Source organism: Rhynchophorus ferrugineus, unplaced genomic scaffold, assembly GCF_030347505.1.
Source record: "Rhynchophorus ferrugineus isolate W39M unplaced genomic scaffold, kcgeb_rfMv2 rfM1, whole genome shotgun sequence".
In the NCBI taxonomy this organism is placed as follows: Eukaryota; Metazoa; Arthropoda; class Insecta; order Coleoptera; family Curculionidae; genus Rhynchophorus; species Rhynchophorus ferrugineus.
Window position 1 is genome coordinate 35,350,190 of NW_027472580.1, and position 72,089 is coordinate 35,422,278.

The 72,089-nt window shown below is 32.9% G+C and overlaps 4 non-coding genes across 4 annotated transcripts; 1 reads left to right on the top strand and 3 right to left on the bottom strand.

The window, feature by feature from the left end:
- Positions 1–18,269: 18,269 nt before the first annotated feature.
- Positions 18,270–18,341, bottom strand: TRNAW-CCA (transfer RNA tryptophan (anticodon CCA)). Its single transcript has one exon. It is a non-coding gene; the product is annotated as a tRNA-Trp (tRNA).
- Positions 18,342–46,006: 27,665 nt separating this feature from the next.
- On the bottom strand, positions 46,007–46,079 carry TRNAV-AAC (transfer RNA valine (anticodon AAC)). Its single transcript has one exon. It is a non-coding gene; the product is annotated as a tRNA-Val (tRNA).
- Positions 46,080–51,615: 5,536 nt separating this feature from the next.
- TRNAV-AAC (transfer RNA valine (anticodon AAC)) lies at positions 51,616–51,688 on the bottom strand. Its single transcript has one exon. It is a non-coding gene; the product is annotated as a tRNA-Val (tRNA).
- A 2,736-nt stretch (positions 51,689–54,424) lies between these two features.
- On the top strand, positions 54,425–54,497 carry TRNAV-AAC (transfer RNA valine (anticodon AAC)). Its single transcript has one exon. It is a non-coding gene; the product is annotated as a tRNA-Val (tRNA).
- The last annotated feature ends 17,592 nt before the right edge of the window (positions 54,498–72,089 follow it).

Genomic DNA, 72,089 nt, shown 5'->3' on the forward strand with positions numbered 1-72,089 from the left:
AATTAAACACAATCTAAACTAAAACCAATTTAAATAACTAGAAAAAGCAAACAGTGTTAAAAAAATGTTAATTAGAGTCCTCACATTCTTTATTCAGGTATATTTTAATTTAATAGTATCTTGAATTAAATTTATTTGATTTTCCCAAACCAATAAATCGGAATTCTTTTTAGCACACAAATAGATTATTTTAGTTTCGCTACCCAGCATAAACCTGAGAAACAAAGATTGTGTCATCGTGGTAAAGTCAGTTAATTTAGCGAAGAAATTAAGATATTTTAATGACATAACGGACAGTGTATCAGTACAACATTCATCTTCTGGGTAGAATTGACGCAATTCTTCGTCTTTTAAAACACAGCATCTCTCCACCCATTCAGTTGGAGAATCTCCATCAGTTCTTCCGACGCTGAAATTTCCTCTCAGCTCCTCGGGCCACTTGATGCTAGTCTCCTTCGATGATATTTCTTCGTCGATATTTAATTCGAGCAACTTAGAATCAGAAACGTCAGAACAGGCCGTGTTTAAAGATGAGTCACTCGAACCTTTCTCAATGACATCAGCTACTTTAAACTTCTTTTTCACAGCATCTTCTTCGCACAGTGGTGTTTTAACTCCGAACGCCTCATTAAGGCACCTTTTTCTTGTCTTAAAACATCGACGTCGAACAAATCTTGATAATGCGCATCTAACGTTTGGTGTTGTTACGTTAAATTCTCCAAGAATTACGGTCGGGGAAGAGATCAACATGGGTCTTGGTAGCTTGCGATTGGATTTTTCTTCGTGTCCGTCAGATAATTCTTCCAAATTTTGCTTCTTAGAAGATTTCGTGGTTGATGTAAGGTTTGACGATCCGTTATGGTTTTCGCCATTCCCTAGATGTTTAGAGATATTTTGAGCTTCCTCTAATTGTACCTTCAATTCACTTAACATATTGATTTTAGTATGATCGTTCACAGACTAGCACTAAACAAACTATTCACGATAGTGATAAGTTTCGAAATGATGTCTTTAAGTTTTCATAGGTTCATTTATATTAAGCGTCCATCTGTCTTCAAACGATATTATTATATAGAGAGTAATAAAACTATACTTATATTATTATTACAATTTCTTTGTGTTATCCATTTATTTATTTGTATTATTTTGTATTGTCGCAAATACGGCTTATTATTTACTATCAATATTATTTTATTACTACTATTAATCTTAACTAATATATACTATAGGTGTCATAATTTGATTTACAAGTGAGTGTTATTTGGAATTATTTGGAATTGTATATAATTTGTTTGGAAATAACCTAGAAGTAATTCAAATGTAAATATCAATTATTTTGGCTGTAATTGTTCTGCAATGAAAGACAAGTTCACGTATAAACTAAGTTGTAATCAACGACTCAAAACAAATAACCTATAAAAACAGCTTGTTAAATACAAAAAACTTGTACAATATGTGAATAACATATGACAAGCTAAATTGGCCAATATCAAGTATATCATAGTATATATACAGGCCTCCCATGTAAGATTTGTTAGGTGGTTAAAATTATATATGGAAGGTTCATCTTTAAAAAATGGAAAATTCCCGGGTGTGTGGAAAAAGGTAAACCAGATTAAAATAAACAAAGTTATCTTAACAGGTGTTTAGTAACGTCTATATAATTTTATGACTAAATATAAATTAAAAATGTAGCAAATACAAGAACATGAGAAAAAAACCACTTCAAAGAAGTGTGAATAAATACATTTAAATATTTTGTTAACTTTAGCCTAGTAGCGAGGAAGCAAAAACTACCTAGACTAGACAAATGTGTAAAAATTAAGGTCAGTCTAATTTAATAGAACTGTTACAATAAACTAATTTTGTTTCATTGTTCTGATAGAAACTAAAACTCAGCCAAAATGCTGCTCACATTGTTGGAGTGAGGATAATTTAGCCTCTTGTTTCTGTTATTTTTTGGTTATAAAGAGAACATCCTGTTATAATTGAGTCAATCCAGGAATTTGTATTAAACTGCAGCCATCTACCTCTCATTCCATTAACAAATACATTTTATGTCGAAAAGCTACTCCTAACAATAAATCTGTTTGATCCAATACCCCCCTCAACCAAAAGGTGTAAATGTAAAACAATTGGCGACGTCAATGAGAATGCCAACGCCTTGACGTGAATTTATATAAATAATAACAGAACAAGTTAACAAGTTGATAGAACAATCTTAGCGTAAAGTGCAATTTATTTACTGTTAAATACTAACTTAATAGATTATGTAGATAATATATAAAATAAAAGTTTTAAATTAATTGATAAGTAACATAATATAAACTAAAACATATTCAAAATTCATTCGGAAATATTTTTAGCGCACAAAAATATAAAACTTTAGTTTGTTAGATAAAGTTGGTAGTTAAAATAGTAGTTTCATTCTTTTATTGTAGTATTATATTCTTTAAATTATATATATATACTAGCGACCCGCCCCGGCTTCGCACGGGTGCAATGCTGATACTAAATTAAATACACTACAGAAAAAATATGAACGTTGTATATAAAAACATAGCGGCCCGCTCCGACTTTGCACGGGCATAAAATATATATGCCTATGTCACTCAATGAAAACATGATTAAAATCGATCCAGTATTTTTGGTTCATTCATTACTGCCCTTGGCCTGCACGCATTAAATTTGGAGTAAAATAATTCCTCTTCCCCTATACTTACTATGAAGATTTCCTGCTATCTTTGGAATATCTAAATTCATACAATTTTTATTACATTACACATTTTTAAACGCAAATTTTAAATTTGTAATATCTCCGAAAATATTTGTTTAATTTACATGCTGTAAGAAACCATATTGATCTATATTAATTGCACACTGTATTTAAGGTACTTAATTCGATAAGGATTAATGCCGTATTGCTTAAAATAGCTTCGTAAATAAACCATTTTCTCACGTAAAAAGTAAACAATAAAAATGGTTAATGTGGGTTATCCCTAAAAGATAAACATATACCATCGCGGACTTTTTTGTAGACCTTTTTATGGTGTACAATACTGTAGTACATTAATTTGATCTAACTCGTAGGGTTAGGCAGCGTTTTTTCTAATTGCTAAATAAACAAGAAAAAAATAGGTTAATTTACGACATCACGTTAGAAACCTCTAAAATTAGCAATGTTGCCTTAGTATATTATGCATGTATTATACATATAAACCTTCCTCTTGAATCACTCTATCTATTGAAAAAAACCGTTGCGTAGTTTTAAAGATTTAAGCGCACATAGGGATATAGGGACAGAAAAGGCGACTTTATTTTATACTATGTAGTGATATATTTTTTGCTAAAGTGTTACCTGCGTGTTGATGCCATTGGCGAAATTTGAGGAAACCTTAATAGACAGTAAGTTATAAAAAATATAACTCCTTTCTTTGAACGATATGATTTATAGAAGAAACTGAAAATAGAAAACATTCAGTATTCAAGATAAAACAAAATAATTGAATTTGTATACAACTAAAAAGGTCTGTTAATTAATCATAGCAAATATATATATATATATATATATATATATATATATATATATATAACCCGTTCAGTAAAATAAACGACTCACGCTAAAAATAACGTTTAATATGTTTTAGGAGCGGATTTTTCCTTCTAATATAATCCTAATTAAAAAAAAAGATAGAATACCGTCTGAGCGTCGGAGTATGTAATCCAATCAGCCTCTCAAATTCTTCAATACATTTGTGATAATGATTAGAAGTTATAAAACGGCAGATATTTAGATCAAAGGTAAAATTTGATGCGGCAACATTGCCACCTGTTGACGTCATAAATTTTGATGACTAAAGACTGCTATTTTATTATACTACCTATATAATGCAAGTATATAGAAAAAAACCGAGAAGTCCATTATATTGTTATTTACTTTTCTTTTATTGGAATAATATCCATAAAATACTTGATGTTTATGAGGTGGATAAATCAATCTTTAAATGAAAATAACAAGTATAATCATATTTTTTATTAAAAAAAAACCCTTTTTGAATATGTTTTAAATATAAAAGGTTTTTTTTTATAAAAAATATGTTTATCGAAATGATGCATCTTCTTGATAAAAGGGGGTTTGTTAAAGATATAATAGTCCTTCTAGTTAATACTTATCGACTATAAAAATTTGTTGGAAAGCGTAATCATGATCTAAGTCATTGTTCATGCCGGGTGTGTTATATTTATTCCGGTAATGTGTTTAATATATATTTGATTGAGATTCTCCAAAGTGGTAATTAAAAAGCTGTAAAAAACAAATAGTTGTGTTAATATGTTGGCACATTGAAATAAACAGGATATTTTTTCGAAGATGCATAGGCATAAGATGATCTAATAAGTTTTTTAAATAGCAGATAATTGAGGAAATCTCAAAAAAGTCAAATTTGATGAGGCAACATTGCCACCTGTTGACATCATAAATTTTGATGACTAAAGACTACTATTTTATTATACTACCTATATAATGCAAGTATATAGAAAAAACCGAGAAGTCCATTATATTGTTATTTACTTTTCTTTTATTGGAATAATATCCATAAAATACTTGGTGTTTATGAGGTGGATAAATCAATTTTTAAATGGAAATAACTAGTATAATCATATTTTTTATATAAAAAAACCCTTTTTAAATAGGTTTTATATATTTAAAAAGGTTTTTTTTTAATAAAAAATATGATTATCGAAATGATGCATCTTCTTGATAAAAGGGGGTTTGTTAAAGATATAATAGTCCCTCTAGTTAATACCTATCGACTATAAAAATTCGTTGGAAAGCGTAATCATGATCTAAGTCATTGTTCATGCCGGGTGTGTTATATTTATTCCGGTAATGTGTTTAATAAATATTTGATTGAGATTCTCCAAAGTGGTAATTAAAAAGCTGTAAAAAACAAATAGTTGTGTTAATATGTTGGCACATTGAAATAAACAGGATATTTTTTCGAAGATGCATAGGCATAAGATGATCTAATAAGTTTTTTAAATAGCAGATAATTGAGGAAATCTCAAAAAAGTCAAATTTGATGCGGCAACATTGCCACCTGTTGACGTCATAAATTTTGATGACTAAAGACTGCTATTTTATTATACTAGCTATATAATGCAATTATATAGAAAAAAACCGAGAAGGCCATTATATTGTTATTTGCTTTTCTTTTATTGGAATAATATCCATAAAATACTTGATGTTTATGTGGTGGATAAATCAATTTTTAAATGAAAATAACTAGTATAATCATATTTTTTATAAAAAAAAACCCTTTTTTAAATATGTTTTATATATTTAAAAAGGTTTTTTTTATAAAAAAATATGATTATCGAAATGATGCATCTTCTTGATAAAAGGGTTTGTTAAAGATATAATAGTCCTTCTAGTTAATACTTATCGACTATAAAAATTCGTTGGAAAGCGTAATCATGATCTAAGTCATTGTTCATGCCGGCTGTGTTATACTTATTCCGGTAATGTGTTTAATAAATATTTGATTGAGATTCTCCAAAGTGGTAATTAAAAAGCTGTAAAAAACAAATAGTTGTGTTAATATGTTGGCACATTGAAATAAACAGGATATTTTTTCGAAGATGCATAGGCATAAGATGATCTAATAAGTTTTTTAAATAGCAGATAATTGAGGAAATCTCAAAAAAGTCAAATTTGATGAGGCAACATTGCCACCTGTTGACATCATAAATTTTGATGACTAAAGACTGCTATTTTATTACACTAGCTATATAATGCAATTATATAGAAAAAAACCGAGAAGGCAATTATATTGTTATTTACTTTTCTTTTATTGGAATAATATCCATAAAATACTTGATGTTTATGTGGTGGATAAATCAATTTTTAAATGAAAATAACTAGTAAAATCATATTTTTTATAAAAAAAAACCCTTTTTTAAATACGTTTTATATATTTAAAAAGGTTTTTTTTATAAAAAATATGATTATCGAAATGATGCATCTTCTTGATAAAAGGGGTTTGTTAAAGATATAATAGTCCTTCTAATTAATACTTATCAACTATAAAAATTCGTTGGAAAGCGAAATCATGATCTAAGTCATTGTTCATGCCGGATGTGTTATACTCATTCCGGTAATGTGTTTAATAAATATTTGATTGAGATTCTCCAAAGTGGTAATTAAGACGCTGTAAAAAACAAATTGTTGTGTTAATATGTTTGCGTATTAAAATAAACAAGATATTTTTTCGAAGATGCATAAGCACAAGATGATCTAATAAGTTTTTTAAATAACAGATCGAGGAAAAAGTAATTTTTTATATATTTTTCAAGACGAATTTTTTAATGTAAATTTTAAACACTAATCAATGATGCGTAAATTAATTAAAGTACATTTCTAAAAAATAAAAGTTATAGTAAATCGCAAGAAACAACATATATTCTAATGTAGTAAATATTTGCCGGTAATGACAAAACATAAATATTTAATTTTAGTAATAATTTTTATTTTTATTGAAACTTTTAATCAATTAAAATGCGGACACTCACCTGCATCATTGGAAAAATGTACGCACACTTTCGATAAAGCGTACGCAAGAACGATAAAATGTACGCATATCGGAAACTTAATCATCTACTATATATAAATTTCATGTAAATTTGCTACTGTCTTAGCTGGTTCTACCAAGACTAACAACATTTATGTTCAATCCACACTTCAGCCATATCTTCGTATTTTTCTCGACATAATGGACAGTAATTGCAACAATAAAACTAGTGTATTTCCTAGTATTTTTTTTTCTATCGCTTGAGTTCGATTCCCATATTCATCTCTATTTTATTTAATTTCTTTCGATTATTGGTTAATTTTTTTTGTTTCTCTTCTAACCTATTTTATAAAAGACTATTAGGGATATCATTGAGGGATTTCCGACTAGCTGGCATTTTTGCGTCGTGTTTAAATATGAGTTATTTTGGCAAAGGACTGTATTGATTGAAGGAATATGAGACTCGGAAAAAAATTCTGGAGCTAAATTGATCAAATTAAATTTCGACAATTTCAAGACTACACAATTTTCAATTCATTTTTGGAAGCAAAAATCAAAAACTAACAAATATGGCAGTCTCGAATATCATTTTCAATGGGCAATAAATTTTGAATAAGAATACGAATGATTCTACATATATAGAATATTCTCTTGTTTGTTAACTTTCAAATGGACGATAATATAATTTCACTGAATAAGTATTAGTAGATATAAAAAACTTTAAAATCACCTCTTGAGTGAAACCGAAATTAATTTCTCCCGAATCCTTACAATATACCATTTTAATTTTGATGTTTTCAAACTATTTAATTGTATATGTCACTGTAATTAATTTGTTCATCAATAAAGATGTCCTGACCAACTTGGAACCTTTGGTTGAACTTTTTTTGGCCATTTAATATACTATAACAAATCCAAATCTATGAAGTAACGCATAACAACTTATATACCAAACATATAACATCTATTGTTTATTGTTTATATTTTATTTCTCGTCTTACGGAAATTTAAGTTACTTTTCACGAGATTTTGGGTTGTTATAACCATTACAGATTTTTTGGTAGTAAGCTTATTTGTTATCCTGAACGATATTCATTAAAAATACTTAAGAAACCTTAAAAGTGTTTTTTAAAATATATTATGGTTGAACCGCGTTATTTGTGTCCTTTGCTATTGTATCACTGTTATATATTCAATTAGTTTTATTACTATATAATTATAAATGTCAGTCTTTTAAGGCTGCTATTCATAAATTCAATAACAAAACGATTGAACAGCTTGACAATAGTCGTTTGCATTTATGAAAAGGATTTGAAAATTACCAGTGCCAGATCTGACCTAGAATAGGTTGTTTCATGCTACCTAGTTTGACCATCAAGTTTGAAATGTCGAAATACTGGAGTTGACAACTTTAACAAGCCTGTTTTATATAATCTTAAATAAACTGCCTTCGGAGCAGGTGGTATGGGCGTATGTTTAGCTAACTGGATCGCGCCTTTACCTTTATGGAAAATTGAACATCCTACCATATTTTCTCTTTACTGCTTTCCATATTTAACCTAAGTTCAAAGAGGATTAAATCAACCACTAGCGAAACTATCAAATAAGATTTTTTAGTAGAAAATGCCAGATTTTCATTACAAAAGGATGAGACTTTTACAGCTCAAGATACAATTTATTAAAGCCATTTACAGACAAAATAATGGAATAAATAATGATAAGCTTTTTACCAAACTTAATATATGCATTTGTATATTGAGAAGCAAGTTTCACAATGTTGTGAAAGTATGTTTTTATGCTGATATATTGACATAATTGAGTGAACAACAAAGGATATAACTCTTCGGTTGTGTCTCTACGTGCTCTAATTGGCCTGTACGCCCGACGTGTTCGACGAAACGCAATTAAAAACCTCATTGTGTATACAGGGCCTGAAGCCGTCGCAGCCCAGCAATCTCTATCGCCGAAAGTATAAAACCCGAACATGTGCACGTACATGCACAATCACACGTAAATCGGACTGAGTATATAGACGAGTTGGTCAGTGGTGTATATACCTGCCGACATCACGTTTCTCTTGTGGCAATCCGCTGAGAAACATATTCCCTCAGCTCTAAACATATTTATCATTAAATATATAAGAACTCAACTTAATATTTTTATAAGATTTTTTTTTCTATTAATTACGCCTTACACTGCTATTCTATTGTACTTGCAAGTAACACAAGTAAGGCAAGTACGGGATTAATAAATAAGTATGTATATCCCAAATTAGTATAAAACTAAATTACTTAATCTAAGGTTAAGAATATACTTATACAATATAAGTTCTTGTGGTTGATTCTTTTCAAATTTCTGATTTCCTGTGTGTTATCCACTATCTGTATTGCTTCCACATTGCTGTGATTTAGCGCCCTTATTTCATGTTTTAAGGCGAAATCTTGGATGACTTTGTGTATCCATTTGATTTCGAGGTCATCGCGCAGCTCTTCGTTGCTTATGTAGCCTTGAATTACTAGTTAGTTCGATGCTTTAGTGCGACCCCATATTTGCACCCCATAGGTCCAAATTGGCTTTATGATTGACTGATAAACTTTAAGTCTAATCTGCTCTGCTTTTTGTCTAACACGATGTTTCCAATTTAATCTACCGTCGCGATATATTCCGAGATATTTAGATGATTCTACTTAAAGAATCAGGCATCCATCAAGTGATATAATTAAGTTTTTGTCATTTCGCAGAAACGCAAAATTAGCATGAACTGATTTGGAACTATTAAGCTAACGTATATTTTCTTCTACAGCCTTAGACTGAGACACATCTTTTGTTATGGAAACTGTGTCGTCGGCAAATGTTCTAAGTACTGCTTTTTTGTTGTGGGGAAATCAACAGCAGAGAACAGATATAAGAGTAGTCCCAAGACACTACCCTGTGGAACTCTAGCCGAAATAGATTTAAGTATTGAGAATGTCCCTTCATGTAAGACTTTAAATTTTCCTTCGAAAAGTTATGATTCCAGCAGTGTGTTATTCCGCGGTAGCAATTTCTTCATTTTGTAGATTAATCCCAAATACCATACCCGGGCAAAAGCTTGTGAGACGTCCAGGAATATTGTAGGGCAGTTCTTTTTTTCGAATGCTTTTTTCAACATCCGCTACCACTTTGTGCACTTGGTCAATTGTCGAGTGGTGATTTTGTAGTTCAAACTGAAAATCTGGTATTTCTATAAGTGGTCTAATACAAATTATTTTGATGTCGCAGATAGCAGCCAACTAGACCTACAAAATTATTGTGCATGTTTGTCAGGTTTTTTAAGTATAATTATTCTAAGAAACTTAAGACATTCCAGAATATGATTCAGTTTCAAACAGGCACTGACTATATATGTCAACATGTTGTTTGTTTTTTTTGTGGCAGCGATTAATAAGTGGCAATATATAGTTAATGTGGTGTATGGTGTAAATCCTCCCACATATATTTTCACTAATTTTTGTAACAAGCAACCATGACTTGCAGTAATAAATACAATAATTGAAAATATTGATAATAGGTAAGTTATATGATATTTGTAAAATCCCAAGTTGTCTCAAATCTGAAATATCGAATCTAGTCTACTGAAGTGTAACAAGACTTTGTGATGAACCAAAGTTAAGATTACGGCGGTCGAAAAACCAAGTGAAAATGTCAAAAATAGTAAAGGTATTATAACATTCATTTCAAACTTATATAATTAAAGAGTTAAAGCATTACACTTTAGGCGAAGAATAGAAATAAATCATCAGGTGTGAATATATTCTTCTTAACTGATCTTCACCAAGGTGAAATTATCAATAATTGGTTGGCAATTCGCGCTTGGCTGTTCGCGTTTCGCCTTCTGGCCAGTTTCTGTATATTCATATCAAAAATGTATGTCCCACTAAATATACGAAAGAGCCTTCTTGATTTTTGGCGTTGATGAGTATCTGAGTAACCCGAGATTTACCCAAAAATTTCACAATTGATATTCTTATAAAAATATATTTTTCATCTTTGTTTTCCATAATAAATCATATTTTGTTGGTAGATAATCAGGGCATATATATTATATCGTGCGACTAATACAACCCTGGTGGTCCAAATTTCTTTGTTTATAATTGATTTTAAATTTGATGAGTGAAGTGTTGATACCAAAGTTAACTAAAGATTTTATTTATATCTGAATAGAATTAGAACAACATTACGGCCAAATCAACAGTTATCAATTCAATCAAAAAAAAAACAGTAACTTATGTTTACTCACAGAAGTCAGTTTAACATTGTATTGATAATCGTTCTGCAAGTATTCTCAGCAGAATTTAACATATATTACTGGAGCTACAGTAATAATAATAGCTGGACCGGCGGTAAGATGGCAAATCTAAATCTTTAATACACTCTAAAACTACCGTGGATTTCATCCAGAAGCTTAGCACTTCAAGGTCACCCAAGTTGGACTGAACTTTTTGTGATCAACACGGATCTGTAGTTTAAAGTGTATGGCCACTAAAGAAAGTTTGTGTTTCTATTCCTATGAGTTTCATAACATTGACCTACTTTACGTTCTCTCTCATTTTATGCAGACGCTTTAAAACGACGCTTTTGTCGTGTTCGCGTTAGGTATTTAAGCAACATAATTTACCACTCAACATCTGCAAACTTTCGAGGCTATCCAAGCGAGTAGTTGCAGTCATCATCACTTCTAAAAAGTTAATAGCAATATTTATAGGTTTCAGGACACGTATCATCATCACCAAGGGCTATCTCTAAAATATGTTGCCGAGTTTTCTGTTCTGTTCTGATAAGTCACCATCAATGTTATGGAATATATAATTTACTATTTGAGAGCCCTCAATAGAATATTAAATAAAGTGTATACAAAAATATTTATAAAAAAACATTGAACGGACATCAAAAAATAAATAAGGAACTCACAAAAATGTAAAAGATAATCAAACTCAGACTTAAAATAGTTCTAAAAATAAAAAAGTTCTAAAATTAAATATGTACGTAATAATCATTGCAACAGATCAATTGAAAAGTCCCGGCCTATCATAGTAAAACACATTTTTTGGCAAAAATCTTTTTTTTATTCAACATAATTCCCTTCAAGGGTGCTATGAGGACACTGATTATAGCGGCACTCCAATATTTCGATACCATTTTTGTAGTATTATTTGTCCTTTGCTTCAAAATAGGCCTCAGTTTCGGTGATCACATCTTCATTCGACGAACATTTCTTCCCAGCGAGCATTATTTTGAGATCTGAGAACAGGATATCGTCGCTGGGGGACGGATCTGGAAAATACGGTGGATGAGGAAGCAATTCGAAGCCCAATTCATGGATTCTTGCCATCGTTTTCACTGACTTGTGACACAATGCATTGTCTTGGTGAAGTGACTTTATTTTTCTTCAAATGCGTCCGTTTTTCGGCGAGTTCGTCCTTCAAATGATCCAATAATGCTATGTAATAATCGCTGTTGATGGTGTTCCATGCGCATTCCAAAATACAGACGCCATAACCTTACTAGCAGACTGTTGCGTTTTCCCACGCTTTGGAGTGAGTTCATCGTGTGCGGTCCACTCGAATGACTGTCGATTGGACTTTGGAGTGAAATGATGGAGCCATGTTTCATCCATTGTCACAAATCGAGGCTAAAACTCGGGTTTATTATGCTTCATCATGTTCAAGCACTGCTCCGAATTAACAACTCGTCGTTGTTTTTGCTCAAAAGTGAGGCACCCACTTTGCACAGAGCTTTCTCATACCCAAATATTCGTGAATGATATGATTTACACGTTCACTTGATATCTTTAGAGTGTCTACTATTTCATTTAATTTCAATTTACGGTCATTCAAAATCATTTTGTAGATTTTTTAAATATTTTCATCTGTAACAATCTGTTTTGGGTGTCCACTGCGTTCATCGTCTGCGGTACTCATTTCACCACGTCTAAATTTAGCACACCAATCCTTGATGATTGATTTTCCTGGAGCCAAGTTTTTTCTATTTAAGATTTTTCTTAGCAATATTTTATCAACACGCGAAATTCATTTTTATCCATTGTTTTCACAATAATAAAAGTTGCTGCACTCAAAATGCTATAATTCACAAACTAATGACCCGACAGCTGTCAAATTTATACACGCATCTTTTCAGGATTATGGCTAACTAAAAAACATAGCGATTTAATTCTAATAGAGCCACCTATATTACTATTATTACTATTGTATTGTTTGAGGGCTCGGCACTGACTTCAAACTGATTTTTATTTAGTTATTACAACGTTTATTACGTACATATTTTATTTTAAAACGTTTTTTTTTTGTGTTAAAAGTCTAAGTTTGAATATTTTTTACATTTTAGTGATTTTTTTTGTAAAAATATTTTATTTAATTTTTCTCTTTTTAGATATTTAGATATTTACCTGTTAGATATTTACTCAATAAATTACGCAGTTATTTTATTAAGTATTACAATGGATATCTCAAGTAAAAATACGGCCCGATTGAGGAAAAATAGGAATAAAGAAACAATGATTGAAAATAAGGAATGTTTTAGGCACTGGGGCCCTCTACCTAGTCAAGGTGATTTGAAAAATATTCCAACCAAACTAGAAAGTTGCTGCTCTGTTAGCAATCCAACCCGCAACCTCCGCGTGTGAGCTTAACGTTATAACTATTACACCATAGAAACAGTTGCCTACCATGTTTCTACGACTTTTCATATGATAGGGTAAATGCTTCATTTAGCAAACTGAATGGCTTTTACACTGAACTGATTCAAATTTTTCGTCAAATTAGTTCAGCAATAACTATATACATAAATATCTGATTATTGTAGTTAAAAAATATGTGAAAATATTGCCTTTGAAATTTGAGGTTTTCCCTCGGTTTCCCCCCTACCACCGCCTGATCCTAACTTGTTTCCAATGAGACCACCTCGGAAGTACACTCTCGAATAAAAAATAATTTTGAAAATTGGTCCATAATTAACGGAGAAATCGGCGAACATACATTAAAACATATATATACAGCCGAACATAGAACCTCCTCCTTTTTCGAAGTCTGTTAAAAAAACAGAGTCAAATTGTAATTGCCATCATATTTACAGAGTATTTCCGATATTTAAAATATAATTTTTGCCATTGAAAATTACAGTACATTACGATTAAATAGTAAAATAATATCATACTTACATTTATCACTATGGATTACATCCTTCTTCATGTCAAGGGTTTGCGAATCAGTATGGCGTCAACAGGACCATTCATACTTCGTCAGACTGATGTCAATGAACACTCAAATGACAAAGGACTTTTTGAATTTCGCGTTCCTCTGTCACTGTATCTTATCTTTCTGATCGATGCATTTTAGTTTTCCTGCTGCGTCACCAATTTTAAATAAATCAATACTTGTTGAAACCTTATACGTGCCTGTGTGAATTTTCTAAATATTAACTTGATTTTATGCTGTTATTATTAACACAAAAAATGTGGGTTTCCATATTAATGTTATAAAGTACGTGAATGATACACGTTTTTCATTACTGTTTTAATTTCAATTCTCTTTTTATAAGTATTATTATTATTATTATTGCTTAGTCGCATATGATGTATCGTTAATATATTAATATAATCGTTATATGATGTATTAAAGAGTCATTATTTTCCCCATCATTGGCGTTATTAAGTTACATCGCGCTCTTTATATGAGATGACATTAAAAAATAAACATTTCCTAGTAAATAAACTTATTTGACAGCTTTGTGAATAGTTTCCATACACAGTGCCATGGAAAATCATAGATGTGGCGAATCAGACTGTCATATAAGTGCTGTTTCGATTACCCATGAGTTAATGACGAATCATATACTAGAAGTTGCTCCAACCAAACTCAATTCGAACCTATACTGTGAAAGTTGAATCTGAAGTCTGAAGGAAATATTTGCCCAGAAGTAACCAATAAGAATTAGGCCACAGGAATTGTATTTTATCAAGACATCATTTACAAGACAAGAGAGACTGCTTCCATATTGGCATTATATTCAAAATTGTAATAAATTATCGAATGAAACAAAAAATATTTGGCCTAAATCGGATCATTCTAATTATCTTAAATAAAGCCTCCAGTATCATACGAAAAAAGTGGTTTTATTTTTAATTAAATTAATATAGTTAACCATGCATTACAAACAATTGTTTATTGGATAGTTCCTGGCGCCTGCCCATGTCTGTTTGGTTCGTGATATTTGGGTTAATTGTTTTTGGAAATAATCCGTAAAATGAATATATACTATTGAAAAAATGGAATGATCACAAGATAATTACATATCCGACAGACATCAGCATATATGAGTGTAAAGAAAGTTTGAAATAGGTCTTAACTACGTTTAACAACATAGGTGTTCGCTTTTTCCGTTGTTTCTCTGGCTAAGAACAACACAAATGAATATATGAGGATAAGAAAAAAAATACGATGATATCAGTCTCACAATAAAATTATTGCTTATTAGATTTAGTAGCGGAAGCGATCTTGAAGCTATTTTTCTAGTCCTAAAAAGGTTTACGCTGCTAATTTAGATTCAGTAGAGCCGAACATAGCTGTTAAGACTTTGTAAGCCGGCTTGGTTGGAGCAGTGGTAAAAGCGACAGGACAGCCCACCTACTGTTGCGATAGTCGAGGCTTCGAATCCTGCTAGTGGTTGAAAATGGTTGTAAATTTATGATTTTCCTAGGCAAGAGTATAAAATCCGACAAGGAAAATGATCGCAGTCACGCCAGTAACCAAGCAGGGTAAGACCGGATGTTTCCTGGGATGATCTCTAAGTTAGTCACTCACTATTCGGTAGGCTTAATGCCTAGGACCATGGCTAGGAGCCCACGTTAAGCAGAAGGTTCAGTCCAGATGGAACTTTTATTGATAAAAAATATTTAAAAATAATTTTAACAAAAAGCCTATATAAGGTTATGCAAATAAATAAATATTCTGAATTACGTGTATATCAATTAATTTATTCTCAATAATTATAATTAACCGATATAAACTGTTTTAAGCAATAATTTCGAACTAATATATTGCTCGTTGTCGTTAAATCTTTATTATATATTCAGAAATGTTTTTATCTCCTTAGCCTTGTCGTAAAATAACAAAATATTAAAAGGCCTTACTATTATGACTTAAATCTGAACACAATCAAGACAATCTCAATTCGTCGAGTAATGCTTCAAAAATCATTTTCAAATCATTTAAACCGTTTTCTAGTGAGATAGTAAACATTATAAAAATCATATAAGTCTCTTATCAATTGTTGAAAACGTGTTTATGAAGATCATACAAATGCATATTTGAACATTGTGAACATTTTCTTGCGATGATTTTTTACGATTGCCGACGTGAAATATCACAAGAGTGCTTCAATCAACTTAATTTGACTTTTGGCGATGAAGCTCCATCAAAAATCCGTGTATTGCTGGTTTAATGAATTCAATCGTGGTCGTAGTTCGCTGTGCGACGAGTTTCATGAAGGTCGTTCGAAATCGGCTGTTGTACCAGAAAACATCGATGCTGTGTGCGATATTATTAAGCAAGATCGTCATGTCACCTATTGTGAGATTGAGGCATCCCTAAGCGTTAATTCCACCAGCATATATGCGATTTTACATGAACACTTAGCTGTGCGAAAGTTATGTTCGCGTAGGATCCAACACAATTTGACAATCGCTCAAAAAAAGCTCGTGTCGATTGGTACAAAGGAATGCTTAAGAAATTCAATAGCGGAGCTTCGAAAAATGTTTATAAAATCGTGACAGGTAATGAATCATGGGTATATTCGTATAAGCCCGAAAGTAAACAACAGTTGACTGTATGGGTGGTCCAAGATCAATCAAATCCAACAAAAGTTGTTCGCGCACGAAACACTTCAAAGAAAATAGTGGCCTATCTCTTCGGAAAAACTGGTCATATTGCAATATTGCGTCTAGAGGAGCGTAGAACAGTAAATTCTGATTGATATACAACAATTTGTTTGTCAGAAGTCTTCGGTGAAATAAGGAAAACAAACCAGTGATTGTTCTTCATCATGACAATGCGAGCTGTCACACATCGGCTTAAACAAGACACTATTTGAGGATATTTGACTATATTGAGGACTCAAAACATCGAATTGATGTGACTTCTTTTTGTTCCCATCCGTGAAGAATAAACTGCGTGGTCAACGATTTTAATCGCCTGAAGGAGCTATTGAAGCCTTCAAAAATCATGTTTTGAAGATACCTCATTCGGAAGAGAATAAATGCTTTGAAAATTGGTTTAAGCGTATGCAAAAGTGTATCGGTCATCGTGGAGAGTACTTTGAAAAACAATAAAAATATATTCCCAGCTTAAGTATTTGTTTGTTTTCCTATTCCCGAAATATAAATAGTGACCCTCGTATAGACATCCCTAAACTGTTATTAAAATTGTATTTCCTATTTTGTTATTGACATACTCGCTAAATTGTTGTTTCTTATCTTGTTAGAGGGACTTTGTCCCATGTTGCCTGCAACATTTTGTATCTATTTTTTATAGAAACGTTGTAACATCCTATAAAAATCGCATCCATCTCCTGGCCGATATCAAGTGTGTTCCTCTCCGACGAAGACCCTCTCAGCAACGCCTCTTCCGTCGCTCCACATAAAAGACAGCCCGTTAATAAAACGGTCTCCCTCAACATGATGGATGTGGTTTCGTCAGGGACTAGCCGCGAAACGCCACCCTTCGAAAAACCGCCGCTGCCACCGCAGCAATGTCCCTGCGGCCCGCCACCGAAAAATCCGTTCACACCGAGGCGGGTCGTGAAAAATGACGGCGGCAAAGATTGCGCCGCCAAAGGTCAATTTTCATGCAAATCCCCGGCTGTCACGACCTCCATTTGTCCGAAAAAGCGGCTTTCCCGAAGGGAGGGCGACGCCACCGACATTCTTATTTTACGGCGCGTCAGTTTCGACACCGCGAACAATCGCGACGCCGGGAAACGTTTCTACGTTCCCGTGACGTATGGGCACATCTAGCAGGTTTAAATCTGGATGATTCAGCATACACTCAATAACTTAGTTGCGACGAAACTATTTTTACTTACATTTAGAAAAATGTTTAATTTTAATTTTAAGGAAAATTATGTTTTGTTTTCTTATACCTATGAAGAAATACATGGAAATATTAAAAGTGAGAAGTGAGAGCCCACCCGCCGTATTCTCCAGACCTTGCTCCTTCTAATTACTACTTGTTCTGATATATGAGTACCTCTATGAGCAACGCTTCACTTCTTATATACATACCCAAGAAATGCATCGATAGCTTCAAAATATACATGGAAATGAAATTCATTAATTGCCTGAAAAATGGTATAAAGCAACGGCTATCGATAGACAATAATTTAAATAAATTGTAAATACATTGTGAGGATTTTTGATAACAACACTTCAGATTAAGAAAATCCTCTCAACCAAAAACACAGCTAATATATTAAAATTTTATTAATTTATATCGAAAACGATATGTTTCAAATTTAGAATATAAGTTATAAGGTAAAAAAATAGAATAATTTTCACAAATTAGAAACCAAACAGAAACATTTTTATTGCATGTTAGCAAGACGGATGTAAATAATTAAAAATTAATATAAAATTTTAAAAAGTTATTTTGACCCCGACGTGATTTGAACACGCAACCTTCTGATCTGGAGTCAGACGCGCTACCGTTGCGCCACGGAGTCTTACAGAAGTGTTTCCTAACTCGACGTATTTAAATACGAAAAATATATTTAAAATGTATTACTTTAATTATGTTCTATAATACATTAATGTTTCACATATCTAATAATTAACGCTAACCAACTAAATATATTATTTTGTCACTATAATTTCTATTTAACCATAAACGTTAGCTAAAGGAACTAAATATTCAATCAGGATCTATCACATATAGCGCCTAAGCTGACATGGTCTTTAATTGATCCGACTCTACCAATTTTCCAGCGAATTGTCAGCGTTGGTCGACCAATACTCGATTTCCCGTCTGGTCTGTTTGGTTTAAAGCAATTTTTTGGAACATTAATAAAAATATGAAACTGAAATATCGAATCAAGATTTTTTTCATGCCTTACAGGTTTAATGATCGATCAATATAAACTAATATATTTGAAATAACTGAAATAAACATTCATTAAAGTTACTTAAATGCCTCAATAGACTAATTGACTATAATAAATAATACAAAAATGTTCATTTATAATAATAATAATACACTATAGACCGATTATTCAAAATATATTTATTTTAAAATTAAATGTCGGATAACTAAGATTTTACCTATCAACACAACTGTGTTTAACTAAACACATCAGAAGTCTCACGAAACATTGACGTCACATAGCGTTTCCCAACCATCATTTTCACAATTCAGCATTTGAACATTTTAGCACGCTTCGATTTTATTTCGATTCTTTCTCTTATATTTCAAAGTTAAAAAGATAGTTCTGTGTGAACAACAATAAATAATAATTTTATATAGATAAACCAAATTATTAGGGACTCATATACACAAAAGACAAAATGAGGCCCAACCTCGTATGTTATAAATGGTGTTATTTACTCCAACCCAAAAAAGGTTTAATTTATATACGTTTGATGATACAGCTCTGTGTTGTTTCACATTATTTTGTAATATTTGGACAAATTAAAGGAACAAATTGTAAATTTGAAGTTCATTTTTATAACACAATAACAATCTTATAAGCATGTAAAACTACAATACTTCATCAAGTACATTACATCTGTGCTTAGACCAGTTTTAACATATTATTTTTAGGTTTTCATATGAATTCTTCAACTAGTTTCTATTACTTTACTTAAGTTCAACATTCCATTCTGAAATATCCATATATAATCTAAATACACAAATTGAAATAAGTCTTTCTTGATTTTTTATACGCCTTTAATAATTGCATCCTTTTAAAAGCAATGTCCAAGTTCAATTAGATCTCTCCGTGGGTTAACTTTACACCATTTAACTTACACTTATATTACTCAACTTATGAATGGATGTTCTACATATATACTTATCAAATTTTCTATGGATACCTTCCAGACTAACAATTTTTTCTGAAATAATTGTATTGAATTGTGTTTGTATTAAAACTTCTTTTAACTTCTTTCACACATTTCATATTGATTCCGAATATAGCCAATATAGATTCAATACATCAAGTTACTTTTGATTCATCACCCCTTTTCGTATGATAATGAAAATTACTTTTTGGTGAATTCAAGATTATATTGTTTTTCATCTTCACACAGTCATTCTAACTCTGTCTTTGACTATTTAAAGTCTTCAGCATTTTGAATCAGAGTAATAATAAGCAGCGATTTGAAAATTATCAAAACAAACTAGCAATGCTTTTGCCAGCTTATTCTGATTCTAAATGACTAAACAAATTATGACAGGCAATACATTAAACATCTTGATGACGTGAGTTCACTGGTATTTCGATTATACTATATATAGATGTATTCACTAATAGTGAAGGTACATATCAAGATAACAACTTTAGTCACAGTATAAGTATAATCAAGAAATAGAAGGTGTCTGAAATGAAAACATTAATGGAAACAGAAATCTGCTTTTACGTCAAATTTTCACCTTTCATAAAATATATAATATTCCTGCAATATAATATTCCTATAATATAAGATAAAATTCCTAATAGAAATGTCTAGCTTTAACACAACAACCAAATCGATACTTTTAGGCGAACAAAAAGGTTTAATATTCATTAAGGGAAAAGTGAGCTTCGTCTTACAACAAAAAGAACAAGAACAAACACAAGAAGAAATTAAACAACATAGCAAGTGAAGCTTGATAAGCTTACAATTGTAAGCAACCATTCTGATTGCGCGCCATCTTGGTTATGTGACATTTAGCTCAGTTTCGCTTTGTAACCATTGTGTTACGCCATTATGGCATAAAAACGAACAGAAATAGTGACAATATTTATTGAAAATAATCGTTCTATTATTGCCACTAAGCGGAAATTGCGTCAATGGTATGAGATCTGAAGATGGTATGAGATGAGGAAGCAATTCGAAGCCCAATTCATGGACTTTTGCCATCGTTTTCAATAACTTGTGATGCATTGTCTTGGTGAAGCAGCACTTTCTTTTTCTTCAAATGAGGACGTTTTACGGCGATTTCGTCCTTCAAAAGGTCCAATAACGCTATATAATAGTCGCTTTTGGTGGTCCTTCCTTTTTTAAGGTAGTCAATGAAAATTATTCCATGCACATGCCAAAATACAGACGCCATAATCTTGCCAGCCGACTGTTGAGTTTTCCCACACTTTGGAGTGGGTTCATTGTGTGCAGTCTACTCGGATGACTGTCGATTGAACTTCGGAGTGAAATGATGAAGCCATTTTTCATCCATTGTTACATATCGACGCAAAAACTCGAGTGCATTACGCTTGATCATATTCAAACACTGCTCCGAATCATCAACCCGTCCTTGTTTTTGCTCAAAAGTGAGCTCGCACCTCATCCACTTTGCACAGAGCTTTCTCGTACCCAAATATTCGTGAATGATATGATGTACGTTCAGTTGATATCTTTAGAGTGTCTGCTATTTTATTAAACTTCAATTGACGGTCATTCAAAATCATATTTTTTCCCTTCAAAAAGTAGTACTTTGTCAACACGCGAAATTCTTTATTATCCATTTTATTTCACAATAACAAAAGTTGCTTCACTCAAAATTCTATAATTTACAAACTAATGATCCGCTGTCAAATTTATCCACGCATCTTTTGAGGGTTAGGGCTAAATAAAAACCATATGGATTTAATTCTAGTGGTGCCATCTATGTGACAGACCGGAACTTTTCAATTGACCTGTTAGCTGTAAAAAAGTACATTTTTAATACATCTACTTACACCGAATTATGTGTATTTTTATCTAAACCTCTATATAACTAAATCTAATGATTTTTCTTTTTCATATTTTAATCCATATTTTTATTGCCTGAACTATGTGCATCTCCGCAAACCTTCTAGACGCCTACCTCTCTATTAAAAACTTTATATTAACTTCCATCCCAAAAAAGTCAACATCGACAATGGAAAGCCCATTTTGCGCCCAAATACCCACCGACAAAACAGTCCCCCCCAAATTATCACCGAATGGAATGTTACAGTGAACGAGAAAAAGAAAACAGGACAAAAGGAGGAATTTTTTCATTTTCAGGCGCCTTCAGACTTTCGATACCCCTCCGTTTCCTCTCCCCCACGTCGCCGCCCCCCTCCACTTCTCGCACCAGTCAGACACCGGCTCCATAATTAAGCTCCATGGGGGGGTAAGTGCAAAACAAAAGATCCTCAACGCTTTGTCTCTGAATTGTTTGTGCGACCGTGTGCGTGCGTGTAAACATGCGACGAAGAAGACGCGCTCGAAAAGGTGCGAACGTCAATCGAGTGGCGTGGGGGGAGTGAGGAGGTGGCGTCGAGGAGCGCGAAATTATCTGGGTGTTATAAGGGTTTAATTATGTTGTAATGGGACTTGTAAGTCGTCTGTTATACGGGATATAAACACTTTAGGGGCTTTTAAATAATTTATGAACTGATATTAACGTTCCTTAACTCCATTCTTACGACTTGATTATGGTAACCGTTTTATTTGCCGAAACAAGTGGTGAGAAGTTTATATCGAAAACGGCCCACAAGTGTTATAAAAATTTTCTATTATAAACCGTCCAGATTTCAAGCTGATTGATTAATGAAGTGACATTGGATTACTCAATATGCAATCCTAAAGCCAATGAATTTCAATATTATACTTATTTGATTCTGAAACTAATTCAAAATATTGCAAACAACCCAATGTCTCCTTTTACCAACTAGGAGTTTAACTGGACTGGGCCTACAGTTTAACGTGGGGTCCAAACCACGGTCTCCAGCATTAAGCCTACTGACTGGCAAGTGACCAACTTAGAAATCATCCCAGAAGACACCCGGTCTTACCTGGCCTGGTTACCGGCGTGACTGGGGTCATTTTCCTTGTCGGATTTTGCACTCTTGCCTAGAACAATCACATATATTAAACTATCACAAACATAAATTTATGACCATGCCCCCTTTTTGCTATTATATTCTATATTCATTCCTTTTTGCTATTATATTCTATATTCATTCATTTGCTATTTGCTTATTAATTTCACATATATTTATAAGAGAGTTACTATCAACACATTCAGCTCAATAAACAAATTTCGTCATATCATTTAAATCAACTAATAGTGGCAAACTTTACGATATTTCATAAAAGCTGAAAATGTCGGCGGAACTATGGAAGTACACTACTACAAGTTACAGTAATTTCAAATACATATGTAGCGACCGCTACGATCCCTTAGGCCACCACGCATTCACCTACGGCATGTTCAAAGGTTGGCAACACCGGTGGATTTCGGCTATAAAAGACCACCACGATGACGGCTCACTCTATTTTCTTTTCGCATTCCCATTTTAACACTACCACTTCCACGGAACTACAGTACTTCCTTTACCTAACCTTATATCCTGTCCAATCTCCCATCGACCACAAATTCCTTCTACGGAGTAGTGAGTGTTCGGACAAACAATCGCATCGACAGCCACACATTCCGACCGACCGACCAAACCAACATTCCTACACATACTTTGCAATAAATACATGTGTCAGTACAATAATATTTGTGACGCTTATATTACCAATTTTCGTGCATGGCACAGAGACATGGAGACTGTTACTGTCTGACATCTGACCCCAAGCTTAAGGGTTTAAAACGATGCTTAAAGCAAATTTTATATATTTCGAAATTATTCAAAAGAAATTAATACATTAATTTGTGTATAGATGAGGGACAAATGCGGAAACGCAACTTAAAATAGTTTAGGTATATTTGCCGAGAGGTAAACAAATACCTTACAGATTTCTGTGGCAAATATAATTTCATGGACTGAAGGCCGAACGGCTCCATATGCCAAAGACATGGATCAAGATTATAGAAAGCCATTTGAAAGGTCGAAACAGTTGCAACTGACAACTGTGGCAAAGTTTTGAACTGTGAAAAGAACAGCGTATTTGTTGAGAATTAGACACTCTACCTGAGCGCGGGGCCAGTTTCTCTGAATAAAATTTTAATAACTTTAAAGCAAACCAAAATAAACTTCGAGTAAGCTCGAGGTATTCCTAATATCAAACGCTGCTTGTGCAATCATTTAGTTTTACTTCAATTACTCAAACACTTAATAATCACTTCCTCGTGGATCTCAGAGACGCAGTAGTGGAAACTTTTAGAAAAAAATAATAGTTGCGGATCATAAATACTATTTGTTATCACTGAATACTCTCATTTAATGGACAGATCTGAATGAATTTTTATTATTTTTTAAAAATTTAACTGATATTAAAATTTATAAAAAGTTTAAGAAATTAATATAACGAAAGAGTATTCGATATATAAAAAATGTTCGAAAGGTGTAAAATAATATATTATTTTTGACACTGGGTCAATTAATATTACATTACTAGACTTTGATAAGACATTGAAATCGGTATTTATGGCTTTAAGACCTTTTTGGATGTGGTTTCAATTTCCTCATTCAACAATTAATGAAGTCCATGGAGCTAATTTTTTTTGAGTTTCAGAGATCTAACTAAAAATTTAAACAAATGCAAAAATCGAACAAAGATGAATCACGGGAGTAGTATAGTTGCAAAAATATATGAATTAATTTATTTTATGAAATTTGATGAATCGGTTGAATGGTAAGGTTGTGAAATGACGCTATATAATGATCAAGTAATTTCGGCAACTTGTATTAGGTGATCAAGTAACGCATATTCAATTAAACGCTACTATAGCGATTTTGAAAGAATATCCCATAGAACATTCTCAGTGCCAGTTTTTTAATCAGAAAAAGGTCATTGCGCTAAATCAAAAGTAAAGTTTTAAACCAAAATAAACCAATCAAAAAGTCATTTTCATCATACTTTAATCTAAGTTATTACAACGATTATTATGTACATATTTTATTTTAATACGTTTTTTGTGTTAAAAATTAAAGTTTGATTATTTTTTACTTTTTAGCCAGTTCCTTATTTGTTTTTTGAAGTCAGTTCAATTCTTTTGTTGAACATATTTTATTTTTCTCTTTTTAGTGTTAGATGTTTACTCAATAATTTAGGCAGATATTTTATTAAGTTTTTTAATGGATAGCCCAATAAAAATTACAGCCCGTATGAGGAAAAATAGGAATAAAGAAACAATGAAAATAAGGAACGTAAATAAGGGCCCAGGGGTCCGCTACCTAGTCTAGGTAATTTAACAAATTTTCCAACCAAACTAGAAAAAAAAGTTGCTGTCCCCGTTGGGAATAGAAGCTGCGACCTCCGTATGTGAGCTTAACATTCCAACGGTTACACCATAGAAACTGTTGCTTCTTATTTTTCTACGACGTCTCATATGATATGGTTACTGCTTAAAAAGCAAACTGGCTTTTGCACTGAACTATTTCCGATTTTGCGTCACATCACTTCAGCAATGACATTATACACAAATATCTGATTATTTTAGATAAAAAAATATATGAAAACTTTGTAAGTGCCTTTGAAATCAGATCCCGGCTTGGTTCCAATGGAACTACCTCGGAAATGCACTCTTTCGAAGTCGGTCCATAATTGACAGAGAAATCGGCTTTACGGCAATGTACATTAAAAAAAAGAAATATACTGTCGAATGTAGAACCTCCTTCTTTGAAGTCGGTTAAAAATTCATAATTATTTTTGCACTTTAAATTATTGAGTTATTCAGTATATACAGACGCTAACCAGGTACCCTGTAAAATTACATTTTCGACATTAATTACTTTTTGTTGTTTACTTTGAAGAAATCTGCTGCCGAAGCTCATTAAAACTATAGTAGTTATTTTTATCAACCATTATTCATCGCTTGTCAGGCAACAAAAAATAGTTTTATGTGGCGTAAATGAAACAATTCATGGTTTAGTCTAGCAGAACTAGCTACATCTATACCGCAGCGAAATATTAATGGTCATATAATCTTGCTGTATTATAACTTGCTAAAACTGAATGAAAATGTTACCGCAGATATCTATAGATGTGAGTTAAATAAATTGAAAGACGGCTAGTTACTATTTGGACCAACAATAGCGAGTAACAGGAACAAAGTTATACTCTTGGATGACCAAGCTCAGCTACACAATCTAAGTGTTATAAAAGATATAGTGTTGTAGCACGAAGTGTAAGTTTTTCCGCACACAGCAACAGACTTAGCGCTTTCTGATTACCACTTGTTCAGATCGATACAACAAGGCTTGACTGGCACAGAGTTTCGGAATCCTGAAGATAATAATAATAAATAACTTTTTGTACTGAAAGTAATGACCATAATATATGCAAGTTATGCATAAGTCTTTTCATTCCTTATAGTAAATGATTAAAATTTAAGATAGCTCTAAAAAATACGCCAACTTTCTTCAACAGTTTCTCTAATTGACAAATATTATAAACGGTTTCCACATTTTTATTTACACTTGATGATGAGTTACCGTCAAATGGTTTATTCTTCAAACAGAGAGCGTAACATAGGTATTAGGCGGCTACAACTAATAAGGGTATGTCAACCGATTCTTGTTTGTTCTCGGGATATTTGCGATGTTGGCGTCTTATTTACTTTGCGTCGAGGTTCGAGACACACTCCAAAGATAATCAGTCCTCGTTCCACCGCCCGACATGTTCCGTCTTTTTCGACGCCCACCCTAAAAACTTCTACTCCCATCGCACGCAAACCTACAGCCGATTGCAAACCAACATAATTATCTCTGACGTTCTCCCCCGAGAAACAATAAAGCAGAGAACACGCAAAACTCGATTATTAAAACGAAACTACACGCGCGAAACATCGCCCGCCTCCTCACCCGAAGAACAACGACCCACTACCCCGTTCGTTCTCCTCCCATTGTCTGTGCCACATCCGAAGCTCCGATTCTCCCGGCACCAACACCCTCACCCGCTCCCCGACAGATTGGATAAGCACCAGGAGCGGCAGGAACGTGTGGATGGGAATCAGCGCCGCCACCGTAAGCCAAAACCCGTAAATTACGGGCTGATTACGAGACTGACTCGCGCTAAGCTCGACGAACTTGTTATTGTCTTGTCTTGTGCTCGAGTTTGGCCGGTCTTGTCACCGGCGTCGGGATTATATTGGGGCGGTAAACTTTGCTGGTGCCGCCGCCAACCTCCCCTCCCCCCCACTCACCAGCTCAACCCGGCTTGGATTTGTGCGGGTGCCTGGATTTCCAAACTTAATCAACTAGTTACTCTGAATTATACCTTTTACCTGCTGCGTCTTTTAATACGGCGCTATTCGGCCCAGCTTAGCGCGATTTATTCCTGTTTTCTGGTCGAACTCGACGGTGTCGGTTCGTTCTCCGGACTGGAACAAAGGAAGACGGCATTTCGGATGCTGTTTGCGGCGACGACCGGGCGAACGGTTCGGTAAAAACGCGTTTAAACGATGAAATATTGTAAGAGCAATTGCGGGCTTGTACGCTGGCGAAAATGGATTTTCCTCTTCGTAAAATGTGCATGGTTTACTCTTGTAAACGAAATGAAAACGTGTTACAATGTATACGTAGCCGGACTACGAAACATGCAACTATAAATAATAACTTTTGTGCTTCTAGAAAGTTGTGGTTCATACATAATAAAAATAATATTTCTATTTTTTTTTGTTAATTAGATGACTCGGTGAACTTGTAATCTGCATATATTTTGCAATTTTTTTTGGACTAAAACAATAACAAAATCATTAATCGTCGGCAAATTAAGCCTGCTTGCGTAATCACACGCAGGTGTTTTGTCAGGTTTGATGCCTATATTACAGCAGTCAGAAAGCCAATCCATTGCTATTTTGCACATTTCAACTAAATATTATTCTGATGAAGAACATCTTGAATACGGGTCGAGGCGGTGGAACCTCCATTCTCGTCAGAAAAGAAGTCAAACACGAGCTCCTACCCTCGTTATCAGCAAACAACTTTGAAACAACCTTTATTAAAATCGTTATCCAAGAACGCCCCTTCGTGATTACATTTCTGTATAGGAAATCTTCTGCATTCAACTATACTGAATACCGATCACTTGTCGAAGGAAAATTTCCAAATATAATTGGTGGCAACTTCAACGCCCACCACCCCACCTAGCGGTGCTCCAGAACGAACACCGCAGGTAACACCATCGTAGTTCTAAGTGCAGATCTGGGCTACGGTCTTACCCTGCCAGATGAACCCACCCATCACCCCAGTTCAGCTTCTCAAGGCGCAACAAGAGTCCTTGATTCCTTTATTCTTCAAGACATAAATCGACCTTCCGAAGATCGAGTTCTTGATGAACTAGACTCTGATCATCTTCCGGTCTTTCTCAAACTCGGAAACTGCGCCATCACTCAAGTCCCACTCACAACATTCAGGAAATAGACCGACTGGAAGAACTACCAATTCAAAGCAGCTCGAGAATGCCTTACTCAAGCTAACTCGTGATGTTCAGTCTGCTCACAACCGCGTAGAAACAACCTTCCCGCTTCTCTTTAACGTGAAATTCCCATCAAAACGGTCTCTACAGATTAGCTCGATTCACCCTTGATGTTTCAGATAAAAGGGAGGCAAACAGAGCATGCAATGGGGTAAAGGTGGCCATATCGACCTGGCGAGCGATGAAATTGAACTCATTTCTCGTGGACCAAAAACTGGATGGCCCCCCTTCTTTCTGGCATGTCCGCATAATTCAAAATTTCAATTATGGATATTTGGCGGAATATTATTTGAACATATTTTGCATATCTTATAAATTCTCTGCGCTAGTTTCATGTTCAATTCCGACGAAATTTATTTACTGACTAACTGAAAAGTGCTACCTCATCGGTCATATTCAGCACACACATTTTCACAATCATATTACATTTTCTGATATGTTAAAAAATGACAATGTAATCGGTCGGCTAAAAAGTCATATTTCATATTTTTAAAAGTAAATTTACTTATACAAATATCAAGCAGCCCAGAATGTGTAATTTTTTCAGTTTGTCTGGTTAAATCACCATTCCCTTGCCCACTTACCAAGCCCCCTGAACCCCACATTAGGCAATTAAAACAGTTTTGCAGAGACCTAAAGACATAGTAGTCAGATGGGACAAAGTCTTGACTGTACGCAAAAAGTTAAAGCATCAAAACTTCTCTTCCTCTTATACTTTTCCCTCCTAATTTGTGTAAGGTGAAGTTGTAAAGTTGTGTGCGTTGACAGTAGAAAGTTGAATTAATGGACTGGCGAGGTTCGGTAATGATGATCAACTCGTTTCCAATACCACCAAATATAATCCCTTGCCTTGTCCGCAAACACAGAGCTAGTAAAAAGTTACACTGCGCTGGCTCGTTATTGAGTGCTTCGAATAATGGAGGTGCCGGTATATGGCACTAGATCTGGATCTACGTCTACACGAAGCGTGTAAGAAGGTGGACCTGGTTCGATGTCCCGGCATTATAAATAATCTGTAACGGACGTGTTACACCCGCGTAAGAAGTTCCCAGCTGAAAAAGACTTTCTCTCCCCAAAATTCTGAATGAATCTGGATGCAGAAAAGGGTTTCATGAACTAGGCTTCTCAGAATCCGAGGGAGAAGCTTCAGCGATAAAACACCATGCACTATCAGAATATAAATCAGAATAAGAACAACTATAATCAAGAACAGATACAGAATAGTTAATTGTCAAAAAATAGATAAAACAGGAGCAGATAAACAAAGGGAATAGTAGAGTTCTTATATAGTCGTTTGTATAACCAGCAATTCGATATGAGGACGAAATCGGCATTAGCCAAACCAGACATACGATTCATTTTATAATTCTCGTCATCATACGTATCAATTTTATACAATTTCAATTTCACTTCCTTTTATGTATTAGTTAAATTATTCATTTAATTGTTACTTTACTATTCTGAGTAGTTACAATCGACATAATTCGCGTATCGAAGTAAATGACGGGGTATGCTCATTCGAGACGTCATTGTTCTTCATGCCAACGCCAGGCCGCACATCCCTGATTTGAAAAGGAATAAATTTGAAGATATACGCTGAGAAACCTTGGAACACCTCCTTATAGTCCTGACTTGTCACCTTGTGATTGTATTTTTTGTGTGCCCTTTGGTACGAATCACTCGAAGGCAAAAAATTTGAAAGCAATAAAGAAGTAGAGGATTATGTACGCAATTGGCTGACAACTCACTATCAATGTTTTTATAAAGAAGGAACCTTCAAGCTTCCAAATGGTAATGGTGTGTAGAGCACGAAGGCAACTACATTGAAAAATGTTGAATGTTTAGTTTTGTATATATTATTGATCAATAAAATTATTTTACATTACATTGACTGTCCGTTTATATTTATGAGAGGGTGTTTCATCACCGTGTTAATATGAAAAACATCGTAGTATTTTAGTAGAAATATCTGTGAATCATGCTCTAGCGTGGTGAGAGCAGTTTATATATTATATAATTGAATATTTTTATTGAATATTTTGACTCAGTCATTAACTAAAGGATGCAAAAGAACGGAATTAGGAGAACAGTTAAAAAAGACATTGCGTTCAATATGAAGCTACAAATTCTTTGATGTTTGATACGATAATGCTGTATTCGCTGATACAGATGTTCAAACGTTCAGCGTTCTTAATTATATAGCTTGCATTGCAGAGAGATATGGCTTGAAAATTAATGAAGAAGAAACTAAAAATATTAACAACTGGTAGACTGTGCAGACTCCGGATTAAGTAACACAATGAATCGGATAATGTGGAAGAGAGAAAATATTACAATCAAGACCAATTTACGTCTTTTTTGAATGCATAACTTACCCTTGTGTATGGTCTCAAGACTTGATAAAGTCTGATATCTGTAAACTTGAGGTCATTCAAATGGCATCACCTTAAGGTAATCTCTACAAGTTTCTCTCCGAGGTCGTATTACAAATGAATAACTTCGTTTAAAATCCGACATTCAGTGTACAGTTAAGCTGCGGGCACGGTTTCGAAAAATACGTGGATGGGAATCATAGAAAGTGATCTGAAAAATTAGGCGACTAATATTGTTCAAGGCCAGAACAGTTACAGAGATTTAATGAAGTATGTTCTAAATCCTGTGGCACACTTAGAAGCGTATTGGTTGAGAAGTGGAATCTCTCGTAGTGCCGAATATAATGATTATGGTGACAATGATGACGAAAGAAATTAAGAAAACCCTACAAATTATTTGCAACACTTAATAATTGCTTATATGCTTGTCAAGCAATTACGTACTCTATCATTTCTTTATTTTGCGGTATTATACCCACATCAACAAACAGTACGTGTAAATATAAGCCCATTTGCTGGTATAAACAATCGTTAAGAGTGCCAAAAATCCGTTCTGTTCGTATATCCTATAAAACTAAAGGTAACTCCCAGATAATTATCGTTACTATTCCATTGCTTATGTAATTTTGTAGAAGGCAGTTCAGTGGCACAAGATTTTATAAACCACATTCAATATAGTACATTTTATTGCATATTGCCAACTGCTACCATGTTAATAATGCGACGTTTATGTATTGCTCAGTTTACATGCGAAAAAAATGGTACAACGATCAAAATTTTATAATGTACACTTGATGACTAAAACTATGTGACATGATTCAAACCTAATACCAGAAGAAGCCTACTATCCGGACTACCTACTTCCTGCAGTCAAACATGGGGAAGATTCTGTTATGATTTGGGCGGCAATATCATGATGCTAAAGACAGCTGCTTTTCATTTACAACACTGGTCAGATTAGCTATTGGCGGATTATTTAGTATAAGAACGCGACAAAATCTATTGGAAAATATTCAGATAGTCTATAAATCTACTCCGAGAAGAATTTCAGAGGTTTCAAAAGTAAGTTAATAATAAATAGACATTGCGTGTATATTAAGTGCTCTGACTTTTCCAACGATCAGTCAGCTAAGTCTAAATTAATATTAACGTCAAAATTTCCGTAATAAAATTTGCAAATTTATACTGATACTGGAATTTACTCAATTATTCGTAATCACTAACAGTGAAAAAAGGTAAAACACATCTTATTAAAAAAAGCAGAATATTACAAAAATGAACCGATGACTTTTCAAAGTACAACAGCTCTAAACTGACTAAACTAATTATGATATATTTGGATATAGAATATTCTATAGACTTTACAACCTCGCTATAGCTTGATTGAATAAATATTTCAAGAGATACGAGACTTTAGAGCCGTCAATTAGGAAAAACCTAAATTACCTTTCCCAATACTATACATATTTTTTTGAAAATAAAACAAAATGAAATAAATGAAAAATAACAAAAACTTTAAAAACAATTTTCAAGCGTTATATAAACCATTTATAAAACAATGAACGCTAGTTATTAAAAATTATTTCAAATTTATATACTCAAGTATCATTATTAAATTTCCAAAGAACGAAAGCTATAAATTAATTTATTAAGACAAAAAGATTATAATAGATCACTTCCTAATATTTCCCAAAGGAATGATATCTTGAATAGCAGAATAATAATGTTAAAAATCGGCAGCTATTCGAAACGGAAAATCCAATTAAATATTCAAAACAACGACTAAATATTATAGTAGGGACAAAAATATGAATTACAAATGGAGGGCTATCGTTAACCTAATTAAATATTTGTCCCATAATTTAGGAGTTCTTTGGAGCGAATTCAATTTTAATAATAGAGGACTATCGCACACAAATATATAGGTGGAAAACGTAATAGCGCTAATAAAATAATAGAGAGCTATTGAAATTTATATATGGCCGCACACTGCCAATCTAGAACTCGCTTACTTAAAAAAATAGATATAACGTAAGCAGAAAAATTAAAATACTACTCTGAGTTTATTTTTAACTATTTCGGAGGCAGTACAGGAACAAAATTTCCTTCGATCCGCTGTTCCATCTTTTTTGATCAATTTCTGGGCACAGTCACTTCGCGGCCAATTGTCAGGTTCACTCACGGCTCCAATCTCTATTTTAGAGAATCAATATAGCAAACCCACAACACAGGTAAAGGACCTTTTTGACGTGCTTTATGTGCATTTCTTTTATTGTTAGCGAAAATATTACCCATTGTTCGGTCCCCAGCTGTTCCACCCACAACTTGCTATGTCATAGATTTTCTTTCATTATATATTTCATTGGATATGATTAATGCAATTTAACTTATTAACTAATTTATTTCTATTGTTCTGCGGTTCTTGCTTTAATACACAAGCAACAGCCAAGTGTTCCTGTGCATTTAATGCATTTTGTTTCCTTGTGCATTTAATGAACTTCTTTCCTATATATTACAATTAAAAATCGGTACACAAGATGTTAGGATGATAATTTGAGCATATAGATGCAAATGTACTTTACAGCGCTACCAAAATGTTAAATTTTCATGTTTGATTGTAAATACAACACAAAGAAATATTTCAATGCCATGCAATTAAATATGCTTTAAAATATTAAGTTCTCCTATGAATTCGTAAAGTGAGATCTGCTTAGATTCCTTTACTTTAATTGACTTCACTTATAACAACATAATACACACAGGCTGTAAAAAATTATAAGGTTTATACTTTACCTTCGAACTTTGATATACAAGGAACAAGGGATTAGATATTGGCTTTTTGTAGTAAATGATCTTTGATTGACACTTGAAGGAATTTTTTATTACTATTAATATTTTCCTTTGCCTCTTGACAAGATATGGCCATTCTGGAATGAACATCAATATATGCTCAGTGGGTTCATTTAAAACCCCATTTTGCTTCTGTCTAGTTAGCAATCTAATCTTGTAAGAATATGTGCTGACTTCATACATACTTGTATGGCTAGACCCATGAAATAATATTAATTATAATCTCATTATTTGGTAATTAAAAAAAATAACATAGTTTTCATAATCAGGGACTCAAATACACAATAAACAAAACAATTGAGAAATAATCTCAAATATTACCCCAATAGTAAATACTTACATTAGAATAATATTTTTACATCTATACATAATCTATACATAATACTATATACACAAATCGTTTAATATCTACCTAACCTTATTTATCTATTTGTAATATTCTCTTAACTACTACCAACCGATCAGTCTGAAGTCGGTACATGTATCAAATTTTGTTTTGTTCGTAATTTAATTTTGTATATATGACACAAAATTATATTATTGTTTTTGTGTTGTCGGCACCGACTTCAAATAAAAAGTCGTTCCCCCGCCGAAAATCGAATCCGTGATCTCCGCGTATAAGCTGAACGCTTTAATCATTACACCATAGAAACAGTTGCCTGCAATATTTATACGGCTTTTGCACTGAACAGATTCGGTAAGCAAACGTGTTTAGCTCAGTTTCGCTTTAACTATTGCGTTGTGTAGGCGTCCAAATGCTATTATGGATATATGCAGAAGAAGTAGAAGAACGAGCAGAAATAGTGTCTGAAGGCAGTCTGGTGAAAATAAACATTTTTCGTCTAAATTGATAATGAGCGATGAAGCCCATTTTCTTCTCAGCGGCCACGTCAATAAACACAACAGTCGGTTTTGGGGAACACAGAATTCTGTATTAATTTATGAAACATCATTGCATCCACTAAAAACAACTGTATGGTGTGGTATTCATGCTGCAAACATCATTGGTCCCTATTTTTTTGAAAATGACCAAGATGTTGTAGTTACTGTTACTGCTGAACGGTACCAAGACATGAGGACTAGAGGGCATGTGGTTTCAGCAAGATGAGATCACAGCACACACAGCTCGTTCAGCAATTCAATTATTGAATAACTTTTTTTCACGAAGACTAATTTCGCGAAGTGGCGATTTAGCATGGTCAGCCAGATCTCCGGATTTAACATATTGTTTTTCTTATGTTTTTTTTATCAAAAGTTTATGTGTTTAAGCTCAAAGCTATTAAACATCTTAAAGACAATATTCGTCACAAAATTGAAGAAATTCAGATTCAGATGTTGCAGTATGTGTCAGAATAATGCCTTTAAAAGAGCCGAAAGTTTCATAGCGAATCGCGGTCACAATTTAGACGATATCATTTTTCAAACCAATTTTTAAAAACCAAATTTTAAAAACCAATACGACGTTCAATAATATAATGCTAGGAGCTTTTCTGATCTATCTGATGATAGGGGATAGTAACCTTCCATTCATTGATACAGATATTTACTGCAACACCATATGGCTTGAGAATTAATAAAGAAAATTCAAAGTATTGACAACTGACACATTTCTTGCTAATGTAAATCTCAACCGTAACCACTTACAGCAAACACAGAAGTTCGAGTTCTTCGGATTATTAGTACAGGAAAATAATGTGACATTTATCGCAAAAATGAGGCCAATCTGCACTAGCCAATCCTTCTGAATTCATAGTTCTGGGTAGCATTAGATCTTTTCCGTTAAAGAATAGCTTTACAAAACTTTTTTTAGCAAATCGTCTAAATAATTATAATGATTGTAAGGCTGTTTTTGGTTTTAAGGGTAATAATTTTTGGGATATTCTTAGTTGTTAGTCAGTGACACCTCTATTAGTCAATGGGCGTAACTATTACTTTTATGCTTCAGGAACAACGAAACACAAACCGTATTACGAGGAATTAATTAAATGATTTAGTGACATATTGCTAAATCCGTGAAAGTCTACCAAGATACTATTAAATTGGGTCACCTCATGCTCCAGATATTGCTCCCTTTGACCGTGACTAGTTTCGATCAAAGCCGATGGCGTAATCGGCCAAGACTTCATTCATTAATTAATTAATGATTTTTTCCAGCAAAACGTAACCAAAAATGGAGTAAAAACATTAACTCTACTAATGGGCTCCATTTTCAATAACAGATTTATAACCAGATTTTTACACTAAATACTTAAGTTTAAAAAAGTACAGAAACAAAGTTGTTGAGCTATTATAAAAAAAATTAAGGTATATATAAATTATGTAATAAATAACCGTCTTTCTGGCAACGACTCGCAGCTGTTTAGGCGATTTTAACGAGCAAGAAGAAACTAGTTCTGACGTAATAAGCTCCTCGCCCGCCAGAAAGCCATCAGCTAATTAGCAAAAACTGATAAAACTTTCGCGAAGACGCGGGACTCGCCGGATGGCGGGGCGCCAAGACAGTAACAAGCTTTTAATTTTTGCGTCCAACTTTCCTGGAGAAAAGTCTGAATAAATTCGGAGCTATTAGAGGACGGCGCCTAGGCGCGCTGCTACACTGTACGCGAGCTAAAAGGTGAAGTAATTACATTAACTGGTTCGGAGATCTTATCAATTTCGATGTCGCGAAGGAAAGTGCCCTAATTGCGACGAAAATGCTCCTTTGACAATGATTGAATTTGCCGGCAATCAATTAGACGACGTGGGCGTCCCGGATTTTCACCTAATAATGTAGTTGAGACGATCCGAGGACCGACAAATTATTCTGTTTGCTTTCGTCGTTGAAATTTCTATCCATATGTCTGTTGACAATCATTTCAATTTGCTTTAATCATATTGTAACGCTGACGTGTTAGTAATACACAGCAAGTGTAAAATTAATATAATATGAACTTATTCAAACCAATTTTAGGTTACATTATCGATATTTTTATAATAATGAACATGATTTAAGTGATTTATATAATTAACGTTTTATTAAAAGAAACGATTAATAATATATATTTATAGTCTATTCAAAGTTATTTTGTAGATACGTCATCTAAACTTGTGACGTCAAAACGTCGCAATGTTGTCGCATCAACCCTGAGTTTTAGTTCAGTTTGGCTTTGACATAAAACAAAATTCTAATCTAAATAAAATAATTAAACAAAAATTTCATCAAACATATATAATTTATTTTAACATTATAGTACATCTAATGCCTATATTATCGAAGGATTTAAAACTACAATTAAGAACACATGTATAATACTTTATAGGTCAGAGTTGTTTTATTATATTTACATTGAAATCTTTTCCACACCACCCAGAAGGTAGAGTTCTAGTCGCGTTTTTTATGTAGTGGTATTTCCCTTGAGTCCTGATCCATCTAATTAACAATTATATATCAATGTAATGTATTTTACTTTGATTAGAGAGCATGTTTACCTTTTTAAGTTTAGTTCTTGGTTCCTTCGATTGTGTGTTCTTGTCAAGTCATCTTGATATCACTGTATTTCTTATTTCTTCTGCTACCATCAGTGTACACTAATTTCATAATCACTGAATTGTGCCTAATGCATTTACCATATCTAAAAACTGTTAGTATTCATCCCCTCCTCATACATTCTAACATAATACTCATGTTTAATTCTGAACAATTACAATCATATCTATGCACACAAATCTTTTACACCCTACAATACCATTTTCTTTAGTTATACTCTATTAATTATGTGCATACCTTTAGTTGTTTCCACTCTCATCACTCGTCTCAGGAATTTCCAACATTGCACAGCATTATCACATATCGTAAAAGTTTCCTTTAGTTACTTTCAATTTCCGAGTCACTGTCCAAGTCAATCACTAAACTGTTAATTTCCAATCTGTCTAAAACATTTTCACGATTCCAAAATTTATTAATCTCTGCCTCTATATGTCTTATCAAATTAATACAAACCGAAAGTGTTATGGTTGACAATGCTTCCTTCCAAATATCCAAATAGATAGAATATCCTTCTCGACCAGCATGTCTGTTATAATAATTCTTTGCTAACCCCCATATCAATTCGATTTGATTGAATATTCAGTGACAGGGAGGAAGTCGCAATTCTATGTGACCATATTGTTCAACCATCTAATCTACTATATATCTTCTTTCGGGCTTATTTCTAAAAAAATTAATTGTAAAAAAACGCAATGAAACATTTCATTTATATTTAATTAGTAACAATGTTAAATAGTTCAGTTTTTAACACAGTCTCCTTGAAACTTAATTCATGTTTTAAAAGCCATTCCTTCATGACAGCTTTTGTTGATGCTACTGTTGCGATTTTTTTTCACCAGTGTGCTATGATTGGATGCATTGTCCATATTAATAGCTGGTGGTTCCAGCTATTAATATTTAGTCATGGTCCTTTAACAATCGATATTCAAACCATAACAAAAACAAGTTATGGTTCATTTCTCCATGGTAGTGGCCCTTGGACTTGGAGAAAAACATATATACTATATATATGTATATATATATATATATATATATATATATATATATGTATAATATGTTCATTATTAATAAATATTATGACCAACAAAACCTAATCAAATGCTATTGTAACTTTTACCTTCTGCCATCAATTTTTGTTGTCTTTACACTTTTTTTGTTACTGTCTTACTAAGAGTTACTGAACCATTTTGAAATATCCAAGATACATAAAATCAAGTAATTTATCTTCTTTGATTTTGTTGTACGTTGTTGTTTTTAAGGCAATGCCTGGAAGTTCTGTTAGACGCTTTTGAGTGTTATCTTTACACCATTTAAATCCTATACACCATAAGAATGTAAGAAGGGATATCTTACATCCCTCGAAAAGCTGCATGTTCCTAACTCTTTTATCTATACTTTACAGATTAACAAATTTCTCTGAAAAAATTTCATTAAATTATGTTTATATAGATAAAATAGTTTATGTACTCACTGTTTTTACACATTTCGTATATTTGATCTCAAAGAGAGCCAATCTCAAGATGGTCAAAGTTTGTCACCCACTTCATATGTACACATGCTTTTTTGGTTGAATATAACATATTGTTCTTCATTTTGTAAGCGATGTTAGTCAGAGTACCCAAACTAATATTCAGCGCAACAGCAACAGGCTAAAAAACATTTTGAAATAAATTTCAGCAACTTATAATATTTAACATCGTCACTATTTAGCCCTCTAACGGAATTTACGGGCAAAAAGAGGCCTTCATTATCTTGTTCCTTTTCGAGGGTGCAGTGACAAGAATATCCACGTTGAACCGCTCTTGTTCTCTAATTACATTTTTGTATAGTTTTTTAATTAAGAACATTCCAAACCATAAGTAAATTTAAAGAGATTTCAGATATGTTTTCAGAATTCTTTGAAAGCACAAATGAAAGTAGAAACTTGGCAAGTCTTATTATGTTCTGATCCATTGGTTGGACTAATGGAGTTACGATCAGTTGCAGATACATGACAAAATTTAGCCCATCTTCTAATTCTCGCCCACTCAGTTGCTGTTCTGGAAAATGATTAGATGCATTATCCAACAGTAACATTTTTTTTTGAAAAGCTCTTTTCCGTTAGAACATTTTTGACTTAGAAGTTAAATATATATGTAGCTATAAATTATGAACAGAATATTTCCGATTACAAAATCATTATCATAAAACCGAACAGGCCCTTTTCAAACCACGTCAAAATTATACTGATTATGATACCAAACGATTTTTGAACAATCATAATCACCGAATGGGAGGGCGAATGTATTGTTAGTCCTCTTATCATTGGTTTTATCTTACAGGAATCATTACCTTTAGTACTATTTAGAAACGTTATTTGGCTTTTCCGGTTTTATACCGGGAGCAGATTTGCAGAATGATGCAGCATATGTTTTATCTGGTAACATTTTCCAGTAAATACGATCTTCATCAGCTTCTCTTCAGCAGATAAATATCCCTCGCAAATTATTTTCGTCATTATTTTCTTTAAATGGTTGTATTAATTCTGATTAGTCAGACCAAGCGTGTTCAAGTTGCAGTCTTATATTGTCAGGCCGAGCATTTTTGACCTTTCCCTCGTACGTCAAACTGAAATTAGAGATACAAGATGAAGTTATCTCGGCTAAAACAAGAGCTATCCATTTTATTACTTTCTCAATAATTTAAATGGCTCTGTAGCAATTACTTCTTGCAATAACTAGTGCATAATGTACTAATAGACTAACAAATTATTAAAATAATCACTGTTATGATATTTATGATATACATTTATGATAAAATACCTCATAAATTTTAGTTATAATATATTCGCGTCATGTAAAAAAAGCATTTTACTGTAATTGTTCTTTCCTTACCATGCAAACATTGATAATAGCATTGTTATGTATTCACGTTTGCTGTATTTGTAGAAAATGGTCGGTGCTTAATTAAAAGAACAAAAAAAGCCTCATTACTCGTCTAGAATCGGCAATCGCGGAAAGCGCGTTAGTACATCCGGAGAATGATCGCGGCGGCAAACAAAAGGGATGACCGTGATGGAAATTCGGGCGTCAAAAGACCGAAATGCCATAAAACCATCCCGAATCTGGCGATATCGCGTTTTCACTGCGTCAGGCGAGGGTGGTTTTTTTCCGACCACGCAAGTGGACCATTAGAGGATTATTGATGGATTGATCCATTATTATTTTCATGAGATCTTTGGACGGTTAAGGGTATGTTGGTACAATATTATATCGGCAAATGCAAATAGAAATTTTAGTTGGTATTTCTCTTTTATTCAAATTGACAGCTAACTTAGGAGGAGTATTTTTCAAAAATTTTACTTTGTTTGGTCCTTTAGTTTTAGAAACGTAAGTATGTTAAACTGTGTCTAAAAGTAGACGCCGGGATCAGTTCCACCTGTTTTTACCCTCAGTGTCACTTTGTATAGCCGTTCAATAAGACGCCTCTTCTTTCCGTTAAATAACAATAATTCATAATGTAAATTAATATTTTTTCTGTGTTTAAAACCGTTTCCCATTTTATCACTGGCGCAATCAGTAAGATTCTGGGTAGATTATAAGACCTCTTTTGGGTTAATTCAATTCTAATTCTTTTCCTCATTAAGAAAAGATGGCAGATTGACGTTGCAGGTAAGCGTTCCTTGGTAGTTCGAGCAAAAGTGTCGCAGCTAAAGCTGCAAAGTCACAAAACGTGAATTGAAGAGGCTCAGAGACCCCTATCCACAAATTATTCCAATTAGATTTCGACAACGTTTCTAGTCCGTAAATTTCGGGCACTTGCATCACAGTTCTAGGTGTAAGGCCACCAAAGGTAGAGGGAAGATGCTATTAATTAAGATAATCTACTGGAATTTGAACAGAAGCTTGCAGTTCAGAGTAAACGGCCACCAAAAGCAGTTTCTTAACCGTAGACATTTGAAATCTGGAGTTGCTAAAACTGGGAAAACAGTTCCATAAAGAGAAATCATGGAAATTTGGATAGAAACAGTGTTATTTTGAAGATCTTCAAAATCAACTCCCCGGTTTGCGGTACAGGTAAACAAAAACATAATTTTATTAGAACTATAACACGGAATAACGACCACTTCCTCCCCGTAGTGTTTTCTTTAGTAGAAAGATGTTACATTGCACTAGCTACGGACTACACTGTGATATGCGAGATTTCCATCTGTTTTGAAAGGTGTGACGAATCAGATATCTCAAAATAGAAATGGAGATGAGTTTTACCTGCTTTTACGGCCTTCCTTTTATTCTTCTTTCTTTCTTTATTAGAAATATCAGACGGAATAACGACCACTTCCATCCCGTAGTGTTTCCTTTAGGAAAAAGATGTTACATTGCACTAGCCACGGACTACACTGTGATATGCGAGATTTCCATCTGTTTTGAAAGGTGTGACGAATCAGATATCTCAAAATAGAAATGGAGATGAGTTTTACCTGCTTTTACGGTCTTTCTTTTATTCTTCTTTCTTTCTTTATTAGAACTATAAGGCGGAATAACGACCACTCCCACCCCGTAGTGTTTTCTTTAGGAGAAAGGTGTTACATTACACTAGCCACGGACTACATAGTTTTACCTGCTTTTACGGCCTATCAGTGCCAAACATTTTTTAAAGTAATGAAATAAAGTGCGGCTGAATATACATATTTTTTGATGTGTATTCGCCAATTTCTCCGGCAATTCTGGACAAATTTTCAAAATTCTTTTTTTATTCTAAAGAGTGCACTTCGGAGGTGGTCATATAGGAACGAAGTTAGGATCTCATGCGGAGAAGAGAGAACGAGGGAAACGCTGATATTTCAAAGACACCTACAAACTTTTCACAATTTGTTTTATCTAAAATAATGAAATATTTGTGTATAATGTTATCGCTATTATGTTATTACTGGTGTGACTGAAAATCAGAAGTCGCTCAGTGCAAAAGGCATTTTGTTTGCTTTTTAAGCAGTAACTCTAGCATAATAAATATTAACAACAATCATTTTTATGATGTAATGGTTAAAGCGTTTAGCTCCAAACGAAGGTCACGGGTTCGATTCCTGGAGGGACCAAAATCTTTTTGATGTTCTAGTTTACTTACGACATTTGTCAAATTATCTAGGCTGTGTAGCGGTCTTCGGGACCTGAAGCGTTCTTTATCTTAAATCACTGTTTCTTTATTCATATTTTTCCTCATACGGGCTGCATCTTTACTTGGCCTGCCCATTGTAATATTAAATAAAATAACTACATAATATATTGAGTAACTGTCTAGCACTAAAAAGAACTTCTTATTTATTTCTTGAACCGACTTCAAGAAATGAATAAGGATGTCACCAAAAATTTTTAAAAAATCAAACCTAAATTTTTAACACAAACGAAAAACGTTTAAAAATAATATATGTACATAACAATCGATGTATTAAAACATAAAAATAAACAAAAACATTATTTAATCTATCTACTACACATATATTATATTCTAATGTATATACACAATTTAACTTAATACATACCTAAACTTATTTATCTATTTACGATACAATTTTAACTATTACCGACTAATCACTTTGAAATCGGTGCCAAGGAACAAATTAAATTTGTTTTGTTGGTAATTTAATTTTGTGTATATATCCCAAATTTATATTATTATTTTTGTATTGTTTGGGCCCAGTAACGACTTCAAACTGATTAGTTGGTGATAAAATTTTTTGAAGTCGGTTCCATTTTAATGTTAAAAACAATTTTTTACTAATTTCATTAAATATTCTGTACTCTTTTAAAAACAAATTTGGATTCAGGTAAATGTGTTTTAGTGGATTTTTTATAATTATTTATTAAATTATTACTAGTCTTTATCGACTAACCTACAATTTGTCTTTACTCTAATAATATGTATGTACTAATTCTGCTGATTATTAAATTAATTGCGTGTCACTACAGTTTATTAGGGAAGGTCGAATGGTTTGATTCTTTTAAGTCTTTATTCTGTTCTGGTGTTATCCAAGACTTGCAATAGTTCGATATTAACATGAGAATGGGGTCTTTCCTCGGGGTTCTCTGAGATTCTCTTCACTTCTTGATTAACAGTCGTTGCGTGAAGGTCTAGTTGATTCTTTTAAGTCTTTATTCTGTTCTGGTGTTATGCAAGACTTGCAATAGTTCGATATTAACATGAGAATGGGGTCTTTCCTCGAGGTTTTCTGAGATTCTCTTCACTTCCTAGGTAACAGTCGTTATGTGAAGGTCTTGTTGCAAGTAAGTAATTAATTGTGGGTGCAGTTACTATGCTTCTTAGGAGTTTGTTCTGAAAAAATTGTATGTATTTATTATATACTGAAAGTTATGATATTCTTCCAAAAAACTAATATATTTTTCTTTATTTTAATTCCAGTTATAACCTCCCTTTAACGTGGTCTTTCTAAGTTTTGCCTCAAGATTCATTCCGAGATACATAGCGTTATTACTATGTGGAATGATTGTATTATTTATTATTATTAGTCTTAGTGCGGTCTAATTATTATAGATGAGGTGCACATTCACATATTCACGTTGGTTATTTTTTATTTTAGGTTTGGGTTCAATTATTTATATTGTCACAAAACTGTTGTAATTTTTGGGATACTTCTGTGTAAAATAGGTAAAGAATTGATCCCAAAAAACTTCCTTGTGAAACATGACACCACTACAGGATTTAACAATTCCGCTAGTAATTAACAAGAACCAAAAATGGACAAATTGCGAACGGCAATAATGTATTCACAGTGTAGTAATACCACTGAAATTAATCCTATGAAGGCAGAAATGATCTAGGCTGGTAAGGAAACATTGTTTTCACACACTCACATTCTGCGTAGGAGAATTTACGTTAAAATAGAATCATAAAAGCCATAATTGTTCCTATTTTAAAAAAATTAAATAATAAACAATCAAAAAATTATCAAGTGATAAATCTCCTATCAACCGACGGAAAACTATTTTTAAAAATCATACGAATGAGACTTCAAAGTACTAGTGAAGGAACAAATCAATTAAAAGCAGACAGGATTTGCCATACAGGATTACCATGCTTCGCTAGTTTATGAAAATACTTATATTTACGTATTAGATGTAGAAAGTATGCGATAGTTGTTTTTATTAATTCGCGTCGTTTTTATATTTTCGCTCTACTTTCCACTGTAATACACTGGCTCTCACTTTGGGCAGCTTTGGAAGCTGAACATGTTCCCTTAAAATGTATTAAACTCTTCTTGCGATGGTTCCATTAGCACCGTACGAGTGCGGAATAATCGACACCGGCCAAGGATATGTCGTATCGTCGCTTTTCAATATAATACTGGATACATATATATTATTCTTTAAACAACCTAAGATTTAACGCTATACTAGAAACTCCTTAACCAATGTGATGGTTGTATGATGATACTATATTAGAAACTCCTTACCCAATGTGATGGTCGCTGATGATACCGCTATATACAAAGCCATATGGCTTGAAAATTAATTCTAAAAAAATATTGACAACCGACAGATTAACTACTCTAGTAACTCGGATTTCTCTAAAAGCAAATATAAGAGTTTAATTACTTGGTATAAGTAAGACAGAAAAAAAATATCTACTGTTAATTAATAAACCCAATTGGCCAAGCTTCAAGAGTTTATGCTTGTTTGAAATGGTGCACAAGGAAAAAGGAAAAAATTACAATCGTGACTAATATTTGCCTCTCTTACCAATTCTTCTGCATGACCCCGACCCTTGAACACTGTTACACTCTGACATCTGTAACCTCAAGGTATTTCAATTCCAATGCTTAAACAAAATTCTAGATGTTACTGTTCGAGAATGTGTTAGAAAACAAGTCATTGGTGTAAGATTCGACTTTTGAAGAACAAATCTAGAAGCGCAGATTGACCTGAATGTATTGACCTTTTAACTGAAGTATGCAGTAAGTACACCCGAAAAGAGAGAGCTCCGCATGATAGAAAACGACAGATTCAACAAATAGTCAACCAACATCTGAACGTCAAAGAAATATCAGAAAATGTACAAATAATTGGTAACACTCAATTCATTACCATGCATAATTTCGCAGATTTCATTATAACGAATTTTACATCAGGACATAGACCTCTGCACACACAAGATCCGACTATTCCAAAGGCTCAAAGTTAACAACTATAAGTAGCATCGTTTGTTGACACACTAGGTTTCTAAGCACTTAGAAGACGATTAATTTTCATTAAAAACTAAAAATTGCATTAGCATAACCAAAAAAATTTTCAATATAAGTTCTTACTTTCAATATAAGTTATCAAAAACCTTACCTAAATACTGTTAACAGCTGTGTAAAGCATCTTTATGGTTTATTATACGTCCTGGTCAATAATAAGTAAGGTGATGAATCCTCAAAATAATAATAAAATACACCCACAAAAGGGGGTGAGTTAAAATTTAACATTTTCCCACAAAATACGATTTTATTATAATATTGCCCATAAATAAAATCAATAATATTTTATAGTAATCTTAATTATTTAATTAAATATTTAATCTATACCTTAATGACTATTGGGAGTCTGAACTAAATTTTGACAGGATACAGTTACTGGTCAATTAATTCGACGAATAATTAAATAACGAAGTGGTAACAGAGAGTTAATGAATATTTCAGGATATATGCTGTGTTTGGAGTTTAAATTACAAATTTAAATTACGCATACGTTCATCAGACAATTTAATACTAATAATATGTTTAATGATTGAAATATAAAAATAATTACATTACAACAATTTTTCAATCCTGATTATTTATGTTACAAAAGCACTTATCCCTCATGTATGCCCTGCACTTGACTTTCTCACCCTTTTGTAAACAAGACTCAATGAGTACAATGGTTCTCAGTATGACCACAGAGATATCTTTTGAAGAAAGAAGAAAAAGTTTAAGAAACCTATATATGACCGAACAACTTAATCATCACAAAATATTTTGTAAAAATTTGTCTTACAAATACATGTCAAATCAATAGAAGTATTTAAAAAGTTCTGTTTCCGCCCGGGATCGAACCGGGGACCTTCCGCGTGTTAGGCGGATGTGATAACCACTACACCACGAAAACTTATTGCATGTTTTTTTTAATTAATAAGGAACTATACTTTGACCTGACCTGCTTTCATATGTTGCCAGCTAAGGCGCATAAACTATAAGAAATTAAAAATTAGATTTGGACTCATTTCAGACTAGATTTTAATCATTTTATATATTCTGTGTATTAGGTATTTGCATATGTATAATCAAAAAATACGTGTACCTAAACCTCAGTATAGGAATTGTAAAGAATTGTAACATACAAATGAGTTAACCAACACACCAGAGTTCAGTGGGATGGAAGGACAACATCACACGATGCTAAACAGATATGATATCATAGCCTTAACGACAGATTAATATAGAGATTAACACGGGAGCCGTGTCAATCGATGGAAGCTCTTTCATAATAATAAATAAAACCCAACAAATTAGAGGTTGGACTACAGAGTCGCTTATTGTTCTAGGATAGATTTCTAGGACACGAAAAATAGAAAAAAAAGTCTTTTGAGTAATATTTCATCAAATCAATAGTTTCAATCAAAATCAAAAAGTTTTTTTTCGACCATATTTTTAATTATAAAAATAGTCTGTAGGATTAAACACAGTTCACTTGCTTTTCCAGACATTTGTTTTCTAAAATTCTAATCTATCTCCTCTATATCTCTTACATTTATATTTTACCTATAATAACAGGTGGGCCAAAAGTTCCACTACCATTTTGATTGGCTATAACTTTGCTCAAAGAAAAGATAAATAAGTTTGGTTTATAAAAACTTGGTCGTTACACTTTGTTTCGTTATGACTGAAAAAATGTATCGGTTAAATGGTGACCGCCATTCGCTGTGCAATTTTCGGCTCTTTTTGAATTTTTCATAACATCTTGCAACATCTGAAGCTGAATTTCTTCAATTTCGTAACGAATATTGTCTTTAAGATGTTGAATCGTTTGTGGCTTATTCACATAAACTTTTAATTCTAAAATACGCCATAAGAAAAAATCTGGTGCTGTTAAATCCGAAGATCTGGCTGGCCATACTAAATCGCCACTTTGCTAAATTAGTCTTCTTGGAGAAACGTCATTCAATAATTGAATTGTTAGACAAGCTGTGTATCAGCTCTACTACTTGCTCACAAGAAAATTTCGGATCATGTCTTGGTACCGTTCAGTAGTAACAGTAACTGAATTGGTCATTTTCAAAAACCTAGGGACCAATGATGTTTCCTGCATGAATACCACACCATACGGTAATTTTAGTGGATGCAATTACGTTTCTTGAATTAATTCAGGATTCTGTGTTCCCCAAAAGCGTTACGAGACATCCGTCATCTTCCAGAACGAGGTCTCTCTGCTCTCGTACCGTACTGTCGAAAATTCGCATGTAAACGATAAATTGTGGTTTTGTGAGGCACTGGACGATTACAATATTTTTGACGGAATTTCCGCTGAGTGGCAATAATGGATGGATTATTTTCAATAAGTATTGTCACTATTTCTGCTCGTTTTTGTGGCGTATATTTCTTCACATAACCAAGATGACACCATTTATAAGTTTAGTATAAGGTATTTCAAAAATTTTCGATAGTTCGGTAGTAATTTTAGGTTTTCTCTAACTGTTATTTTTTTATTAAAGCAAACCGAACCTAAAATATTGCTTTTGTATTTGAACAAGTGGAATAAACAATTATTTTTATATATAATATATAAAAATTAAAACATTTTAAGTAATTTATACGGAGCTTTTACCATACCAACTAAATAACTATTGCACAAGAAAAAACAACTTTCGTTACAACAACAACCTACGTTCACTTATAGACCTAGCAATACAATAGCATTGACAAACAATAAAAACACAATGCTGCGCGATGGTCTGTAGCTCTTCATTGTGCCGTCGTCGGCCGACGTTCAGTAACAGAAGCATTCTTGAACCGGAACCGCCCGAGTTTTCGAGTCCTCTCAGCCAATAAAACCGACGGAATGCCGTCTAGCTCGCACAGTGGATGCATAGTTCGGAGCCGACCTACGGAATGTTCATTTAAATTTAGGTTGGGTTTGGAGGTCGATAGAATGTAGGTGGCAACTCTAATTCCGGCAGCCAGGAGAGCTTATCACCGGGACGAGAACAATTCCTTTTGTCGAACATTATTTTAAGGAAGCCGGAACGGATTGTAATTGTATTTCCGGGTCCGCCTCGGTTTAAGCACATCGTGCGCCATCAAACCAAACCAAAACAAGGCTTTAATAATTTTGAAATAACTTAATCTCATCTGTAGATTTTTGAATAATAGGCAGTGTAGTATGATTGCTGAAACTAAAACATTAGAATATCTATTACTGCAAGACATACTACAGATGTTTATTTAAACCATTAAAAAATTAACTTTTTTAATTGTAAAAAGCTGGTTATTCCAAAAGAGTTTTTCCCTTATCAATGGATTTCTTATCTTATCTTCTTATCTGGTACAGATTTTAATGCTATTGATTAAGACAACTAAGAAAAGTAATAAAACATACCGAATAGATGAATATATAAATTGGGGGGTACCGTTAAGTATTATATGACTTTCTACCAGGGGTACGATGTGGTGATAGCGTAAAACTTTTGTCCCAAAAACTAGTGTCGGTTCACCAAAAAGTGGTTGTTTTGTCAGAGAGCGCTAAAAACTGGCTGTTATACCATTGTATTTTTCTATTACGATTATCATGTAGTATATGACAGAAAATTGGTCCCAATGATTGAGGACTGACTTCCTTCCTGCAGACTCGTCGCTTAACTGATGACTCGTGATGATTCCTTCAGATTCCTGGTGGTTTACTAAATTGGCCCAAATACTCCCTCTGCTTCCGATTCGTTGAATGCTATCAGCACAATAAGAAAACACATTTCCAAATGTGCTTTCTTATCCCGATTAACAACGTGCGCTTGCAGATTCTTGGAAATTCGGATATTTAAGCGCAAGAGATCTTGACTTGGTTCAATCACTTAATGCGCCAATTGGGGGTTGTCCGTCTTAATGAATGAGGCATAAACGAATTAATCGAATATTATATCGAATAAGATAATAACTGAAATATTTTCGCACATTGTATCGCTTTCACTGACCATTGTTTTTTTCCAATCATATCAGAACGATCCAAATGAATCGATTATATCTTTTACTTCTATATAAGTCCAGAAGTGCAGCTTAAAACAAATATTGTAGGTACAGGAAGTATTACAATCAATACAAAAATCCTTTTCCTTTCGATCACTTTGGACTCTGTTACACTTGGACTCTGTTACAGTCTGACATCCGTTGGCTTGAGGTCCATCACATGCAATTATTAAGGCAAATTTTTTATGTATATCTCCAAGGCAGTATCAGAAAGTAATTCTTTTAAAATGTAATCATTCACTTCACAGTTGAGGAACATATCCAGATATACAAATTACAATGATTTGAGCAATGTCTATCGAATGAAAGGTGAACGAATTTTTCACAGACTTCTGTAGTGAAATCGATCTTTTGAGTGAAAGACACAGCGAAGAGCACCGGCAAAAAATCATTTAAAATGGACTGGGAAATAGGAGACAACGTTGTGCGTGGTCAGAATAGTTGCAACCGATCGCCAACTATGAAGAGATTATAACACCGTAGTGGATGAGATTTAAAACTCCCCCGACAGTGGACTGGTCATGATAAATAAGGATGATGAAACTAGGCAGACTATATAAACTATAAAGTATAGAAAAATGTTAATACCGCCCCCATTGCTAAGAGTGACTTTAAGATAGTGTTATGAAGCAAAAAAGTGCTGGGTCTCTTAATCCTTTCTCAATTAGTTGCATCCGAGTAATATCTTTGTTATTTTTGGCAATTTAATAATATTATTAATAATAAGGGTCGAATGGCTCAGAGTAGCATTTTTTTGCTTTAAACATTGGCAAAAAATTAGTAAGATTTTAAATTTTATATCAATTTTTGAGAAAGAAATAAGCTGTATAATTATAAGGTTACTTTGGTGCAAATTCCTCACTCCTTATTTGAAGGGAAAATCTATTGTTTATTTTTTCCTTAAAAAATCAATTAATTTTGTTATGACATATTTCTTTGGTTTTTTACATTATTTTAGATGTTTACATTATTTCCTGATAGGGATATATGGAATAACCATAATGTGCAATATTCCTATTAAAACTAAACTACTATAGTGTCATTTTGGTCGAAATTCCTAACTTCTTACTTAAATCCATTAATGGATTATGTTTATATTTTCTATTAAAAAAAAACTATTTATTTAATTAAGAAATATTTTTATAGGTGTTTATATTATTCCATAATAGGGATATTAATATATCCGCCAACGGTATTATGCAATTTTTCTATTAAATCTGTATAATTATAAGGTTACTTTGGTGCATATTCCCCACTCCTTATTTAATGGGAAAACTCTATTATGTTAATTTTTTCTAAAAAAAATCAGTTTATTTATTTATTACATATTTCTTTGGTTGTTTACCTTATTATAAATGTTTACATTATTTCCTTATAGGGATATTAATATATAGCATAACCATTATATTTAATTTTTCTAATAAAACTGAACAATTACAGCGTCATTTTGGTCGAAATTCCTAACTCCTTATTTAAATCCATAATTGAATTTTGTTCATTTTTTCCATTAAAAAAGAAAACAATTTATTTAAATAAGAAATATTTTTTAGGTGTTTATATTATTCCATAATAGGGATATTAATATATCCGCCAACGGTAATATGCAATTTTTCTATTAAATCTATATAATTATAAGGTTATTTTGGTGCATATTCCCCACTCCTTATTTAAAGGGAAAAATCTGTTATGTTTATTTTTTCTATAAAAAAAATCAATTTATTTTGTTATGACTTATTTCTTTGGTTGTTTACCTTATTATAAATGTTTACATTATTTCCTTATAGGGATATTAATATATGGGATAACCATAATATGCAATATCCCTATTAAAACTAAATTATTATAGTGTCATTTTGGTCGAAATTCCTAACTCCTTATTTAAATCCATAAATGGATTATGTTTATATTTTCTATTTAAAAAAAACAATTTTTTTTGTTAAGAAATATTTTTAGGTGTTTACATTATTCCATAATAGGGATATTAATATATCCGCCAAAGGTATTATGCAATTTTTCTATTAAATCTGTATAATTATAAGGTTACTTTGGTGCATATTCCCCACTCCTTATTTAAAGGGAAAAATCTGTTATGTTTATTTTTTCTATAAAAAAAATCAATTTATTTTGTTATGACTTATTTCTTTGGTTGTTTACATTATTTTAGATGTTTGGATATTAATATAGCGGATAACCATAATATGCAATTTTCCTATTAAAACTAAACTATTATAGAGTAATTTTAGTCGAAATTCCTAACTACTTATTTAAATCCATAAATGGATTATGTTTATATATATATATATATATATATATATATATATATATATATATATATAAATAAGTAGTTAGGAATTTCGACCATGTAAAAATAATGTCAAAAAATAAAACTGAAAATACTCAAAAAGTAATGTTTCCGCCCGGGATCGAACCGGGGACCTTCCGCGTGTTAGGCGGATGTGATAACCACTACACCACGGAAACTTGTTAGCTATGTTTTTTAAACTCGATCAGTAACTCTAGTTTCACTTGACCTACATATGTTACCATCCAAGACGCATAAAATATAAGAAATTAGAAATTAGTTTTGAACTCACTTCAGACCAGATTGTAATCATTTGGTAAGGTATTTGAATATAATTAAATATTTTTTTTTACTTTAAAATGTTTTTAATTAATTTTATTCTCCCAAACGTTACCAAAAAAACAAAACGGCGTTAACATAGCCTTGAAAGGATACAATGTACTTTCAAAACAAAACTAAAGTAAAAACAATATGAGTGCCTATAAATATAAACGAATTGATATATGTGTATCAAACTTCTACTATTAAGAATGATACACCACACTAATATACGTAAACGTTAATTAATTAATTAATCAATAAATGATAAGCCTTAAAAACAACGTACATATGTAAGAAAATAATAACCAGTACCGACAACATTTCAAATACGCTATTACAAAGAATATGTTTTGCAATTCTGGTATAAGTTCATGCATCTTATGTTATTTGATCTTCAGGACAATAACACAAAATCCAGACACTTCATAATTAATGCCTTATTATTTGGACGCATCATAATTCATTCGCAATTTCTCTAAATAATCAACGTCTGAATAGTATCCAATTGCACATGGAATAAGTAATTATAACCGGAGGAAGACCCCTTAGGTTATAATTGGTATTATTAAAACATGATATAAATTCATCACTCCTGCATCACCTCAGCATCAATGATTAAAACATAAATTTCTATAGCTTAATTATATAAGTTACTGATTAAACTTTTGAAACAATTTGTAAGGAAATAAAAACATAATAAACACAATAATTTATATTATTGCTAGTGGGCATATTTTAGAATAACAACGTTTTATAAACCCAGATTGAGCTTTTATAATTGCTACTCGTGCTACATTATCTTATAATTATTATTAGAAGACATTTTGCTCATAGGCTTCATATTCAAACCCCACTTTTTAGCATATTCGAACGAATTTTTTTTTCGTTTCGTATTTTTTAAAAAGTGCTCTTCAGACGCTCATTCCTCATCAGACACTTTTTTTCATTAACACTGACGTTTTCTAATTCCCAAAATAGTTTTAGATCATCATGAATTAGCTAATCAGTATCATTAACCTGATTTACATTTCTTATCGCAGCACTCACAATTCAACTAAATTTTGTATGTTGTAGCATTTGATTTTTTGGACCCAAATGAATTGTTTTATTACAATAAATATTCTATAATAAATCCGCACTATCTATTGCTGCATTCCACGTCCACGATAAAAGCATATTATACTAACAGTATTTTAGAGATAAATATTAATTTTCCGAAACATGACCAACAAAACAAAACGGCATTAATAATAATTATTTACACCAGGCCCATCGGGTTCCAACTGTTATAGAGGAACTTAATTCATTAATTAATAATAATAAAACTTCATTCGCAACAAGACATGAGGAAAAGTTACTTTCCCATGCTCACACCGAAGTGCTGTATATGTAATATGCAATAATACATGATGTTAATAATTAAAAAAAAACCTATTATATTTTATTACATGAGATTAGTATTATTAGGTAAATGTTTTATGAAAACATGAACTTTGATATTCCAAGTATATTTGTCAGACGGCTGAGACACCAACCGAATACGCTCCATATCTCATTGCACAAGGGCTACTAACAAATGACTAGTTCTACATTGCATTGTGAATGCATGCCAACTATGTCTTTTATCCATCCTCTCTGCGCCATTCGATATATCATCCACATCTATCATGGCTCCCATCCCGCCTATACTCTATTATAAACAAACGAAAATGCCTTATTATCTGTACGCATAACGATCATTAGTCATCGGTCGGACTGTAAATATATGCGCAGACAAACAAACGATGTCAGTTAATACGTACAATGGGATTGTTTTTCACGAGATAATCGATGGATATGTTGTGGAAAACATCCAGAGAATTGTAGGTCGGTTTATTGTTGTGTTCTCACTAGTCATGTACTAAAGGAAATGTAAATGTTTTAGGAGGATCTTAATTTCAACAAATGTATTCAAAATAAAATAACATAAATTATAAAACATCTAATATCTAATACGTTGATATATCGAAAGTATGCCGTGTAGGTCAAAGTGTAGGAGGCGTATGTCTTCCAACAGCTGACACGCCATAAAAGCTTATAAAGTTGAAAATAAGCATATTACCAAAATAGCGTTTGTGGATTTATGAATAATATTTTGAAGAATTCTTCAGATATTTGGCAACATGGCCCACAAAAACCAACGCCAACTGAATTTTGTAGTCTGATACGGTTACGATAAATCAGGCAGAACTCGAATAAAAAGAGCACCTTGTGAAAATTACTTGTTCACATCAATGTTACATGGTTTAGCTTGGGCACTATTGCGAAATGTTAAAGAAGTACGAAAATGGATTGATGATTAATGATGATCTATAAAATATGGGAAAAAGTTGTAAGAAATGATCGAAAATCCTGATAAAAACATTTTAAAGTTAAAAAATATTTGAATATAATCAAATACCTAATACACAAAATGTATAAAATGATTATAATCTAGTCTGAAGTGAGTTCAAAACTAATTTCTAATTTCTTATTGTTTATGCGTCTTAGCTGGCAACCGATGTAGGTCAAGTGAAATTAGACTTGCTGATCAAGTTTTAAAAAACCATTAACAAGTTTCCGTGGTGTAGTGGTTATCACATCCGCCTAACACGCGGAAGGTCCCCGGTTCGATCCCGGGCGGAAACATTACTTTTTGAGTATTTTCAGTATTATTTTTGAGTATTTTATTGATTTCATATATTCTGAAGTATCTTGCTTTAGAGACTAATTTTTACAAAATAATTATAATTGTTGGAAGTTAATTAGCTTAAACTTATTTCTTCAAAAGGTATCGTGGAGTCTGTGGTCATGCTAAATACCACTGTACTGAGGAGAATAAAGATGAGAGAGTCAACTGCAGTGCATACAAGAGAATATATGTATGTATATATAGAATTGCAAGACATTGTAATAGTGTATTTGAAATGTTGTCGGTGCTGGTTATTATTGTCTTACTTTATGTTTAGGCACTCATATTTTCTTACTTTAGTTTTGTTTTGAAAGTATCCTATCAAGGCGGCCGGTATGTTAACGCCGTTTTGTTGTGCTGGTAATTTTTATCTTTAAAATACCGTTAGTACAATATGCTTTCATAGTGGATACGGATTGCCGGTTACAATAGATAGTGCAAACCAAGGCACTTTTTCACATATATAGAATTCGCATATTGTCACGTTTCAGACTCGCATGAGATAGTCTGATAGGATTAGTAGTGATAGTAGATAAGGAGCTGTTATAATTAGAATAATACAAGTATTAAAATATACAGTTTCTTTTATTTACAAGGGAGTTATTTGTGGTCAAGTTGTTGATTAGGAATCAAGACTGCGATATGGACAAGAGATATCCTACTATAAGAGGTCAGACTCGCGAATCTCTGACATCGAATGTAACTTGTTCGTTAATAGTATAAACCAGTACGTCAAATTCTGAACCGGAGAATTTTACATGGTCTTACGAGCCGGATTTTGAGTAAAGAAATTAACAATTATTCCAACAGTTCCTGGTTACATTCGCAATACTTCTCAGTTATTATGTTGTATTGGTAGATGAACAGTTTGATTGTCAATTCAATATGGTCAATTTAATATGAAATTATCTCATCGACTTGTATTCTCCATGTCTCAATCTATTTATTTATATTATATCTTTTGTGCGGAAATTTTCTGCTAAGTTCTTCATTGTCTCCAATAACAAGTTTCGCAGTGTCATCAGAAAATGTAGCCATACTAACATTCTTTATTACATGTACTATATGTACATGTACAGAGTACGTAAAGACCAGGATCCAAAATAGTGCCTTGCGCTGCACCTACTGTTGTTTCTTTAATTGTTGATTAAGATTTTTCTTGTTTAACTCTAATAATTCTGACTGATATTTAAGTGTTTAAGAGTTCAATGTATTGCTTCGGTAATATTTTATGGAATTTATATATGAATCCTATATGACAGACTTAATCCTACCAGATTTGATGACTACAATGCTATGTACTTGGTCGATGATTGAATGTTTGATCATATACCTAAACTGATGTGCAGTATGAGGGAAACGAAAATCCAGGTAGAATAGATAAACTTATAATTTGCAATATATGAGACATGAACAGAAATTCACTCATTTTAAAAAATACACTATTCTTTCTATGGCTTACAAAATTATAAATATTTTTCTACAGATTGATATTATTATTCTATTTAATCTATCAGGGTGTGCTGATTCTTTCATTTGTAAATGTCCCTAGACGGTAAAGAACTGTGCATTAGGTAAAGGACCGGTCCCAGTACACTATCCTGTGGCAATCTTGCTTCTATATTATTTAATTACGAGTAGATATCTTCATCTTTAACTCCAAAAGCTATCTGAAATATCAAACTTATAACTTCGTAAACTATCTGGCGCACATCTTGTTTAACTTATAATTAAGTCACACATTAGTGTAATATCAATAAAACGGCAGAATAAACCCTATTTTCCTCATAGGACTGTAATTACGCTTGCAGTTCTATGAATTTTCCCAGTAACTCGGAAAATACGGACAAAAAGGATATTACGAGAAAGAGTGAGATTTCATTCAGTGGCTGTTCAGTTTTTCATATCTTGTTCATATTATTATCAATTTCGCTATTTGTCATATCGTAAATATGAACAAAATATAACTGATATATTTTATTGAAACTGGTCAGACGATGAATGTGGAACGCTACAAGCTGTAATTGAACAAACTAAGCGAAGTACTTGATCAGAAAAGTTCATTTACTAAGTAGGTATACAGAAAATCATATTACGCCATTATAATGCTCGACATTATGTAGAAAATTATCTTGAATTGTGGTATATCTAACACCATACAAGTTCAAAATACTGGACGATATGCAAAGCCTGTATTTTAATCTCTACGACATTGATATGCGAAAATACCGGCAAAACAGTGGCCAATATGTTTAATATGTTCCATGTTATCTATTTCTTTATATGAAATAAATTTGCTGAAGAATATATACAAATTACCACAAACCTAATATATATATATATATATATATATATATATATATATATATATATATATATATATATATATATGTGTGTGTGTGTGTGTGTGTGTGTGTGTGTGTGTTAGAAATCAACTTAAAAAGGCCATATTGGTTTGAAATGAAATATTCCTAGTGATCAAATGTTATTAATAATAATGGATAAAATGGATTTACCTAAAAATCAATTGTTTTTAATAATAGTGCAAGAGCTAAAACAATATTATCGCGTTGGAATATCTGAAGTGAAATATGTCTAAAAATCAAAGGTTATCAAAAATCAATTGTTTTTAGTATATATTATATAAGATATTTCGGCACCACCGTCACCATTATAATGAAATGCTATGTCTGGTCATATGACACAACAGAGTAGTAATAGGGAATTTATCAAAATTTCCTTTGTTGTGTAGTAAAAAAATTAGTATTATTAGGTTTAGGATTTTTCAACCGCCAACTATTTTCAGTATGGGGCTTGTTGCAATGAATACAAACGGATGACGTTACAATGTTGACAAAACGGGAAGAAGACGGGTCAGACCCTTTTTTAGGTTTGCGTGCGTCGAACTTGCTTAAAATTCCTTTCTTTCTTGTTTAAAATTAACTTCTCGTACATTCCCGGTATTTTTTATTTGTATTGGCGCGTCAGTCTTAAAATGACATAGTCCGTAATCAATGAAACTTAATACAGTGCGCGAAAGTAGGTCCTTGTGAAAAAATAATTAAGTAGAATTTTCCATAATCACTAAGAGATGATGGTCTCCATTTTATACAGCTGTTGCAATATCGGCAAGTCGACTTGGAGATTATTTGTTAACAAACTGAACAATAAGGTCTACAACACTCTCTTCATGTTTTATAATAGGTTGCCATTTATAATATTAACAAAGTGCCGACCTTTGAGGGATTGCTTAGCTTTAACAACTATAATGCTAACACTTATCCTTAATTCGTTGTTTATTTAGATTATTTGAATATCCAAACTATTGCCCATAAAATTGCTGCTATTATAAGGACCAAATTTTCACAGCATGATTGACGTCACAGCTTCCACTCTAGAAGTTTTAGATGAGGAAGGTTACGCCAGACATAATATTTACACTAATTTAGTTATTTCTATGCTTCCTGATAATATGACAAACAAACTTTCTACATTGACAAACTAAGACTAATTTTGACAAACGATGATGGTCCATCGACTGCTTTGTCACAGTCACCATTTATATCAATTCTTATTTAATTCACCAATTTATTGTCCATCAATTCTACAACGTCAGCACAAATTTTTACTTTTATTTTTACCAGACACACTTGAATGGATAAGAATCTGATGAACGTTTCTTTTCAAATAGCTACCTTTTCAGGATTAATGATATGCAATATTTTCCTGAACTTCTGCAATGCCTATAAATTGGACGATTAATTGAAATTATTTAAATATATAATTCCCTATTACCTTGTCAAAATTCAATCGTTGAATATTATTCTGGGATTCATATTGACTACTTGTATTTGCTTCAATATTGAGTCTTATAACATTCTTAACAAAAAAAATAGTTATATAGACAAGCTCAAATATTTTTTTTGGCTGTAACTTTTCTTGACTTATCGTATTCTACCAAAATTAATTCGTAAGATAATAACCATATTGATAGTATTATGGAAAACACTACCTTGGTCATTATACTAGTTATACACTTTTTTATTTTTCTTTAAGCAATATAGAGATATTCAAGCAATAAGAGAACTTCTTTAAGCAATATATTTTTTCTTTATCGTCTTATGGCTTCCAACATTCAAAGCCTTACAAATTCTTAAAATATAGATTAGATTAACATCTATATTATAGATGCGACAAAGATGGATATATATGTACTAAAATCATTAAATTGGAGACACAGAGAAGGCAGATGATCCTTCTTGTTATCGGCTTTAGTTGTGCAGCAAGCTCATGGTGAAATCTTTCTTTTTCTTGCTACTAAGAATGTCATATTACAAACTTGACATATTAATTTATATTCACTGCAAAATTTAAGTCATTTAATTAATATTTGTAACAACTGAAACTAAACCTACCTTTGACTCTCCATATTTGTAATCCTGTTAAAACGCTGAAATGTTAAACTAAAAGACTTTCTTTTTAAATAAAAAGGAACATCACAATATAACTTTAAAAATGTCATATCAAACGCTTTATTAGTTAAACAAATAAATGTCCAACAGTAAATCAGAGCAACACCGTTTATCGCCATTTTTTATGAGAAACGCTTACCTTGCAGCAGCCTGCAGTGTTGCCAAATATAAAGCAAAAATTATAAATACTACATGTACATGTGTATTAAATAGTAAAAAAACGTATTTAATCTATTATTATTTTTTGTTTCAAGACATCCCACGATGATTTTTAATGTATATTGTTCTGGAACGATTCCGTGGTGCTGACCTCGCTCAATTACGCTGACTTAGTATTTAGTTGCTGCATAGGGCCTTATCTTGAATTCATATTCTAACATATATATAAATATATATATATATATATATATATATATATATATATATATATATATATATATATATATATATATATATATATTTTCAAATCTTTTATCTTTCACTGAATCTTTTTGTGTTATTTTCATTCGTCCTGTGTGCGCAAAACAGGCCGCGCCCATCCAAGTGTTATAGTGCCTTCTGCGCGATAGTGTCTCATTAAGTTGATGGGCGTCGCTTAGTGGCGGGGCCGTAAAGAATAATGGCTCCATCAAAAACTACTAAACTTAATAAGGCTGCGAGCGGCCGGCTCCCAGCTAAATATAAAACTCTTTTGTCGTCCGCCCGTTTATCTTTTAATATGCGCTGTCCCCGGGTCGGTGTGCGGTCTCGTACTGGGTATCCGCTTTCGCTCCTCCAAGCCTAAAATTGGTAATAGCAGGTTAAATATCCTCTTTTGATAATCTCTAAAAGTCTACTCGTCAAAAAAATTTAAATATAAAAACATTCGGAGAACATCAGAAATTAAGTTTCAATGTTTTTTTGGTCGTATTAAAGTATTTAACATCCTTTAAAAAGTGTCTCAATAAGGGCGAGCTGATGCTAATATGGTATGAAAGAAGCTCTTGAAAGAGTCATTATGGCTCGAAGAGAATCGTTGAGGAGCAACTACAGTGCGCAGTACCGTGAATTATCAAATTCATTCAAAGGATCGTGTGACTGCACAGACCTGACTAGATTTAAACGATATTTATTTGAGCATTAGGTTGATAGAATATGAAAAATAATTCCGCTATCAAACAAACAGGATTGTCTAAGGTCATTAGCGCCATAAAAATTGATTGCTGAAGTTGCTTTTTTCCTTTTTTATTTTTATTTTTCTTATGCTTTTATAATGGAAAGATAAAAAAATATGCCAATGAGTACTTATATACTTGATATATACTAATACAAGTGGCACAGATTATGTGCTCTTTTATATAACGATTATGAATTATAGGAATAGTTATGTTATGTAGAATATGTAGAATGTGGTGTTTAAAACAATTAAAGTTAATTTACTTTATTTTACGAAAGAATGGGCGACATGTTGGACGGATATACAAAACGACATTGGCGATTTAAATATATTTATCAAACATCAAACATATATCAAACTGCCTATGTTTAAACGACCTAGTGATCACTTTCTGTAAAGGAGTCAAAAGGCAAAAGTCAACCTCAAGTGCGCATGGTGCAACCTGCGCGGATTTATGTTACGCACTGACTCATTCAACGAGGCTCTGTCGACCGACTAAGAGCGGAATAACCCGATGGAACAGGTATCAGGCCTAAATCCCTGGTGCCGCAGGCCTGGAAATATGCTGACTTCAGTAAGACCTGAACGATACGCTCGATATCAGAAATTTAAGAGGAACAGTCATTTTGCAAGTGGGATTTGAAAATTAATGGCTGAAATGCTAGTAGAGGACATAAAATAGAGGAACATAATCTGTAAGTGGTAAAATAACACACGGGGTTTTCACCATAAGAAATACAACACTTTTTTAATAAGCTGGTGAATTTTTACTGGTTTCTGTCGGATTTCGAAATCTTGAAACCCTCCAGTACCCTCTTTGCACTTTTTTTACGTAATTTTGAAAAGTTCGCTTATTAGTACCTTTAATCATATTTTGTACTCCAAAGTATGCTGATTAAAAGTTCTACTTGCAGTTTGAATTGCCTCAAATAGTTTCTGAGTTATAACGCATTGTAATTTGATAAATTTGCCTAACCGCCGGTTTCTCAATTTTAACTGTAATGCGAAATATATGCATGCTGAAGTCAAGAACTCTGAACTCTGAAAATTCTGAACACTTTTATAAGCTAGACATCTGAAAACGTTTGAAACTATTTTCAACATTTGCAAAATAATTCTTATATACTTTCTAAGCAGTTCTCTCGAATTTGACTGCCAAACACAAGGAATAAGCTTTTACAATTTGGACGTGCTGCCTTATCGTGATGATTAACTTACTTAATTTGACATAAGTGACGCAAAAATAACATGACTACCACGGACTGCCAACATCGACCTGTCCAAATTGAAAAAACCCACGGCCACACGTTAGAGGAGTTGTGAAGAATACACCTTCTGTGTTTTTTTTTATATATTTTAAAAGGTTCTTTTACCTACTAGGGGTTTATCTGGACTGGACCTACAGTTCAACGTGGGCTCCGAACCATGGTCCTCGGCATTAAAATTACCGACTGGCGAATGTCCAACTTAGAAATCGTCCCAGAAGACATCCGGTCTTACCCAGCCTGGTTACTGGCGTGACTGGGATCATTTTCCTCGTCGGATTTTATACTCTTGTCTAATATATGCCCAATATATCCACCAGCCATAGGGCCTTTTGATTACAGTTTGCAAGGGAGAGGGGAAAATTTATAAAAGTGATGTAAAATATTTTGATTAATATTATTCCAATTTTTCTCCATAAATGTCATTTTGAAAATAAAAAACTGGCCAGAGTAAATGCAAACACCTAAAATATAATCCTCATTGCAGTTAAATTCTAACACAACTACCATTAAAAATTAATTGACCGCCATACAACTTATTAATCTGGACAAATACCATATAACTAATATCTTGTTTTACGTCATTCTCAACAGCCATTCTCTAATTGTCTACTCTTTGGTTGACTGAGCGAATTATTATTTACGCACTTCAAACTAGCATCTGGATAATTTGCGATGAATCGTTGATTTTTATTTTCCGATTGATTATTTTGTTTTATTAATAATTTTTTCCAGGAGGTTTCAGACGAGCAAAATTGCATTTGATTATTACGCGTATATTTGTTTATTAAATATATATCCGGCAACGAATATTGAACAAACTACGTTGCCGGTTGAATTATTTATGCTTGTGAGGTTTGGAAAAACACACTGAAAAAAAAAATTAAAATCGAACAATTACATATGGGTTTCAGTCAGTCAGCTAATTGAAAAAACAATCAAAACTGATATTTTAACCATAAAAAATGTAACGTAAATTTGAATTCCACATCCCACATAAAACAAATGACACATTGGTTAATCTATTTATCTCAATTTTTTGTTTTTCAAAGCAAATCTATATCAAAAATATGTACGTAATTTTGAGAATGGAGTGAAACAACTGACTTCCGCCTTTTTAAAACCCGTTTTGCAGAATTAAGAGAAATAAGAAAAGAGAGGAATAAATAGTTGTTGAACGAGGCTATATTTTAGATGTATCAAAACTTCCTATCTATTCACTATCATTTTGTGAGCCGGTCAAGATTCGTGTGATCCAATGATTATGATGTGATATTATACTATTGTAGTTTGTTAAGTTTCCCGAGCTTTCAACATCATGTTTTTTCGCTCTTTATTTACATATATGATTCTCTTTTCATCAACCGTACTTCATATGTCACACTATCTCGATATGTTTCATCGACTTGGCCAACTAGAGGGAGGTGTAACATCGAAACTTCAGAAACGAAAACGAGTAAACTAATTCTGGTTATGAACACTGATATTCACCATAAGCACTCATCACCTTAATACCTTCGCAATATCTATGCTGAGTAAATGAAAAATGTGCTGTATTTTCAAATCAGCAGTCTCTAATGGCATAATCTAACAGAAACGAACTACGAAATTGTGGCTATTTAGCTATAAAAAATTTCAAGTATGTTTGGGCGTAAGTGGTGATTATGATCTGAAGTGATCCCCAGCATGCTTTCATAGGGTTTTAGCCAGTTGATCCCATTAAACAGATTAGATAATATTTACAATTCACCGGTCTTAACTCACCTTCCACTGTTGGGTTATTAATGGATCTATTTTCTCATAATCGATGGTCATTTTCTTCTCATCAAATATTATTTCATTGCATCGCTGATCAATCTAATCGCACACATCCCAAAAATTATTTCACCTTTTACCTACTCTTAAGACCCATTAATTTAAATAATATTTGATAAGCTTTATCCATCCTTATCTTGCAACTCAAAGCCTCTATTGTTTACTGAAATGACTAAGACAAAGCTCACTTTTTTTAAATTTTTTATAATATCTTTATTGGATACGCTTATTACAATCTTAATTTACAATTAATTTATTACAACTTTTCGTATGTACTTGGATTAATTAACAAGCAAGACGAGTGCGAGAAAATACATCAGTATATATTCCTCAATTATAAAATTATAATTATTTATTAATTATTAACTTATAGCTTTTTTTTTGTTCTGGCCTAAAAACCATGCGGTGGAATGCATGACGCATACCTGGTCGCGGAGACTTGCCCTGGAGTGACAAGTTGGACCGGGTTATGTGGGACTGCCTCTGGGCTTACCAATACACTAAACCGAAACCGCCTCACAGTTGACCCCTGTAGATCACTACTGCTACTGCATTAAATTTGGGGATATGGCACCCGCTGATCGGGCAGCCGTTATTGGGCACGAGGGCCCGGCGATTCTATTGATTCGCGAATCTGAGTTAACACACAACTGGGTACTGTTGTATGGAGGCAAAAGTTATGACTGTAGCGACGGATGAGGTTTCAGCCTGGAAAAGGGGGGAGAGCTTAGCGGTGACGCGGTGCTAAGCTCCCAGCATGTCGACCAGCTCGCGAACAAGCGCGTTTTCAGAAGAACTTGAGCTGAGTTGTTGTTTGTGGAATGATTGAGATATGAAGTGCTTGATTTCTGGAGTGTCAGTTTCCCTATGAATTTGATTATTTCTGACAAACCATGGAGCGTTTAATACTCTCCTGAGGAGCTTATTTTGGAAAACTTGAAGCCGTTTGACCTGATTGGGTGTAACAAACTTGAAGTAGACATTAGATCCGTAGAGAAGTACGGACCGAATTAACATCTTGTAAAATAAGCATTTGGTGGAGATGGGAAGTCTGCTAGAAGGGCAGATCAGAGAAGATAGCAGGTTTGCTATCCTCAAACCTTTTTGGATTGCTTTCTGGATTTGGGAATGGCAACCGAACCGCCGGTCGAAGTGAAGACCTAGGTACGTGACGTTATCAAGCCATGGAATTATTGCGGTGTCGATCTTAAGTTGCGAGACACGCAGTGCGTAACGCTTCTTGTGGAAAATGATGGTCTGAGTTTTCAGGGGGTTGATTTGCAACCTCCAGAATTTGAACCACTTGACCGCATGATCGAGCTGCTTCTGTAAACGTTCATGAATTGTAACTTCGAACCTGGCGGCCGTGAAGAAAGCAGTGTCGTCAGCGTAAAAGGCGACGTCAATATGCTCTTTTCTCGGCATATCTGAAATAAAGAGGTTAAATAAGGCTGGGGCCAGCGGGGAACCTTGAGGTACGACAGCATCGATTTGTTTACGACTGGAAACTTATAGCTATAGTTTACACTAATAGTACACACTAAATGTTCACACAAGTTCGTATGGTTTTGTTCGTTTCAATCTCCTGACATCCTGCGCGCTGTCCAGCAGTTGTATTGCTTCCACGTTACTATGATTTAGTAATCTTCTTTCGTGTTTCAAGGCGAAATCCTGCACAACTTCGCAAATCCATTTGATTTCCAGATCATCGTGCAGTTCTTCATTGGTTACATAGCGATAGGCATTGGTAATCAATCGAAGAACCTTGTTTTGACAGCGCTGTATGACTAACTGATTTGAATTTTTATTACTGATTTGTATTATAGATCAACCTCTTTGATTTTAGATCAAGTTGAGAGTATCTTCCAACTAACCAGTATAGTTGTTTTATTTTGGTTCTAATGTGTTTTGCTTTTTGTCTAATGTGATGCTTCCAAATTAATCTAGCGTCAAGATGGATTCCAAGGTATTTTGCTGATTCTGCTTGAGGAATCGGGCATCCATTGAGTGATATAATTAAGTTTTTATTATTTCGCCTTAATGAAAAATTAACATGGACAGATTTGGAGCTATTAAGTTGAATTTTCCAATCTTTCGTCCATTTGTAGATTTAGTTGACTGCCACTTGCACTTTTTCTATTGCCCTAGGCAGAAATATATCTTTTGTCATAATAACTGTGTCGTCAACAAAAGTTTGAAGAAGTGTCTCTTTTTTTGTTGGAATGTCAGCAGTGTAGAGCAGATACAGGAGAGGTCCTAAGACGCTGCCTTGTGGAACTCCAGCCGAGATATTTTTAAATGTCGAGAACGCCATTTCGTGCGATACTCTAAATTTTCTTCCGAATAAATATGACTCCAGTAATTGACAATAGTTACGCGGTAACAATTTGCTCATCTTACAGATTAATCCCAAATGCCAAACCCGATCAAAAGCTTGTGAGACATCCAGGAATATTGCAGGGCAGTATTTCTTTTCTTCAAACGCTCTTTCAATAGCCGCAGTTACTCTGTGCACTTGATCGATTGTTGAATGGTGATTTCGAAATCCAAACTGGAAATCTGGTATTGTTACGAAATGTTTAACACGTTTAAATATCAGTTTCTCAAATAGCTTTGATATTGCAGGTAGTAGCGAAATAGGCCTGTAAGATTCGACTTGTTCTGCAGGTTTTTTGAGCATAATTATTTGTGCAACTTTAAAGCATTCCGGGACATGCTTCAACCTTAAACAGGCATTAAATATATATGTTAATATGATGATTGCTTTTCGTGGCAGTTCTTTCAATAATCCAGGTGAAATGTTATCTATACCAGGTGCCTTTTTTAGGACTGAGGTTATCAATTTCAGTGGCAACTTCCAGTGAAGAAATTAGATTTAGATCTACATCGGTTTGATAAACAGAAGATGTATCCATGATAGATTCTATATCATTAGGTCGAAAAATGTTAGCTAAGTATTGTGCGAACAATTCAGCTTTTTCATTATCGCGTCGAACCCATTCATTTCGATCATTTTTAATTGGCGGTCCTCGAATAATTGGTCTTTTAAATCTTCGAGTTGCTTTCCATAGCGAATAATCTATGTCTGCTTGTGGGCTTAATTCACTTAAATACTTTTGAAAGCAATTCTGTTTATATTCTTTGATCTTTTGATTTGTCTGATTCTATTACTAATTCTATTAAATATAGTTTTGTCAGCAGCATTTCTGATTATGTGCCATACTCTTTTAGCTTTTCGCCTTTCTTTTATCATTTCTCTAATTTCGAGGAGGTAAAGTACTTAATATTCTGATATCTCTCTTGCTATTGGGGTAGCATATTTTGCAGCTGACCGAGTGTGTTCAGCTATATGTTTGGTTTGATGCTCAAGATCATCTATAGTTTTAAGTCTTACTTTTAAACTGATTTGTTCCTGCAGTATTAATCTGAATTTTTCCCAGTCAGTATATTTTTTGGTATTTACTGAAATATTGACTTTCAATAGCACCTTTTTAAATTATTTTCTTATTAATTGCATTATGCATTAGATATACTTAGTCATATATTAATTTATGAAGTAAATTTATTACTATTATTCAATTGTACTTCCATCAATATATAAACAGGACGAGTGTAGAATAAATATATCAGTACGTATTTCCCAAATTAAAAATTAATTATACTATTTAAGCTAAGTTAAGAGTAACACTTATACTATCTACAAGTTTATGTGGTTTGGTTCGCTTCAACATTCTGATTTCCTATTGATTTTCGTGTTGTCCTGTAAGTGTGTTGTTTCTACGTTGCTGCGATTTAGTAACCTTATTTCATATTTTAAGACGAAATCTTGTATAACTTGTAAAATAAGCATTGTTAATTAATCCAAGAATTTTGTTTTGGCATCGTTAGATTTTAGGTTGTTTTAGTGCAGCCGAATTTTTGAACCCCATAAGTCTAAATAAGTTTTGCTACGGACTAATAAAAAAAATCGCTTTTATTTTAGATCATATATTATGCTCCAGTATCTAGTCCAATTGTGGATTTGTTGACTGCCACTTGTACTTTTTCTACCGACCTATTCTATTTGCTTATAATCTTTATCTGCTTCCGAACTTAATTCACTAACATATTTCTTGAAGCAATTTTGTTTATATTTTTATTGATTCGTCTCACTAATGATTCTATTAGATTCTCTATCTTTTTTATTTTAAACTTTATTATGAAAACTTATTATAATATATTTTATTCAATGTTTATTGACAGCTGCTACCTTTTCCTATCTATCCGGCAAGTTACGGACTTGATCTAGAAAGATGTAAGAAACGGTGTATCTTTTGAAACTATACACGAATCGACCTATTTTTTGGTTTCTTCATAAGAAGTGGAGCGCTGCTCTGATTGGTCATAACTCATATCTCAGAACAAGTAGTAATTAGAGTGAATTAAAACTGGAGAATACGATGGATAGCAGTTCGCATTTAATGTTTACAAGTATATTTCTCCTGATTCTATAAAGTATGTTATGGTCGAGCGTTGTCATGCTCAGGTACAACAGTATGTATTTGCTCACATTCCGGTGGTTTTTCGCGTAGTGCTCGGCTTAATTGCATCAATTAATTTCTTCAATTAATTTTATCGAATTAATTCAATAATTTTTTCACTTTGGGCTATAGTAATGGATCCAATTTTCATCACCTGTATCGATACGATGAAAAAAGCCTTCTGATATTTCCGTTGAAACACTTCACATATGACTAAACACTTTTCAATGTTTCTTGTTTCCACTTCATACGTTACAAAATATCGAAGCTTTTGGATCATTCCAATGTTCTTCAAGAGATTGTAGATGGTATCTACAATCTCCTGATTCGTTGTCAAAATCACCACATTTAAAACGTCGAATGGTTGCGATGGGGCATGGTTGCCATTAGCTTCAGCCAGCATTCAATGAGCTCCAGTTGCCTTTTTCTCCAAATTAAACAAAAAAAGTAGTAAAACTTCTCGCAAATTCGATTTACTCGGTTAAAATTCAGATATTTTCAAAGCACTGAAAAAATTATTTGTTCGCTTCAACGAAATGACACATACTGAGAAGTAAAACCTCTCAATAACGCTTCAACATGAAGTTGGTTATAAATGTATCGGATGTGATTTAGTACTCAGTAACACCAACTGTTATATATCCCTTAAAATTAATTTATAAGCCTGATAATAAATTTCAGGTTTGATCAAGATTCAATCAGGGAAAACCATTATTACTGAATATATTAATATGCAAATAATAATTTCATTTTAAACGAAGTAGAATTACTTTAATATTTGAATGTTCTGTGGATCTGTAAAAAGAAACGGAATTTTTCTATGGAATGGAATAATACCCCACAAATGTTTTATCGTATTTTAATTTGTTAATTGCTAATTTTAAATAATATACTATAACTAATATAGACAATACAATAAAACTTAAACAAAACCTAAATACTAAAGATGTACAATAACCATAAATACTAAATAAAAATTAAACATATGTCTAATCATAGAAAAAAAACTAATCCAAGACATGATTAAAAATGATCTCACGATAACTACTAGAACTTTTTTAAATAATGTAAATGCTTTATTTATTATTAAAGGGAAATATTTTTAACAAAAATCGAGAGAGTAATCGAAATATTACCTATTATTGACATAATAACAGTCAAAAGTATTTTACTATTTATAATTCACAATTTTAATCTTTTTACCCTATTACATTAACAATCTTGAAAAATATCGTTCCTAAATGCTGCTCTATTAACATACAATATATTGTTATTTACAAGAAAACTACCAGAAAAATCATAAAACTATATATATTACATAAAAGTCTATGTACGCATAAATTGGGTACATTTTTGTCAAGGGCACGGTTAGGACGACAGAGCCAGAAGTTAAAAATCAGTCGAATGAAACTAGCAGAACCAAAAATAGTACAAAAAATGCACGACTGAAGAAACAGTCGACAGTAAAAAGTAGTCAATAACTAAACAGTCGATAGTCGTTTTCAGTCCATAGTTCCAAACGCTAGCTTTGAGTCATACGTTTAAACTGATCTGCTACTCCATTATTAATCTGAACTTATCTTTCAGTATATTTATTAGTAAGATTTGCTTTTTTGTTTTCTTCAGGATTTCCGCATCCAGTGTTAACAATACTGTTGTATTTTTAATTGCTTAATTAGTTGGGATGCCTATCGAAATGACATCTAAATCGAAATAAATTCCAGTAGATCTGGTAAATTATTATAGTACAAATTAAAAAATTACGTAAATTTTTGGAAAAAAAAAATCGGCACTAGAATAATACCATTTGATCTTTAAGCAAATAAAATATTCTGAAATAGTGTATTAAGAACCTTGATTTTTTAAAGTAACGAAATCCGAAAATCAACTCTATCCAAAAATATAATATATCCTGTCCGCTGTTAATCCACTAAACAAATAATATAATATTATTGAAATATAATATTTTTATTTTTATGTCTTTTTATGTTTTTTTTTATGTCTTCTGGGATGATTTCTAAAGTTGGTCACTCGCTAGTTGGTAGACTTAATGCTAAGGACCGTGGTTCGGAGCCCACGTTAAACTTTAGGTCCAGTCTAGATAAACCCATATTAGGTAAAAGAAGACCTTAAAATATATAAAAAATAATATTAATTTTAATATAACCTAAAAGAATCGCTGGAAGTAAACGGGAAAGGCGGGAGGCAGAGAGGTCGGGATCGAGCTGACGCCAAAATTAAATAGACATCAAGAGCAAAAAGAGGGGGCAAATATGAGCTCAAAGAAGAAAACGGACAATTTTATAGATCATTTGTTTTCTTTGATTTGCAGTCGTGGATGGACGGGGAGGTCCCAACCCCCTTTCTGTGTCGATATTAAAGCCCACTCGCGGAAAATTAATTACGCAGGCCGAAATTAAAATCCGATGATGATTAAAACGGAAACTTTTATCTTTAATCGCCGAAGGAGCATAATTAGGTCTCATAGCGACCCTCGAGGAACCCAACGTTAATACTGACGATAAAAAAGAACTGGAAAAAATTCCGATTCGCAGTCCGCGATTAAATATTAAAAACGACGGATTTTTATTAAAACGCTTGGCCCCCGCCCTCGCCACGCCACCGTTTCGCGAATTGTTATTCTTTTAATTGACAGGTGATGGTGACGGGAGGGTATTTTTTTGTGTCGAAAAGTCAATCGGTTGACGAGGGCGGGGGATTTGCATTGGATTACGGCTGAAAAAATGTTACCCTTCCGCCTTTCGGTTTTCCAATTTCAATTTGGGACCCGCTTTTATTGACTTATTCAAAGTGTCAGTTTAGTGTCGGCGTCCGTTTTTTTTTTCAGATAAAACGTCCACTTTTAACCGTTTCTTTAGAGCATTTTTTTCGCATTTATAATTCAGCACCTGCCGATGTCAACTTCGTTATCGAAATGCCGGTATTTAACCTACTTATGATTTGAAGCAGTTCTCGTTAAAGAAATGAAAATCGAAGACATGCTTAATGAAATATTTTTACAAAAAATAATGAACCGAATTTACAAAATAACAAATACGGAAGTCACTACAAACAAAAAAATAATCAGATTTTTAACACAAAAAAAATGGTTTAAAATAAAATATGTACATAATAATCGTTGTTATTACTAAATAAAAATAAACTAAAACCTTATTTAAAATATCTACTACCCGTACTTTATATTCTACTGTATACACACAATTTAGTGTAATACCTACCTAAACTTATTTATCTATTTACAATATTATTCACTACTAACACCACTGAATTCGTCCTATAAATTATTAACCACAATAAAGATGGACACAAAGAGACGAGACAGGGCAGAAACTTTTCAGTCTAGTTTCATAAAACGAAAGTTAACAACTGATGCTAAAACGATAACAAACTCTAAAACAATTAATATACTTACCTTATAAAAACGAATCATTTCCACTAATAAGTGAGAACACACTTTAATGACAACACAGTATTTTAATAAAAATAGAAATCTCAATATTCGTACATAAACGTAGAAAATCGGCAATATAATTATGGTAGCTTAATCTTCATTGTGTTTCTTTTTATTAGAGAAAAAGTAAATAGATTGCGGTCTGCTTACCAATGGTGTTAGTTATCACATCCAAAGCATAATCCAATTACATGATGGATTTAACTACAGCGTCACTTAAACCACCTTTTTTGATAAATTTTTATTTCATCTAGAGCGTTACAATTCATTGTAAAATCACGTTTATTGTTACTTTCTTCCTTCTCGCCTTCTTTTGCTTTTTCATGAGCAACTGGCAAAACAAATGTGACAATTTCAATATCAGTGAAATCTCTAAAGATGGCTAAATAATCATTATGAAAGGTAACAAACTTTCCGAACTCAATCTCTTAAGGGTTGATATCTTCTTGAACTATTTTCCGGGAATTTCAAGTGTATTTTCATTTCATTAAGTTCAGCTAAAGACAAGTCATCGTTCTTATCATCCCATACGGCTTTAAATCTACTCGTCTTGAAACTATTCATGATTTTTTTCTCATTAAGTTGATTTCGAGCTTTGACAACCATCATATAGCTTGTAACACGCCAATTGTAGTTGCGTTTTGTGTTCAATATCAGCAAGACCAACTGACCACCTCCTTTCTATAATGCACTTTCAAGCTTTGAATGATGCCTTAGTCCAGTGATGGACTTTCGAAGTAATGTTTGCAGGAAATTACTTAATTTTTGTTTGTTAGATTAGGAATATCTCCATATCTCCAAAAATTTTTCTTATTTTTCTCTTATTTCTTTCTTATCTCCTCAGCAAAA